This window comes from Lonchura striata, chromosome 3, assembly GCF_050655825.1.
Source record: "Lonchura striata isolate lonStrDom1 chromosome 3, ASM5065582v1, whole genome shotgun sequence".
Classification (NCBI taxonomy): Eukaryota; Metazoa; Chordata; class Aves; order Passeriformes; family Estrildidae; genus Lonchura; species Lonchura striata.
Window position 1 is genome coordinate 34,842,908 of NC_140705.1, and position 72,089 is coordinate 34,914,996.

Below are 72,089 nucleotides of genomic sequence, written 5' to 3' on the forward strand. Positions count from 1 at the left end.
GAGAAAGAGAGAAAGAGAGAAGATAATGAGAGGGTGAAAGAGCGAGAGATGAAAGAGAGATAAAAAGAAAGAGAGAAGAAAAAATAAGAAAGAGGAAAGAAAGTGTAATCCTTCCCACTTTCTTTTTCTTTTTAAAACAACTCTTCAGTTTGGAGGGATATTAAAAATAGAAGAGTGTTAGATTTGGCAATAAATTAATGTCCAGATGAAGGGAAAACAATTACAAATTGGAAACAGATTTATTCACACTCAGTGTATTAATGAAAACGTAAAAAAAAAAAGCTAAACTGGGTATACTGTGTGGAAAAAAATAATGGCCCAGCAGGTCTACTTTTTATTAACAACTCATCAGTAAGCAGGTTGTAATTCATAACAAAGAATTTACCCCAAGGAACACCACAGGACTGTGAGCTTTTTAGTTTCCTAAGAAAATACATATGTTGTTCCACTTGGTTTCCTTTCAATAAAACCCACCAGTTAGCACTTCATTTTCGAGCTGTTCTGACAAATCAGGTGAGTTAGCTTTGTAGAAAAAACAGAAGCCAACTTTTCAGCTGAGAATTTTAGGGAATTTTTTAATAACTTAAATAAATTTCCCAAACGGCAAGGTAGTATGATAAAAGGCTGTGAAATGAGTTTGTTTGGAACAGCTTGAAAGAATTTTTCTTTTAATTTGCTTCATTAATTTTTCCTGAGGAAATATTTAGGGATACATCCCTTACTGCTAAGGTATGTGTTTGAGACAAAAGGAATTTTTATGATTTTTGTTGTGTTTTTATAGTGTCTTGAAACCTGATTAAAGATACTGATGAAAACCTGCCCACTGGTTTGCAGCTATGTGCAAGGCCTGAAGGAGATTGAGGCGCCAAGAAATCGGTTTTGTGGAGGTCACTCTAATATGATGGGTCTCTTACGACACAAAATCCTGTATTGTTTCCTTCAGCTGCCCCTATCACCTACATACAGAAAAGCCCTCTTGAAGGAAGGAAATAATCAAGAAGGCAAGTAGGAAACCAGAGAGAATTATATCAAATGTAAACAAAGAAAAAGGGACCAAGGTGCAAAATTGGTATGGATTTAAATAAATCACTGCAGTTTAAATTACTACAGTGCAGTGTTGGTCATGACATGCACCATGTCCAGCCTGGGTTAAGTAACAGAGCTGCCACACATGCCAGGGCCTCCCGGTTGCACCAGTGTCTGTTATATCTGAACAGAATTCTTCATTCAGTTCTTTTTCAGAAGGAAAAGAACAGCCTTCCTCATATTTTGTCAGACTTTCTGGATGGTTTGGGAGAGCAGAGTTCTAGTGAAAGGCTTCAAGAGATCACTTAGAGCTTTCCCATCAACTTATCAGTTGATATACACTGCTTATCAAGCACCACTGAAGGAAAAGGAGCTACCTGCTACATGATTCACAAGCATTATACTGAAATATAATTTGAGATGCAGAGGAGACTGTGTTCCTAGTTATTTATCATTCTTGAGTTGATTAGAGAAGCACTGAAGAAACAAAGACTACTAAGGAGCAGAGACCTTACATGCAAAGACTGCCTATAGCCAACAGCATATTTACACTGAGTAAATGCAACTGAAAATTCTAAACCTTCTCCAAAAGGAGAAATAATTGTATTTGAGAGTCAGCTCTTTCTCTTGCATCTGCTGTGCCTCTGATGACCATCATTCCCCTGAGTGCAAAGTTCTCTGTGGAAGAAATTTAAAAGATGTGCAAAATTACCTGCTTCAGAAATAGTGAGACTTCGGAGTGTGCTGGTTCATGTGTCACTACTGTAACTATGTATGTTCCAAAAGCAAGTATATCAAGTGTTAAAAGTCTCTGTGACACACATGTAGATTATAAAGCTCATATGAATAAACCCAGGAAGGTTCTCAGGCCCAACTGTAACCTTTTAGAAGGACTGACTCTCCGTACAGCTGTTTAAAGAAAACGTAAAGTGGTAAAGACTGTGTCTGGAGATAATGCTGGAGCTGTCTAAGGCAGTGTTCCTTAAGTCTTTACCTCCAGACCCACTTTGCAGGATCCAGCTGCAGAGAAGCACCAGCCCATCTTGTCAAAAGCAACCCATTATTGTGACTGTTGGGCTGGAGCAGAACATGGACATTGACATTTCCAAAGCACTTCATCTGAGAAATGCTGGTCAGGCAAGTGGTTAATGCTCAGAGACCTCTGCAGTGACCTACGAATGGAAACAACCTACTCCCTCTTCCATTTCAATAGAAACAGACCAAGGTATCCTCCATAATTAGAGACACCATAAGTGCTTAAAGATGCAGCTCATAGCTTGGAAAGTGTAGGCAGCTGAAGCATTTAGGCACATGAAATCACTGCAAGATTAAAATACTTATTGTATTCATCCACTTTCAGCCAATCTCCAATTTGTAATCTGTCCAGAAAAAAATGAGATCATGTATCTGTTACTCAAATTATTTTGCTATCTGCCAAAGAATGCTTCTGGGAAGGGTTTTTCTTCCCAGCAGAAATGTAGGAAATAAGTTGGAAAACATTAATTCATATTAATAAAAAAGGCCTGTGAAGACAACAGCTGTTTGATCCTTAGATAAACTGTAGACAGTTTTCACTATTTAAGTCATCATGAGTGATGTACTGTAGGCTTAGAGAGAAAAATGGAGCCAAGAAAAAGAGAAGAGAAAAGAAAAAAGTCTGGAGAAAATATTTACTTGCATACTTTTCCTAGGAAAATAGAAATGTAGCTAATGAAACAGACTTGTTTAGATACGCCGTAGCACTCCCCGAGGGATCTGCAGGAGATACTTTCCACCTACTCCTAAACTTGCTTCAGCAGTCATGGCTGGGGTTTTGAGGTGAGACCCTCGTGGGCAGGGGCTTTGCAGGCATTTACAGAAACCTGTATTTGGGGGACTGTCAGTGCCTTTGGGGGCTGGAGGATGGCGACGTGGCAGCCACTGATGTTTGACAGGGCAGCTGCTCAGCCGGGAATCCAGCTCAGGGAGGACTCTGCCTGGGGCAGCCAGGAGCTGCAGGGAGCCGGTAGGGATGGGGTGTCCACATCCAAACAGAGCTACAGCACTGAGGGGGAATCTAAAGCATGAGTTAATTTCAATTGTCCTGCCACCTGAGAAAGTCTGCTGGTGCCTTTCAAGGCGGGCAGTGCTCTGCTGCAGCATCTCTCCCTGTTCCCAGAGGACTGTCCCCAGTAGCTACAATTCAGATATAGGTGACTTTAGATCAGGAAGTATACTGAAAAAGAAAACAGAAACTAGCATGTGGTTTCTGCTCCAGAGGCAAGCTGACACGTGTGTGACATGAGGATAACCATGGTCCCTTGACTGCTCTCCACTGCACTTTGTCCAAGGAAGGGATCTTCTCCCTGATGTGGCATATCCAGAGACAAAAGGGAGGACACTTTCCTCAGGTCTCCTAGGAAAGAAGGTGGTCCAATGCTGTGGTTTTCTCCAGCCTACGCTCCAGAAGGAATACCTGGGCAGCAGGAAATCTTGCTCACTTTCAGTCCTAACCTCTGCTTCTGCTGGTGAAATCAGTCTGGGAAATCTCTTTGTGGTTTTTTTACCTGATTGCTCTGGATACCGCATTGGCTGGATGTCTTGTACATCCTAAGTTTATATCAAATGCAAAAATTCCAGCTTGGGAGGTTGTTTTTTCCGCATAATTAATATTTATTCCCTGAGGCCCCCATGCAACTCCCTTTCCTGAGTGCTTAGCCGATGCTGGGGTTCACTGCAGATGCTCACACAGGGGTGGACCAGGTGACGTGAGGAAGCTTTGGGAGGCCTGTTGATAAGTGTTTGTCAGTAGAACAGACAGCTCACTGTGGCTCCCATTTACAAGCTTCTTAAACTAGCTTCTAAACTAGCTTTTAACAAAGAAAATGTGTCAAAGTACCAATAAAACTGCTCTAATAAGCCCTCCATAGCAAACTCCTAATTGAAGCTCATAAAGAGAGCTCTAAACAGTATTTAAAGTGCAAAGAAAACATATTGGTCCTCAATGCAAACAAGTAGATGTGGAGCTGATGCTTTTTATTTGACCAACATGAAAGCTGCAGAACGCAAAAATGTAGGTGTGGGATGTGTGTGGTTAGAAAACCAATTATTGGACTTAGAGGCAGGTTTAAAATCTCTCCTTCAACAAACAGGCAGTTCAGCTCCAGCGCATTCAACCTGCCCAGAAACTTGAACAAATGCCTATTTCACTTGTACCCTTTCCCACACACATGGATGTACCTGCAAATGCAGGGCAGAGCATGCACGCATTTCATTGACTACTTACTGATTTACTTTTGTATTTCAGCTACTGCAAATTATGCTTCACTTCTCCATGCTCTTGTGCCACAGTTTAGGCTCTCAATATCAGCACAGAAACTGGAATTAATCTGCATCCCACTGAGGTCATGCAGTCACTCTTTGTGGCTCCTGCTGAAAGCATTTGGAGGGCTTCTAAACAGCCCACTTTGAGATTCCCCTATGAGTGACAGTGGTAAGCCTCCTCCAAATCTACAGGTTTTTCTGCAACCTAAGGAAAAGAAGCACACACAAATACTAAAGAGGAAGGAGAGGCAAAGGAAAATATGTCTGAGAATGGTGTAACTTGGGAGAGAACATAGCATTCATGGCAACCCATCTCACCTCACTGCAATTCCTGATGATGAAGAAGTGAAATTAAAATAAATTTCCCTCCTAGTTGTATATCCAGCTATGAGCTCCACAGAATGATTTTCCCAACAAAAAAAGTAATTTCTTTGCTCTTCCAGTTGTTGCAGCGCTTGTTCCTACTGAAGGCAATACAATTATGATGCCAGGGTTATCAAATGTCCTGCTGGACAAGACACACTCCAGGGTGTGCAGGTACCACTAAAGCACATCAGGGAGCTCCAGCCATGCCTACAGCTTGCATGGCCCTTGGCTTCCCTGGCTGGAAGTGAGAGGCAGATGGAGCAGCTGGGCAGCCACATGTGGAGGGGAGTGGGGATAGGAGTCAGTCTGGGGAGGCAGGGAGAGTTAAAAATACCATGGGATGAAATTTTGGGATCAAAGGAGAGGAAATCACAGACTTTGAAGATGAGAAAGGAGAGAAAAGAAAGACTTAGAAGACACAGTTAAAGTCTTTGAAAAAGCACTCAGACCTTGTACAGCATATTTGGGCAGCGGGGCCGATATACCTGGTGGTGGCATCTCCTGATCTCTGCCTTCTCAAGCTTTTTTCAAGGAAGAGCTGCATTAAAATCCATTGTGCTGCTGATGAAACACTTTGTGATTTTGCCTCAAGTAATTCACTAGTTTCCAGAAAAAGTAAAGGCATTTTTTTATAGGCAAAAGCTGTCATTTCACTGTGCTAAGCTGTTTCTGCCATAAAAAAGGTGTGATTTCACTTCCTGCACATGTGTGAAAATTTAGGATGTGTTCCAGTATAAAAGAACATGTTGCCACATGAAAAGCTGTGTTTTTAACAGCATTTGCAAAATCTCACCCTTGACCAAATCTGTCAGTTCTCACAGAATCTTGAAGACCAGACCATAACTTGGTTTTCTGTGAGTGCACAGAAGTGTTAAAATACTGCAGTGATAGGAAAAACAAAGAAGGTGGAAAAAAATAAGAAAAACAAAAATAAAAAGAAAACAAAAAAAGGGAAGGGAAGGGAAGGGAAGGGAAGGGAAGGGAAGGGAAGGGAAGGGAAGGGAAGGGAAGGGAAGGGAAGGGAAGGGAAGGGAAGGGAAGGGAAGGGAAGGGAAGGGAAGGGAAGGGAAGGGAAGGGAAGGGAAGGGAAGGGAAGGGAAGGGAAGGGAAGGGAAGGGAAGGGAAGGGAAGGGAAGGGAAGGGAAGGGAAGGGAAGGGAAGGGAAGGGAAGGGAAGGGAAGGGAAGGGAAGACCTTATATGCAGGGACTTGACACAATTGTAAGTGTGGAATTTACAAAGAATTTCAGTGGTATGAAGAGCATCTACCTCAGACAAGGCAGTTGTCCTGGAAAATTAAGATTCTCTTACCCTTCATTCATCAGGAAATGGGAGCCTTGAGACCTTGTGGGACTGTGGTATACTAGAGAAGGAGGGGAGGACTCCTTCTCTAATGCACACTGCTCACCTAAGAGATGCTGCAGACTTCCTGTTGCACCCAGAACCTGAAGGGTAGAACAGCAGGTTCAAGTGGATGATGGAAGACAAACAAATCAGAATGTTTCCCTAAAATTAGTCACATACTTCTTGTGAGGTTGGACTCAAAAGTCTCTCCATGTACAAGAGAATCCACAGACTGGGATGCATCATGTGGAAAAAGGTTAAGAGAAGAAATGGTCGATGAAAGCTGTCAGACCATCAGTACATCCTATGAAATCATCACGAGACTAAAATAGCTTCTCATTTTCAGCTACAAGTCTAGAAATATTAAAATACAAAAGGTTGATACAATTATTTGGCTACTGAAAACTAAATATTTATGAAAAATAGAATGGAATGCAGCTGTTTCTCCACAGCAAGAAAAAAAATGTAAAATGGGAATTTTAGATATTTATTTACTTCAAAGTAGCCTTGTTCTGTGTGATACCCATGTTCTACATATGGCCTCCAGTATATTCTTCGGTGTCTTGCTAATACTCAGATGCACTCAATAATGCTTTATAATGCTTCGCTGGGAAGTTTAAGAAATTATTTAGAACACTGTCAAATGGCCAAGGCACTGCAATGGAATTCACCAAAATCAGCAAGAAATGCTCCTTTTCACTTGCAATTGTGAGTCCTAATAAAAACTAAAGTCAATAGAGAGCTTTGGATCAAGTTGTGAATCAGCTCTTCAAAACAGGTGCAGAACAGTGAGTTGGTCTAGGGCTGAAGTCAATTAGACCTACTCAGACTTGGTCAATTAGTCATTCTTTTGATCTGTCAATCTATCAGGAAAGAAAAAGAATGCTCATTTTTACTCAATTCTTTTCTACAGGGATGGGGGATCATCTCTTTGTGTTGAAGCAGAAACACTTGTCTGGACTTCTTTATCTTTTCTGTCTCACACATTTTTAGGCTTTCTGCAAGAGGACAGGTTTGCAGATGCTCTGATGGAATACTGAGGAACAGGTTCCTGAAAGACACTGGAGGCAGAACTTCAGGATATTAGAGGAGAGTAATCTGATTTTAAACCAGCATCAGCTGCATGTGGAGTGGCATTGGGCTGGGCTCAGTGATGAGCCACCTAAACTTTCACACACTGCAGCCAGTGAGCTCACATCCTCAACAAATACACTTGGGGAATGAGCTGGGATGGGTCCAATTAAAAGTCCTCATAAAAAATGTTGCATAAACAGGCCGGGCTTTATAACTGGAAATGACACAGGGAAGAGCATGAAGAAGTGAGTCCAAAGAAAAGGTATAGAATTGCCCTAATGAGCTCCTTGGGGTTCATATCTCCAGTTACAGTCAAGAAAATCACCCCAGCTTCCCTCCCCATCACTCCCTTCCTGAAGCTGCCTGGCATGGCACTTTGCAGGTCCTCAGGGAAACTCTCTCTTCCAAAGTAAAAGTAATTAACTCCAACTTTGCATGTTGAATATTCATTAATTTTTAACAAAGTTGTATTTATCTTGCAAGGTAAATAGTTGTGTCCTATAAGTTAGTCTTATCCTATGAGAAAATAAAGGAGTTATCCTGCTATTGTTAAATTAATGGAAGTGCCCAAGCAGAACTGCGATTTTAGACTGGCCAATTCTGCAGGCTTAGACAAAACCTAAGACCTTTAATAGATAAAATCAACAAAAACGTGTTTCCTAAAGTAGAGCTAAAGCAGATTCAAGGATTATTTATAGTAATGAACATAGAATTTTGCGTTTGGACTGCGTCAAATGAAAACAAATCTGGGTCAGTGAAACTGTTGGTAGAACTACAGAATAATTTCCTTCACCCTGGCATAGTAATATGTACTCAAAACCACATGGACCTGTAACTTCAGACCACAGCTATCCCTGTGGAGAACAAAGCACTGGATGTCTTGAGGATGGCATCAATACAATATTGAAGGCTTGAGCTGCTGGAGACAAGCCAAAGAACATAAATTAAGAAACATTTTACTGTCCAAATATGTTGGAACCTGTGTGCAGAGCTGACCCTTTTTAGGGTGATTTGAAAAGCATATGGTTTTAGATTATTTTGGTGGATTAGGTATTCACTGAACTGTCTGTTTTAGCAGATTCTAATTAAATTTAATATAATAAAATTTACCATATTTTAAAATATTTTAAATATTTGTGTATTGTGGGATAAATGGAACAATCCATAGAGTGAAAACTTAGTCCTACTGAAATCAGTAGGAGTTTTCCTTTTGGAAATTCATGTTGACTTCTAGAATGGCAGAATTTCAACCTTGAGAAAATACATTTCATACGGGGTCCTTTAGAACTAAGGAGATGGAAGCCACATTACCACAATAAGGTTTCCGTATTGCTTCCCCATACAGTTTGTTGTAGGAAAGCTGTCACACAGTATCTGTTGAACCTGACAATCACAACATCCAGGTTTTATCTCTGTGTGCACCCAACCCTGACAGACTCAATGTATAACACAGATGACCCTAATAAACTGCAGTTAGTGTGTCAATTTTTGGATAAGCAAGAGCTGGTATAGTTGCAGTGGGCTGGTTGCTAGTGCAAATGTGCATTCTTCAAATATATGTTTGTGTTTCTTCACTGACAATGAGTATCTTGCCAAACAGAAAGAAGGGGAAGGCACAGGCACAGGAAAGTGATGAAACCACTTTGTAACAGCAAACTGGCCATGGTCCTGCTTGGCCCTGCTACCCCTCCAGCTGTGCTCACCTGCCCTGCAGGATGTGATGGGCTGGGTGAAGGGGTGGCTGGCTACCAGCTGAAATGGCCCCCTCCAGCCTGAATGGTCCTTTCCCCCATACCGTGGCACTCACAGGGGCCAGCCTTGCACAAGAAAAAACACACCACTTTCCCTGCTGAGTCAGAAATCACTTCTGCCCTTGTCATCTGCCCTTTGCCACTCCAGAAGGAAATTTTCCCGGTCAGCTGTGATTTACCAGCAGATGAGAGGCCAATGAGATTGTCTAAGGACACTCTGCCCGAATTCATTGGCAGACATATTCCTTTACATTGAAGAAGTCTTGTGTCTTCTGACTTGTGTGCCAAAAATGTGGCTGATCAGTTATCTCTCTGGGATAATTTTGGAATACTATCAGGAAAGTGTTGGGTCTCCTGTGATCTGACCTGATGCCACAGGACTTGACTGCACAATTCCCACTGGCTTTGGTCAAACCCTAATGACTCTGCTGAGGTCAGGGAATCCACAGGCACATCTCTAGTGGTTCTAGGACCAGCTGTGTTGTTGGCTCTGGCATGTTTTTATGTGCAAATGCACAGAAATGCCAGAGAAACACAATAGCTTAAGTACACAACCATCCCACTACTTGACTCTGGAGGTCTGAGCCCAAAATTAATTTCCTGTGAACTGCCCATTCATCCCCTTGGAGATCATGAAGTCTATGTGTCCCAATATTTCCAGCAGTTAAAATCACTGGCATCCAAGAGCCTGCTGGCTAAAGGTAGTGGGAAGTAAGAATGGCCCCTGCTCTGCTACTAGGGACAAATCTGTCCCCATCTGTAAAACATTTCCCACCCATCTGTGTTGGGGGTCACAGATGTACCCCTCAAAACTGTTGTATGACTAGAAGGCAGGAATGTTTCTCACTAATGTGAGATCCTGTCTGGCAGAGTGTGTAGCACCCAGATCAGGAACACACAAAGAGCTGCTAAGTGGACTGAGCAGCTGAACGTGCAGCTCCTGAGTCGTCTCACCATGAGGGACAGAGGTGGTCAAGCTTCTCATCTGAAAATAGAAAGGCTATCCCCAGCACTGCTCCAGGGAAAATGTAGTGTTACATATTTCGATATTCAGCTGGAGCTTTTCAATGCCCCCAGAAAACTGAACAGTGGTGGAAAAAATTAGCTAAAGGCAGCAACAATTACTCAAAACCTGAGAGAAGGCAGATTGCTTTTTTTCTCTCTCTAGTTCTACAACTCAAAATCCTGAATTGCTTATGAGGTTGTAATAGTGTATAAACTGGTTGCAGACACAGCTGTTAGCACTAATAGTGGCAGGGCAGCTGCCACTTTGCAAATGTCCCCGTTTGCAGGAGTTAGTGCAGAAACATCTCCCCATCCCCAGTCTTAAAGTTGTCCTGGAAGGTGGAATTGAAATAAGAAAGCAGTCTACACTATTTGTAAAACAAATGTCTGTATTTGCTGTTGCAAGCTGTAGTTCCACTGAGAGTTTTATCAATATATACTTTTCTTAAAAGCTACCCTACTGCACACTGACATTACAGCATCAGCAGAAGTCTCTGCACAGTCTCAGAAGCAGCAGAAGTGGGAACTTGCTTTTGTCAGCCCCTGGGGAAGGAGTCATTCCATGAATTTTGTACATATAGAAGTTGTTGATAAGCCCTCTTGCAACATCAATGCCTTTCTCATAGGCACTGGAGTAACCACTTCCTTTCTTCTAGTTTGCAGCTGCCTGTTTAACTCAAGACAGACAGCAGAGATTAAGACCAGCTTAATAGGAGAGAACACCTGGAGCAAAGCCTGTTAGCAGCTCCTGCATCCCCAGGAACAGCTCTGTGAAATGAAAAAGCCATGGCAATGTCCATTCCTTTGACAGGGAACAGTGACATGATCCTAATTGCAGTGGGGAATGGAGTGACCTTCCTGGTCTGCTCCACAGAGAGCTTGATCACTATAAATTTTTATTCTTGTGGTATTTTGCTCTCTTGTGCTCACAAAGTTCTGCATTTGTTGACTTTGTGTCAGCTGATTAATTGGGTATTAGCAATGCTTTGGGTGAAATCCTGGTCCTGCCAAGCAGGAGGGGAATTATGCCAATGAATAAACTCAGAGCTTTAAATTGAATTTCCAAACTTTTACTTTATATGTGACAGACAGTGTGACAGGATCTCAGGGTAATTCACAAATAGGAATGTACTTCCTAATTGTTGCACCCACCAATGGATACGCTAGATATATTTCAAATATTAAAAAAAGAGGAATAATTTGAGGAATAATTTTCCTTGGACATGAAGATTATATGACAATATGCAATGCAGTGTGGAAAAGTCCTTGGCTACCTTCTGTAGGAAGTATGTGTTATGTTATTTATTTCTCAGGGATATGAAAATAGAGCCCAGACCAGGGAGAGCCAGCGCTGCTGCCTTTGTTTGTGCTTGAGTCAGACCTGGCGAGCACACTGCGAGGGCTTGCTCTGTCTAATTTCAGTAGCCAAGCTGATGCATGATACACTTCCTTTGGCAGTGAAGTCACATTCATTTTTCCTGCTCCCCTCTACGTGCAAATGTTCATTTCTGCATCCTGTTTGCCAGCCCTTACCTGAGGAAGCAAGTATGCATGTGGGGACTATGCGTGTTTTAGACTGAAAACAAAAATGACCTTCTCCTGGAAAAGATGTGCTGGTATTTTTTTTAACCTGGACTGTTATTGTTATTTTGGTTACAGCATGGCTCCCCAGGCTAGCCCCACTGCCAGGGCAACACGTTGCAAATGGGTAGCAGAAGAGAGCAGCCAGGAACTGCTTTTGTTGCCTCTTCCTGCCAGAGAAAATGTATCCTGAACAGCCTGCAGGTGGGGAAACACCTCATCACTACCTGCTGCAGAGCACGGACTGGGGATGAGAAGTTGTTTATAGCAAAGGCAGAGATGATGTGGGATAAAACATCCCTAGCTTTCCTGAGTACAGAAGATACAGAGTGAGCTTTAACACTTCCTGCCTCACTTAGGTATCCTCTAATTACAGCTTCAGGTAATGAAGTCATATACCTCCAGTTTGCTCCCCCCCACAATTCACTTTTGTTTATACTTTTCAGGGCCTGAGGCTCTAGGGTGCCTTTGAATCTCAGGCCTAGAGGGATTGTTTTTTCTGACCAAAATGTGAAGACAGTTAACTAACATTCTATATGGAGTTTGGAATTATACACTAATGCAACACAGGATTTGAAAAATATAAAGGCTAAAATCCTAAGGCATCAGCAGAGGTGACAGAGAAGCCATTTCAAGGGCTGAGAAGAGCACTGATGTTAGCCTGACAGGTTACAAATGAATAACATCAGTATTCCCAGCAAGGTACTGCCAAGGGAAACACTGGACCACACTTGTTTTGTCAGCTTTCCTGATCAGAGCAATCAACACACCACTTGCTAATAATGTTGGTGGGGCTTTCTGTGAGAGCAGCTGTCCCACCCAGAAAGATGCAGTTGTTCAGGGCAGCATGGAAGGAGTAAAAACAGAATCATCAGGGAGTCCTTCAGTTCTACTCACTAGTTAAATCCCAGTGATGCAACAGTAAGCACATGCCCAAAGGATAACTTAAAGAATAGGTCCCCACAGTATTTGCATTTATTTCTTTAAGCCAGATCTTCTATAAATCTTCATCACTCTAAAAACTACTACTCAGCTAGGCTCCAGAAATGTACACAGTTTCTTCTAATTGCCTTCCTTCATTGCTTATAAGAAGTAATCACATCTACATTTTTAATCAATGACCTGTGATTTTACTTTGACCAGGTTTCTTCTTTCACCCAAGAATTTATTTTTGCTGTTGTGTTCCAAGATAGCATCCCCCTGGAGTTGGAAATTATGGGACTGTTCTTCCAATTACTGTTTGAACTTAGGTTTTTAAAATTCAAAAATATTTGTACTCTACAAGTTTGACAGGCAAGCAAAACCTGGGAAAAAAAAAAAAAAAAGAAGAAGAAAGAAGGGGAAAAAAATGAAACAACAGCAAGACAACAGTTTCATAAATATGGAAAGATGGTTTCTTGCCAGTGTGTTTTTATTAACTGTTATATAGGAAATGAGGCTCAAAGTATTGAAAAGATGGTGGGAGAGAAGGATCAGGTAAACAGATTGCAAAGCCACTCCAGACAAGTTTAAATTGGTCTATTGAAGAATCAGGCTTCACATGCCTGAGAATCAATAACCAAGAATCACCACTGGCTATAAAAGTGCTCACAACTAGCCAGTAATAACCAATAATGACCATTTGACTTTTTTCTTTCTTCACCATAAAACACACTGAAAGAAACAAAGAAAAAAATGCATATGAGTTCATGTTGTCAGAGGTCTGCAAGAGTTTCTGTCTGTCAGACCAGTGCTTTGTTGTCTTTCCCTTGAAATGCCAGATCTGTTGGCATAAGCAGACTTGCAAGTACTCCCAGAGCAACAAGGACAGGAGATATTGAAGGGTACTGCCTCTGACAACTCTATAAACAGCATGCTTGAAAGTAAAAGAGACCTGAGGTGGTTTGGGAGGGAGAAGGCATTGGTGAAATCTTTCTTTCTGTTTGGGTTTTGTTACTATGGTTTTAGGACTAGTTATAGTAGTTGGTCATCTAATATCTTTCACAGAAAGTGCTTATTTTCCAGTTAAATTTTCCCTTTGATTTCCTTGTAAACCATCCTCAGCCCTTCCAATCAAACCCTAATAATTTTGCATCATGTGAACATTAATCCTTTTTTCTGTACTTACTCCACAGATTTTTCATTTGAAATTAGAAGTGATTATTTTGTTGCTCTGTAATTTTTCATCTGAAAAACCCCTATATTAATTTTCTATATGCTATAAATAACAAAACATATTCTCAGATTGAATATCAGAGTTATTATTCAATCTTGGAACTTTTCTGCCATTCATAAAGCCTCAAGTTGTACCCTGGTGGTTCCCCTGTCAGTAGAAGATCGTGATTGAATTCTACACATATAGTTAATTAGGGACCACATATTACTCAGGGTATTTCCATAAACAACAGGTTTTGAATGCTGTGAAATATAAAGCAGTGATAGAGAAATAGGATGTTAGTCATAATTAAGATGTTTAAATTTTTATGTGTTAATGAGTCTGTTACATGGCTTGTGGTTTTTCCTTTTTCCTTTTCTCCTTGGGGAAATAAATCATGACCTGCACATACAGAAATCATATTGTGTAGATAAGCAAATGCTTTTCAGTTCACTATCAAGGAAGGAATTAGTAGAGAAAGGAAGAAAAGAATGAAGAAAGAAAATGGAGGGAGGTAGGGGAGAAAAATTAGCAATTGAGATGTGAATTAAGATCTATTTTTCAGTCACAAAAAAATCTCAGTAGAATTACAAACAGGAGGGCCCTGAGTTGCCTTTTTATTGTTCAAGGTGACAAACATTTTTCCTTATCTTTCAAGTTTTCACTGGCTGCTCTGTGCCACATCAGCAGGCAGATTTCAGGGGGACAATATATGTAATGGGCTATCATAGAGGGAAGTGGTCAAGTGCTGTCAGATATTTCACAGAATCACAGGAAATTCTGAGTTGGAAGGGATCCACAAGGATCATCGAATGCAGCTCCTGGCCCTGCGCAGCACCATCCCCAAGAGTCACACCAGGTGCCTGAGAGCATTGTCCAAGTTCTTCTTGAACTCTGTCATGGTTGGTGCTGTGACCCCTTCCCTGGGGAACCTGTTCAGTCCCCAGGCACCCTCTGGGAGAAGCAACTTTTGCTAAAATCTAAACTAAGCCTCCCTGACACAAGTTCAGGCCATTCCCTTGGGTCCTGTCACTGGTTACCAAGGACAAGAGACCAGTGCCTGCCCCTCCTCTCCTCCTCAGGAGGAAGTTGTAACTGCAGTGAGGTCTCCTCTCAGTCTCTTGAAAGCATGAACATGTGCTGTGATGCACAGGTGGGTCCATCAGTGAAATTTCAAATGTCAGGGTCTTTATGGAAGCACCTCAATGATTCACAGGCCACATGAGCTTTCGTTTGAAAGCTCCTTATTTTTATAGTGACAAAGAAGATTCACAGTTGTGTTGGGGTAGGGCTGTTTTTAAGAGATTCACTGGAAGATTGTCAGATGATTCTTTGAAATATAATCTGAGACATGTTTCTGAGAGCAGAACTATTACACTTTTGGTACGTAGCAACCTAACATCAATTTGGTATTGTGATATAAAGACGCTTTCCTTTGGTTTCTGTTAGTTTGCCCAGGCAAAAAAAAAAAAAAATAATAAAAAAAAAAAAATAAAATTGTACTCTTTCTGTGGCCTTCAGAAGTGACCTAGTCCTTTTTCAGGATATAATAAAGGAAATAATTAAAGTCCTGGGAAAGGTTTGTTATAGAATCACTGTTTCTCTAGAGCCAGATCAAGTAATAACGTATTTTACTAGGATACAAAAGGCCTTGGTAATTTAAGAGAGGAGCAAACTTTTTTCCAATATAGTTTCAGATTATATCATCTCTCAGGAATCCTTTGTGACTGGTCTTCTATTTAAAGAGAAATAGCCCCAAACTAATAGGATACTTGACCCCCAATTATAAATTGTTCTACTGTCATAGTCAGTACTATTTTTTATTACTGGTCATGTTTTTTTAATTTCTTTTTCAAATAAATCTAGTCTTTCCACTGTTTTCACCAAACATGGGCCAAAAGAATCATTTTTTTATTCCAAATTCCGAAAACCTGATGTCTCAGTTGCTGGTTCCACAAACTCTTCCTCTATGTTATTTTTAATCTTGGGAAAAAGGATCTGTGGCAACAGCCAAATCTTCTGTTTCCTGCAGTAAGTATCCGCCCTCAGTAGATCCCTACCCCTGCAGAGAACTTTCAGTTACTTTCGTGTGTTTATAAAAAGGATTGTGGCGGATTTTTTTGTTTATTTCTGAGTGCTCTGTCAAACCTGTAAGATATGTCCTGAGGCATAGCTCTACTATTGCATGGATACATGTATTTATTTGTCTGACATTGCTGACCATATTTGTGGCAGCAAGAATAATGTCACAAGAAGTTTGTGAGTGGTCTTTGACTGAGACCACTCATCCCCTGTAGCTCCCTCCCAGTCTCCCAGAAAGTTACACACACTTTCCATACAGCAACACAGATGCAGGTCTCAAAATAGTATTTTGGGGAGGGGCTTGCCTTAAATGTAGTGATTTTTCCTAGCTCTTTGGCTTCTTTCTTGCAGCAATAACAATTCAAACCATCTGTTTGTTAGATTTCTGATCTGATTATGATATTAAAGTTGTAATCATGATGTGCACCTAAACCTGACACAGCAGCACAGTCTAAATACCAGCTAGACCAGCTTCAGCTGCTAATAGGATTAGTTCAGTGCAGCACAATATTAATATCACCATTATTGCTTGTGGTTCAGGTATTATTCTATGTAATTCCCTTATTCAACAGCATAATTATGTGTCCTGCATCATGGACCAGCTGCTTCTGTTTCTGCAATACCCAGAAAATGTCAAGGAATTTCTAAATGTAGAAGATAGGCACAGACTTTTTCTCCAAATATTTTATGTTGTGAAATAATAATATGTGCTTAATTTTACCTATGGTTGCCCTCTTCACCACCAAAATAAGAGATGTATGTTTCTGTCCTCAGGTCTAAACAGAGGGCTGAACCAAGTCCTGTCCCCAGGCAGCTGGGGAAATGCTCATTTTGAGAAAAACACATATTGGGCCTCCTCAGGAAATGTCAGAGAGTATATCCCGTGTCCTGTAAACCAATTCTGAACCTGCACATCACCAAGTAAAGCAGCTCAGAGCATGCTGCCTTTCAAGGGCAAAAATCATAGATTCTTATATTTAATTGCCTTTCTATGTATACTCAAATTTGACTATTTTAACCCCATCTTCCCACTTCAACCCATTTAAGCTACTTTGGAGATTGATTTTTAGGGATTAATTTACTAGAGCCTCTGCCGTATTACCAAAATACAAGGTGGCATTTCACACTCCCTACAAAGGGAATTGGCAGGCCTGTCAAGGATTTTTTTCTGGTGGGCTAAAAATATTGTGATCTGAGAATTAGTCAGCAGAGGCTATTATATACCAATAGTTTGATTTTTTATTTTTAATTGTATTGGTTTAAGTGGTAGCAAAGGAGACTCACAGCTATGCAAGAATAGGTGCTAAATCTACTTTGCCTACAGAGAATTTATTTTGATTTGGAAAGACCCAGTTGAATTTTGAAATTACTTTACAAGTTCACAGGCTGCATTTGTTAGTCTAATGTCTGCAGTGCTTTGCAGAGAAGTCTGCTTTTTGTGTCATTTTCCTGCAATTGCAATCTCATCTCCTGTGGCACCACTAATGCACTTATTAGCTATAACAAGTAAAGTAGTAGCTGCAGCTGCACCTCATCCCCATTGTACTTCATAATGGCTCACTTTACCTAGAGGAACCCTCCAAAGGTTTCACATGAAAATATTTGGGTAAAATGTTTCAAAAAAAAAAAAAAAAAAAAAAAAAAGAAGCCTGTTTAAATCAGCCTTTTATTGTTGTACCATGTCCAAAACTGAGAATAGCCATTAGCTGGCCTGTCAGTCTTTGTTTTGTTTGGCCTGGGTTGTTCTGGACAGTCTGTAGTGCTCCTCTGATATTTTTGCATGTTGGGATCTTTGATTATACCTTTGTCTTGTCCACAGAAATTATCTGAGGTGAGGTATTCTAAACTGCTGTTAAGACTGCATATTCACATTCACATTCATATTCATATTCATATTCATATTCATATTCATATTCATAGAGCTGTGCAGATTTAAATTAACTTATCAACACCTATATCAGCTGGGAAAAGATCCTTTTATTACCATCAACATCTCAGTGGTGGCAGAAGTGAAGTCAGAGATGCTAAGACCTGTATTTCTAACACATCTGTCTGAAGTTGCAGAACAAGACACGCCACCAGAATTGTTAACAACCTTATATGTAAATGGCAAAATAGTCAGTGTTGCCATTATGTATCTCCCCTAATTTCAACAAGCATTTGGATAGTGTGTGTGAGACAAAGGACTCTCTCTGCATCTGGCATTTGTTATATGTAATAAAAATATTTTTTGCAAGGGTCTATTAGAAATGATCAAGAAATGTCCCAAATCTCTTTCTAAATAAAAAAAATAAAATCATAGTATTCAAACTTTTTAAAGAAACAAAAATGTTTCCAAAAAGTGTTTTCAAGAAAATTTTTATTCTCTGGGATAGAATTACTCTGTGAGAAAACCACCTTTATAAAGCCAAGATCCCCCATCTCACCTTGGATGGGGAAATGTCAGGTCAAGTTCCTCATCTGAACCATTGCCCTATCCTACTAGACTACTAAGCTTCTTTTTAATATGCATATTGTTTTATTTTCTCCTCTCTCCCTTGAAAAATAAAAAAAAAAAAAGAAGGAAGAAATATCTCATATTCTTTCTACACTGAAATGAAAACAAATTTTGAAACCGCAACATTTTTCACAAAACAGAATTCTTGTTTTCTGGCCAGCCCTATTACTTATTATTATTGACCTTTCAGAGACTCCAGTTTGAAATGTTCAGCTAAGTTTCAGAGGGAATCAGTGCCAGAGCTGCAGTCAGCTCTTCAAAATCCCCAACTGCCCATTCTGCTAGCTCTCTCACACCAAAGATGCCTCCGCTCCCCAGAAACAGCCCAGGAAGAAAAACCACTAATGATCTTCACTCTTGCAAAGAAAACCATCTGAGTTTTGCATTTGGGCAGCAAGAACGTCTTCTGTCCTTTCCCATAATAACCTGTTCAGATATTTTTTAAACAGCTGTAGCCGATGCCGTCCTCAATAAAGCAAATGAAAGAGAGGAAAAACGTGCCACGGCACATTTTACAGTCAGACACCTAGAAGAGAAGCTGGTTCAGGCCTCAGGGGACACAGCATCAGTGCTTTGCTGCCTGAAACTCCCACTCTGACTAGAGTTGGAAAGTGTCATGTTTTTTACACCTTTCTCTCAGAAGTGCTCCCCTGAGGCAGATGCTGCTGTGTTTAACATTAGGGGAACTCAGGATGAGCATGACATCTTTGTGATGTCATTTCTCCTGTCCCTGGGGCACCTGGAAGCAAAATTTCCACACGCACTGCAGTGCCCACGAGCACCTTCCTGGGCACATTCTAAGGCAGTGACGCTTTTAAAGCCGGTCTCTCATCCTCTCACATCCGCAAGGTTCCATGAACAACTGAGCCAGATTTACACTTCCCATTTTATTAGCACATCAGGTTGGGACATCCCCTCTAGCAGAGATGTATGGAATGTGACTGTGTTACTTGGCAAAAGAAAATTTCTCTGAGAAGCTAAAGATCTGAGGGTTTTTACAGAAAGCACTTTTTCCCCCCTGAAGAAAGGTCAGAATTGAAGTTTTTGGAACAGTTTAACATGTTTCCCAGATCTGTCTGACATACAGTCCTGTTCCCGTCTTGCTAACCACTAGTCCTCCTCCACCTCATCCTTTGTTGGAAGCTTAAGAACATCTTGTGCATGGACACATAGCTAGAAAGATGCTGAAGCCTTCAAAATAGTCTGTTGACTTGGAAAGGAATAGGGCAGGCAGCACTTTTTTCCTTGGATCCTCTCCATAACGAGCATTTGATTAAAATGTTCTTGGCACCTCCCTTTTATTCCATCCAGCAAATAAAGTCTCTTTGAAAAAGCGTCATTTTCCTGTATCAAAACTCAGCATCTTTTAGAGAAAACTTTATTTGTTCCAGCAAAATGGGTCAGAATAATGAAGCACACTAAGGATTGAGTGAACAGTGAAACTAGGGGTCATGCCCATTCCTGATGCAATGCAATTACCTGTGCCAATGGTCAGGGGCTGAATTCAACCTCTTAAAACATATATGACTAGATCACTCTTGGGCAAGAGCCCAGGAAATTTCTGCCCTGCCAACTGAAAGCAAAATCGGAGCATGATTCTTACTGCATATACTAAGCATCCAGAGAAAAATACTTGGGGCACAGAAAGATAGACCTGGTGGGTTTTTTAAAACTTTTAAGGGAAGTATTTTGTGAACAACAACAACAACCAACCTGCCTGCAGACAGTCAAGGAAACTGAATCCTGGACATTCAGAACCAAATACAGATCTCATGTACATGGCCAGAACTCCACTGGTGTCCATCTTTTACCTTGAGTCTGACTGTGTCTCTGTAGCATCCTTGTCTGTAAATGTGGGGCTCAAGACCTGGATGGTTTTAAGTCATCTGCCACTTCTGCAAATTATATAGTTTCATAGGAGAAAGCCACTTTCTAATAGAGTGGCTTTCATATCAAAGGATTACTTCTGCTGTGTCATGCTTTTTAGTCAACTCAGAGAAGACATTACATGTCTGGCTTACATTTGGCATGTCCTCCTTGCAAAAGAAAGGTAATTCCCTGTGACTCACCATAGCTGTTTAGAAAAGACAAAACATTTCAGTGAGCAATAGTCTGTTAAAAAGACCAATCCTCTGGAGAATAGCTTTTCCATAAAGAGAAGGTGGCCACTGGAGAGGAAAAGTAGGAGAAGAGGTGCAGAGCGCTGTCAAATGTTGAAACCACATTCTGGTTATAAATCACAGAGATATCCTTGGCTGTGATGAGGCTTGGACTCAGAACAATTCCCAACAAGGGGTTCTTGATGCATGTTATTTCAGGATCTTATCTTGATGAATGGATGATGGCACTTCAGTGGATATTGCATTAGCCATTCTGCACTTTTACTGCTAATTGGCTGTAGGGTGAAGACAAATTGTCTCCTTTCCCCTCTGAACAGTGTCAAGATTAAACAGTGAAAGGACATGGAAAGAATAATTGCTTAAGGCTCTGGCGTGATGTTTTCTCCTGTACAAACATACAATTAGGCTGTCTTAACCTCCCAATGTAGCAATAAACACCACTTCACAAACTAATTTACAGGCAAAAGTCAGAGACAGGGCTGGAGCTGTGCTCTGCAAAGCAAGAGCCCTGTCATTCAGCCAAAGGGGCAGTTCCACTAATTTAAGCCAGCAAAAATCTTCGTATGCTTTCCTCCAACTCAAATGAGACTGAAATAAAGTCTATACATTTGAATAATTGAGCAAACTAGCTAATAAAATCTGCTTTTCTGACTGGTCATAAAAAAAGAATGTTATTGCTCATACTCAAGAAACTACTCAGAACAGGGAAGCAAGGGGAGCAAGGTCTTAATAATATTGACTTTTCTAACACTGGCATTTTTCTGCCTCTATCACTACCTGTCAGTAGTCACACATATGGACAGGAACTGCCAGCACACATTTCTTCAGCTAGGCTGATGGCAGACCTAGGCTTGCATGAGAGACACAGCACTTTTCATGCACCCCACACTGTTCTACTCTCACTGAGGGGTCACTCAAACCACATTCAGTGCTCTGTTTGCAAAGACAGGACCAGCTTTTATTTCCTAAGTGCAAAGAGCAGTACAAACTGTGAAATAGGAATGGACAAACCGTGGCATGGGTTCAGAAGGAAAGCTACCCCAGGTATTCTCTGGACTGGATGGGGTCCCACATCCATCCCTGTGTCACACTGGGCACCTCTTGCAGCCACAGGCACTGCCTTGACTGTATGGCCACTGAGCCACATACAACTGGACAAAATTCTAAAGAGTTCTTACAAGGCTCCTGGACCCTAAAACTTTCTGCTCCATTTTTCCTGACTTAGGTGAAAAGAGCCCCAAAGCCACCACAGCCTGAGGGAGCTGCTCCAGTCTCTTGTATAAACCTGGTGTTAAGACACAGGCATTGCCTAAAACCCAAATCATGTTGTTTTCCCAGTGAAATCAGATTGAAAGAGCAAAGTTAGATTATCTAGCCAGTGTTAGGAATGTACTTTATTTGGCAATGCTAGATCAAACCTGTTCTAGACCAAGAAATCCACCATGTAAACTTTGAAAATGTAAATAATCCCAGTTGTTACCTGTGGGCCCTGTGGCAGAGATTCTCTGTGAACCTGACTGGAATCACAGAGTCACTGGTTACTCTGGAAGGAATCCAGTGCATCCAGTCCTTTGGATTGTGTGTCCTAGTTTCAGGTTTCAGTTCCTGTCTCAGGTATCAGATGGAGCTCCCCTCGTCTCCACTGCATCTCTGTGCTTGGACTCCACCAAGACCCCAGGTGGAGCTGAGGCTCTTCTCCAATCACTTCTGGATCACAACAGGCTTCTGGGATAGTCTGTATGGGGAGATGAGCATTCCATTGCCAGAACTAGTATTTCTGGCCACTAACATTCATTTCTCTGGGAGCCTTCAGCCTAAGGGGGGAAGAACTTAAGGAATTTAGTTTCCTGGGAAGCTGGAAAAGTGGATGGAATAAACTCTTCAGGTCTTAGGTTCTCTACTTAGAAGAAACAATTCATTCACTGTATAAAGAAGCAACACAAAAATACTCCCTTCCTCAAGGGGATCCGCTCACTGGCTTAGCAATGTGAATCACGTGTTATTCACCACATTCATCACTGACTATTCACTGCAGTATCATCTCTTTTTTCATATACTCAGCCTGCACCATAGGTGTTTTCACTTTCCATGACAAGTCAGGACAATTGATAGTTTTGCCACTTGCAAAGCCATGAAGTACTGACCTTTGTCAGCTCTCTTCATGTCAGCTTCACAAAAGCTTTATTTCTTTCATTTATTTCCTCCCATAAGCTGTCAGTGTGGCTCACTGTCCATTGTCTTTTCTAATGAGTCCCCTAAGGGTAAATATGACTCCAGATGAAAATAACATTTTGCTGAGGCTCCTAAACAACCCCTTCTGTAAGGCTTTTTTCCCCCTGATTTTGTCAAAAACAGTATCACTTTCTTCAGTAAAGTATCTTGGAAAAGGAACAGCACCTCTGTATTTTCAAAGGTGAGCCAGCTCTAGCTGTGCTACTGAGAGACTACAGTCTTTCCATTATTTTGCAGCCTCCAACAGTATAAGAAAAAATAAGGTTACCAGAGGGTATGCAGCTTAATGTGTAAAAAAAACCTCTAATCAGATATCTTTATTTCCCATAAACACAGCTGCAGCTTCTCTGCCAAAAATAAAGGGTGGTTTTTCCAATAGGATTGCTAAATTCAGCATCTCACAGGGAAATTTCAATTGAAAGGAGGGTAAAAGAGCACATGATAAATGAAGGCAGATCCCAGGAGGAGTGAGGACCTATCTCTAGGTAAAGCTACCTGTGCTGCTCTGAATTGGGGTTTTACCATTGGGTAAAACAATTGGGTGAGCAGCAAAGACATAACCTAAGAACAAATTTCTTTCTAAGAATTTCTAAGAATTATAAAATTGATGCAGAGGTCTTTTTCTCTGAAATGAGTAATGGTCATAGGTGATGTTGCATCATCAAGGTGGGACAGAGCAACTTACTGGTTTTCCCTTTGAAAGACAGCTCCCATCTTCTGGAATTACTGTTTGTCATCAGCTTCCCGGGACTGCAGAGGTTCACCCATATCACACTTGTGAGGGGTTTCAAGTTTTCATCTCTACTTGTGATAATCAGATGTATATTTTCTATCTGTTCTCATAGCAAAAGCCTCCTGGTGGAGTCCATATAAAGGAGCATTTCAGCTCTGCAGGTAAGCGATGCGAGGACACAGGCAGCCAGAGAGAGCTGAGAGCTGCAAGACCTCTGGGAGGACAACCCAGTCAATCTTTTATTCCTGGTGCAGGTACTGGACATATGGTCTTTCTGAAGAATAGAACAATTTCCAAAAGGAAACCACAAAGAGACTCAGCTCCCTTGTCTGCCTCCTGCACCCATCCCACCCCACCCAAACATCAGCCATCTGAATGAAGCCATAATGCAGTTGCCTATATAAAATCATTGACTCAGAGGGTCTGCAGATTCTTGGAGGTCCTATGCTGAGCTGCTGTGGGAGATCCAGTCACTCAGCTTCCACTGTCTTCCCAAGCTTTGAATTAGGAGGAATGGCATCTTATTCTGGGAATCTGCTTTGCCTGGAAGCACGTGCCCTCAGTCCCAGCCAGGCTAGCAAGCTGTTCACAGCACACAGTTTCAAAAGCATATGGGCCAACAGGCAATGAGGCTTCTTTCCTGAGTAATAAGACTGGGTTCTCCAATATCAACATGAAGCTATTTCTGCAAATGTGTGACAACACGCCACAAACCTACAGAGAAGTCTTCCCAAGAAATGCCACCAATGCATTAGGCTGTCTGCCATGATATTCTGGGTTTATGAACAGCAGCAAGGCAGCCTGGGATCAGCTCAAGGGCTGAAGCAAGAGCTGGGGTTTTCCTGTGAGAGACATTCTTCTCCAAATTAAAACTCTGATATTTTATACTGTGGAAGTCAGTCTTGGAAAATTGAGGATTCATCAAGGTAAGGAACATTTTAATAGTTTAATTATGAGCCCTTTAATGTCTTTTCATAATCAGTTAATAAATACCTTAACAATAAAATTGAATTTAAGCTTTTAATAGGCTGTGTTGGATTGAACCTAAACAAAAGAATTAGCAGCTCCAGGCATTGTGCAATAACTTCTCACTGCTTGGTGCCAGGAGAAACAAAGCATTTCAAGTACATTTTTTTGTACCTCACTATAATAAACGCTTGTAATATTCCCCAATTTCTGGAGTGCAAGATGCAGATCTTATTTATCACAGTATGTGACACATCTGGCACATGGATCAGGAAACAACTGTTTTACTTCATTTCTGTCATCACCTTCCAACAGATTTCTTTCACATTCCAATTTGGACGAGAGAACTTGGACTTTCTCTCCATAAGTTCTCCATTAACAGTTTCACAGCAACGAGCACTATTGGTTCATTCTCCTTCCACAGCAATTAGTTACACCAAGCTGCATATTTTGACTTTTGCTACAAGCGAACATGTAAAATCGCTGCTATTTACTCCTATCTGCTCCCAGCGCCTCCGAGGCAGGCAGAGCAGAGATGTTTGCTGACTGTCAGTGCCTCTCTTCAGTGCCTCTTTCAAGTGGCATCGCAGCCTTGCCGCTTTCTGCCGCCGCCCGTCGCTGTCGGGAGCGTGTTTTATTTGCAGCAGGGCTTTGGCTGCGTCCCGGAGCGCATTTCCCGGCCGAAGGGAGCGCTCCGCGCCCCGCTCCAGCAGGGGCGGCCGTATCGAACCCGCCGAGATGGGAGCTTTGCAAGCTGCACAAACGACCGTGCACTAATAAAGCTTGAAAAGCTTGAATTACACTGAAACCCACAAAAATTTTCAAATTAAAATTCCATATTTAGAGCCCCCCTGTGGGCCGTGATTTTATTTAGTTTAATCCCCTCTTGAGGCCAATTAGGTAGACACTCTTCTGCACATGCACACTCTAGCACAAAAAAAATAAATATATAAGACTAGTTAAAAAGGAGAGGGTAGTATATCACTCATCCATTCAAAGACTGAAATTCTTTTCCCTTCTGTTGTCCCTGAAAATAGCATGGCTGTCAGAAATCAATAAAAGTACATGCAAACAGTACTCATTTTTTATTTCTAGGCTGTGCTTTAACTTTCCCTTGCTTCTTTCTGCAACATCTAGTAAATTTTCACTGTCGCATACTGTTTCACCAAATGTATAATAAATGCAAAACCTCCAGTGTTACTGGCAGAGAAGGGCTGGATTCCTTGTTTCTTAGCCTGGGAAGTAAAGAGGTGCTGTGAAAATAAATTCCTCAGGCAACTGATTGAAATTTATCATCGCTGCATAAAGTGCATGCAGAGGGTGGGATGAAGATGCACTCCGCTCTCCCTGGCTGAATCCCATTAAGTCCAATAGGTTTCTTCCAGTAGGAAGCCCAAAGAAAATCTGACTGCATATGCACAGATTGAATTCACCCATCCCCACAAATTTTTAGGGCTTTTTGTATAAACAGTTGGGAAGGATCCAGATTTCTCACTGTTACTCTTCACATCTGAAGTGCAAACTTTGTCTTCTTTGTACCAAGTGGCAGACACCACATGTCCCACGTGAGAAAGGAGTTAATAAAACGCATGCAAAAAGTATAAAAGAAGGTCAGAGGTGATGTTTAGGTAATGAGGATTTCTCCAAGTGGGGAAAACAAAAGAACGAAGTTGTTGTAACTGTTACAGCTGTCTACTGCAAGGGAAGATAACAACTTGTGCTTTCACTAACAAATTAGGTTCAGAGTCCAAAATTATAAGTTTTTTGATCTTTGTCAGATATTTAGCAACAAAAGCACCTTTCCTGGAGGTAACACTTTTGTTGAAGTGCTTACAGGAGAAGGTCTGTCCTGGCTGGATTCAACAGCCACTACAGTGTGCTCTGGATTGAGCAGCCTCATGGCATGGGTGGAGGGCTCAGGGCAGAAGCAGCATGGGGGTCTGCAGAGCATCTCCTGGCATATTTTGGGAACAAACATGAGCTATGGCAGGAGCTGCTGGTTTCCACCATTCTTCAGGGAAAGCAACCCCTGGCATGGAAAAGGAAAAGCCAGTTTGTGAAATTCAGCAGCTCAACTGAATTTTCAGGATAAGCATATTTTTGATTATCCAAGACACTGTATGGAGTCTGTGCTCAGATACAGTGGCTTAAATCTTTGAGAACAACATAATGAAAGCAAGAGTTAAGGGAATGTGCCTGAAATAAATGTGATTTTATGGCACTTGGAAAGAGATCAGGGCAAAAAGTCTATTTCGTTTTACAGGGGCTCTCAGCCTGTGCTCATTGCTACAGCGTTGGAGCAGCATTTTGCTGCTCCCACATGTTGATTATTCTCTCATCTGCCACACAGGGGCAATGCATCTGCAACAGCAGTCATGTCTGGGGAGGCTCCCACCTTGCCTTTTTAAAAAGGTTGCATAGAGCCATGGAGGGAAGCACTTCTGCCTTCACAATTGGTTTGGGATTTATGTTTTGAGAAAGTCAGGTGCAAAAAAGAAAGTTAATTAAACAACAACAACAAAACCCAACAAAATAAAAAAACCCCAAATACTAAATCAAATTCAACCTTTTCCTCTAGACCAAGGCTAAAGCTGCATGGGAGAAGCCTTATTCAATATATGCAATGGGTTAAAAAACCTCATCTCATAAAGGGAATAATCTAAAAAGAGTAAAGTTGCCATAACTTTGCAGATACTTTAAAGCATTCAACAGACATACACAGAAAATGTATATACCCATCTCTGTATCTGATCCAAAGTTTGGACAAACATGACCCTTAAACTAAGATATGGGCCAACTGAAGGAAGAAATTTTGCTGCAAAAAATGGCATTTGGGAACTCAGTCAGGAATCCATCTTTGCAGAGTGCAAGAGGGAGGAGGAGAGGGTAGAAAACATGCCCCCCACATACCTACACCTCAAATCAGAGAGAAAATAATGGACTGATCTGTCAGTCTTCTCCTTTTTCCCCACAGAGCCAGTATCTGCCTCCCATCAGACACCTCATGTTCACAGGGTTGTGTCTGGGGCAGTCCCCAAGCTCAGTTTGAGGGCTGAAAGAGGCAGATGCTGCCGTAGTGATATGAATCGACAAATGCCACTATACCTGCACCAGATTAACAGGTAGATTAGATACTTGAGAGAAATTACACATCTCCTGTCTTTGTGTATTTTCTCTATATAGGCATAAAGCACACATAATATTAGGAGCATTAAACCCATCTGGCATAACTTTATGGCAACAATGCAATTTTATTTTATTCAAAAACACAGCAGACCTCACACTGCCTGTTAGGACTGCAAGAACTCAAAGGTTGCAATTTACAGCCAAACACTGTGCTGGTGTGAAGGTCTGCCAGATGCCTGGAGTGCCTCATGGACACAGAGCTGCTGTCCCTCTTGTGCTAATGGCAAAACTGGAACATTCAACTTATTTGCCTGATGTTTTCTGAGGGGCACCTAATGTTGACTGCAAAAGCAGTCTGTAGGACAACTAACTAGAAAAGATGTTCCATCTGTAAGTTAGGGAGGTAGATATCTCATTTGTTCCACGGAGAATGCTTGCACTAAGTCTTTACCCATCCCCCTCCCGTGGAGAAATGAGCAGGAAGCTGCATGCTGAAATTCATTGAGTTTCCTCTACCCTGCATGTGTTATTCCCCTGGAGGGGAGAATGGGGCCCTTTATACCTCCATAGCTCTGGGCTCTTTGAGTAATGAAGGGAACACATTTATTGGTACAAGGTTTGGTGTTTATTGATGCTACCCATTTTTCACCAGATTTAGCACTCTGTGGGGAAGGCACATGGACTTTCCAAAACACATTTTATAATCAAGCCATTTCAAGGTTTATGTGGTATAATACATTTAACTGTTAAATTGTAAATAAAAGTCACTAGTCAATACTAAGCTTCCTTCAAGACATTATAGTCAGCTACATCTTTAATTATCTGATTTATAAGCAAGCCTGTCGCATGTGTTACGTGCACGTGTTACTTGTCTGACAGAGGCAGCATGCAAGATTATCCTTCTAGAAGAGGCTGTGGGCTTAACACGCCTCTGCTTCACTGTCCTGAAAGAGAGATGCCCTTGGCTGCAGGGTGTACTGTGTCCCCATGCCCTCCCCAGCCACTGCCCTTCTTCTTGTGACAGCACAGGCCCCGAGGAAGCCCCACAGCACAGGGGATTGACTCCAGAGAGCGGCCGGGAATACAACACAGCTCCGGATACACGGAGGAAGGGTGTTCCAGGAGGCAAAACTACATTGTGCGTGCACGAAAGCACCCCCACCCCACCCCAGACATTTCCCAGACTGGATTCCTGATATAAATCAGTGGGGAATTACCTTGCTGTGTGCAAAAACCTTGTGCTGTAGTGTAATGGAGGAGAGCCTGCTGCCCATGGCCCGGCAGGGAGCCTCCCGCACACCCAGCAGAGCTCCCGGGCTCTCCTTGAGGCCGTGCACAGGGGTCCATGAGGAGCATTAACCAGGTCCATGAGGAGTATTAAGAAGGTCCATGAGGAACATAAAGCAAGTCCATGAGGAGTATTAACCATTTCCCAAGTCCTGCATCCAGTGTTGCCAGGCAAACACTGCTAGCACAAGGAAGGCTTACAGGAGTTATTGCTCTGCCCTCAGCTGCCTCTTCCTGCCTGCTCAAAGACAGTCAAGTACTCCAGCTATTTACTTAGTGCATTATTAATTATCCAATAAAAACCAAACCCTCTAATGAAGGAATAAATTAATTAAAACATACCATCTCAGATTAAGGCTGAGAAATAGATATCCCATCAGTTTTAGCTAGTAAATCAAAAATCCCCAAAGATGATGAAATAAATCTTTTATTCCTGGCAGCACACCCAGATCAAGCACTTCTCATGGCAAGACAGAAACCCGCAGGGGAAAGCTGTCCTTTGAAGAGATTCGTTTGCTATCTGGTATTGATGTGCTACTTAATTTATTGATCCACAGAGGAATGAGTACCTGAAGGCAGTACAAACTTCATTCTGCACAGGTTCTTTTGAATAAAAGGGTTTTAGCTCCTCTTCTTTCTTGGAACTATTTTTGAAAATGGGCATCCCTGTCATGTTCTCACTGTACTGTCATGGTATAAAAAATTCCAGGTCAGTTTAAACCTGACAGCTTGTTAATAGGTTTGCACAATAGACCTTACTCTGCAGCCTATTCCTGTTGTTCACTTGGTAAGTACAAAATCTGCAGATGTTCATTTAAAGAAATAAATTAAATAACTTGCTTGTAAACATGGTCTGTAGTCCTTATTATTACTTTAAAAATCCAAAACCCAATCAATTTAATGGAAAGGTGTTAAGGGGACAACCCTTAAAAAACATAGAGAATAGGTTAATATTGTCCCTTTTTTTTTTACCACTTTAGTGTTTTAGTGTTGTTCAGAGATTACAAATCCATGCCTGTGAAGAAGCTTAGACCACAGTACAAAGGATCCTGCAAAATGAGGAAAAGCATCCTGTAAAACAGTCGAAGTGTGAGGATAGATATTTCCACTAAGGTTGTACCCTCTACAACATTGATAGAAAGTTTAGTCTCATGCTGTTACTTGGGGTATTATGTTTTCTCCAAACCACACAAACAATATTGACATCTCTCCTTTTCTCATCTGTGAGCAAGGGCAACAATTAGAGTTGTCTCCCTCAGGACAGATTAACCCCTCAGTAAGAAGAAAACATGAAAGATGCTCATTCTTTTCCCATTGCAGGAACCAGATGTAGGTAAGATTGAGGGATACATCCTTTATCATATCTTCTTACCCTTCAGCCAGGTAAAAGGGACTAGACTCCAGCTTGGTTTGAAAATCATACCACAGCAGAAGTCTGGCTATCACCTGAGCAGGATCTCTTAATTTGCAAGATCACAGCAGGGAACTCACCCTCGCAGAAGTTGTGGAGCTTGCAAAGGCAAAGATCACTGCAGTTTTCATTTTTCCACGTGCTCAGTGACCATGGAAGTGTCATTGAGGCCATCTACCCTCAAAACAATGCTGCTGTAGAAAAGCAACCTGTAAACAGTATATTGCATTTCTTGCAAACTACAATTCAACAAACAGAGGATGCAATTCAATACTGAACTCAGCAGCAGATGGACAGCCAAAAACATAGATACTGTAATATAACTCTTTGTATTGTTGACATCACAAAAACATGCATTGATCTTGTACAATTTGGTACCCTTAAATATTCAGGATGTCAGTAAACTTGGGTACTGGGTAGAGGGCATCATTCCTATTCCTGCATGCCTGAAATTTTTGGATGGTGAGGACTCAGAGAGCAGGAAACCAAGGAGAAATCTCACAAACATATGAATTAATGGCTCCCATTTGCCTCTTTTCTGCCAGCAGGATATTAAACCTCTGAACATAAACAAAATATCTAAGATTTTTTATAATTGTCCACCCTCCTCTTGGTCTCCAACAATCACTATTAATTGAAAGTACGACATGTGTTTGCATTAAAGTCTATCAGGAAATAGTATGATCTCCGCCCATCTTCACTGGGATTTCATGACTATTTATCGCCATGATTCTGCTCCCATTTCAGTGAGAAGTAGTTTTTCATTTGCTTGAGCAAGGACAATGTTAGGTCTATACTGAGAGTTTTAAGGGAGAAAAAAATAGCTGATTACAACAGGATCCAGAAAATAATAGTATCACTTTCTTATATCCAGAGAAGTAAAGCAAATATAAAGCAAGCAACAAAAAACTAACAAAAAAAGGGGAGTTCATTCTGAGTTCAGTTCATTAAGAGTTGCAGTTTGATACTGTTTTCCCCTGAGTTCAATAAAGGCAAACTCACAGAAAAAAAGAACATAGCTGTCTTTTTCCAAAAGACATTAATGGAGAGAGGTAATAATGAAATCTGACTTTATCTAATCAGTGAATAAATAGCCCAGCAATACAACTTCATCTCCCTAAGTTGTCAAGCTGCTGACAATCATAATGTTACATGTAAAACTTCACGATGCTGCAGTGATAAAAGCCACCTTTAAATTAGCAGGTTATCAAGGGCAAGGGATTATTTTCACACACACACTTAGTACACCAAAGAGCGGTTGCTGTCTGAGATCAAATTTCCTACATGGAAATTCCTACATGGAAGAAGAGGCTCAGAGTTCCTGCTGTACTCCATGGAGATCCCAGTGCAGCTGGAGAAACCCCAGCAGTGATTAATCTCATCCTTATCTTGGCACTGAAAGATGAGTCCCATTGTCTAACATAGCTGTCTAGTGTCACTTGAGACACTGCATGGTATCCAAGACACCCCCCGGGGCTGGCAGATGTGACATGGGACCCTGGGAATAACCATGTCTGTCTTAAGCAGAATCTGAAAGCTGACAGGATATCTGTGGGCATTTCAAACACCACTAAGTGCCTCAACTTCACCAACATACCCCTTTACTGGCCCCCATAAGAACACCTAACTGCAAATGAACAAGTTAAGCTGCCTTATTCTTGAACTTTTTTTCCACCAAAATTAGATGGAATTACTACAGGTCAAAAAGTAAATAACCCTAGCAAATAACTAGAATTATTAGGGTTATTAATAACTAAGCAACCCTGTTTTTGAATGTATAATAATTGGTCCTTCCCTTCATTAGGCTACAGGTAAACAAGTAAAACAACCCAGCTGCTATAGTATTTGCAGACACCTTGGTGAGTATCTTGTCCCAGTCACAAAAAAGCCTCAACCTAGCTCTTCACAATCTGTACTAAATGCTTATTATTTAGGCAGTAAAAATAAATTGATACAACAGGAAAAAAGAATTATATAGCTGAAAAAAACCCTTCCAATTTCAGCAAAATCTTTGATGCTCTCTACTTCTATCAGCAATCTGACTCCACCTTATGCCTCTGACCACACATTCTTGACCTCAGTGAAAAGAGCAGGATGTCTCAGTTCAGTTTCCAAAAGATTAATTTAAACATAATCTACAGGCACTTCTAGTGGCAGATGCCAAATACAATTTGAGTTTATTTGGGAATTTGGGAAATTTACTCTTGCCTCTACCACCACTGTTCCCTTCAAACCAAATTGGAAGTAGATTGCAGAGATACTTCTGCCATTTCTGGTCCACGCACAAATGAAGGACTAGCACTTCTCATCATAGCGTAACACTGAAGAATATGTTGAATTTAAGGATAAAAGCTGTTTGGGTTTGAAAGGCTTTGAAAGATAACATTGTAAATAGTGCTGCAAATAGTCAACAGAACCCACCTTTGGCACACTAAGCCCTTGAGTGGGCAAGTGGTTGGAGGATGGAATGTGTTTCTGAGAGGTGCCACACAGGCTTCATCTGACATGCTCAATTCCAAGCTGAGCCTTGCTCAAGGTTTTGGCCTTGCTCAAAGACTTAGGGATCCTTTTTGTATTTCATATTCATGTACATATGCAAGAGCCTGACACAATACTGAAACATGAGGTTTTATTTCAGTTGCAAGGCTATCTCAAGGAATAAAATGAGGATTACTAGACCAAAGTTGTCAATATGTTTGAAAAACAGACACCCACACTTTGAGAAAATACATGTCTGACATAAAGAGTTCATCTAAAATATGCCATGAGCCAGTACTCAAGGACAATTAACAAAAGATGCATGATTTCTTTCCTAGAAATGGAAAGTTACCTTAACAGAAATCTCAACATGCATGAAAAAATTTTGTCAATATGGTAGGCATATATTGCATTGCAGAAGACAAAGACTATCTGCAAAGTAAACCTTTTCACCTTTAAATTTAACCACTAGCCTAAGGAATCCATGCAGAATCAGATGTAAATTTTGTGGTGGTATTGATGGTATGAATGAAATATGTTCACAAGTGATATCTTGGAAATACATGAACTAAAATGTAATATATTATGGAGAATAAAGTCTTTTGCACTTTAACAGCCTGACTCAAGCCCTGAAGACAAAAGAAATAATTTGCTTGTGTGAATGCTGGACCAGATTGATACAGAGAAAATAACAGACCATATGTTTCTGATTCCACTGGTCTTTGGGTGGTGAAGAACAGACACTTCTTTGACTAAGGAAGTACTAGGGCTCTCAAAGACAGCAATTCCTGATTTACTCCATTCTGAGATGTGAGTATTACCTGCTCTTGAGTGCATGCTTTCTTAACTCCTTAACACATGGCAATAAGTAAATCCTGCAGAAAAGCTGCTGAACTTGCACATGCAGTAACTTCTAAAGTAAACTCCATGGCTGCCAAAAAGTGTATAAGAAGTCAGAAATAACTTACAATATGGCAGGTGTTACAGTGGCATATCTTTGGTACATTATAAAACACAGTCTGAAGTGGTTCCAGGATCTAAGAGTTACTATGATAGAGACTGTGTGGTTGCTGTTTAGATTAAATTTCTCCTACCAAGTCTTCAAACCAATTTTTCCCCCTTATTTGCTCCATTCACCACATTTAGGTGCCACCATCTTGGATTTCCTTCTCAGTAAAGGAAATCCCCACTTCTCAGCACGAAATCTGAAAAACTTTCAGTATTAGAAGGAGCTGCTGAGCACAGCCAGGTAACCTAAGCTGCATGGAAATATGAACCATTCACAACCTTCAAGCCCTTCACAGTGGGCCAAGCTCAGGACTTAAGCCAGCACCATTAATACCTTAAGCAGCAGACAGCACCAGTTAGTGGGGAAGTACGAAGTCAAGGAAGTGGGGAGCATTGCCAAAGCACCAAAGAATTTGTGTGCATTAAAATACCACTCTTGGAAAAGTTCTGCACATGCTGATACATTTCCATGACAATGTTGATCCAGAAGATGCTGACTTTATCCTGTGAACAGGATGCTGTCTCCCAGTTAACCAGACCTGTCTTCAGTAGGATGTTGGCCCCTGACTAATGAACCTTGTTTCCCAGCCCACTGCAGCACCACTCCTGCACAGCAGCACAGACTCCACAAGCTGGCATGCCTCGGTACCTGTAGAAAGCACATCTCTAGGTAGGACATATGTTCTGCAATCCCAAAAGTCCAGGTTTTGAGGGAACTCTTGAGTCAATTGAGAAGGACTTCAAAGCTCTAAGAATCTGACTTTTTGGCCCTTTTGAAAAATCTCACACTAGATCTTACAAAACTGGCAGTATTCACGAGAGTATAAATAAGACTTCAAAAATAATTCCTCCAAGAAATAAACCCCAACCTTTCATCAAGCCAAGGCTCCATCCTGCAAAGAAGCCAGGACCACTTTTCCTCATCTCTAATGTAAAATAAGAAGATATTTGGAAAGAGCTGCAGGCAGGATTTCGCTTCACAGGAGGAAATCCAAGATGGTGGCTGCAAACTGACACATTCCTGCTTGTGCTGTATAATTTCTGCTGAACCAAATGAGCCTGTTTAACGAGCCTGGCATCAACATAAAGTGGCCTCTTGCACCTAGATGGCCTCATGTTTTTTGGATCAGTAGCACAAGTATCATGAGAAACACTCTTCAGTTTCCCTAGAAGGTAGTAAAAATATGAACTGATAAAGCAAAAGTTTTCTTCTTAAAAATGGAGCTAGTCTCCAGTTTATAGAAATGGTTTTTTTCCACTTGTTGATAGCAAAACTGTAGCCTTTACTCAGATCTGTAGGTTTGTTGCTTTGGTTTGTTTTATTTCTCAAGGAAGCAGAACTCTTTCCCCTCCCATCACACACCTAAATGAATGCAAAGTGGTTACTCCACAGGGCTTGTTTGGGGAGGAAAGCTGTTTTTTTATTAAAGCCCTGAGGTTGTCATTCCTTCTGTGGTCATTTCTTTAGAAGGTCATTCCTTCCTTTTTCCTTCTCCTTGTTGGAGATAATTCCTTACTGGCACGTTTCTTCTGTCAGAGATCTGGTCTGTTTGGTCTCTTCTCACACTTTTTTCACATTGCATTGCAGCACATCACATAACAGCTGAACCACAGAGCAGAGACACAACTAGCACTGGAGCGTGTCTCCCTTCTCATCCAGCATTTCAGCTTCATTTGGCTTGTGATCAATATCCATTGACTCCCTAACAGAGAGATGGACTCTTGTATACTCCTTCTGCCCTACCCCCCATTTTTAAATCCTCCACTCTGCCAAAAAAAACCCCAAACTTTGAAAGGTATTTGGAAGCTTTTTGATTTCAACATTTTTAAAGGTGTTGGGCTGGGACTTTCCCCAAAAACAGCAATAGTTAGGTTAGCTAGCTATCATGTTTTAAATGTTTGTTATATTTTTAAGAGGTTTTTTCCTTTCTTCTGAAATGTGCCAGAAATATGGAGTTTCTGTTCTAATCAGTGGTTCCCCTCACCATTATTGTCCTTTTTTCAGTAGGAATAGCGATTTAGGAAGACAGGAAAGAGTAGTAAGCACAAATCAGGGAAATTTCCTTGTTCTTCCCTTAAAAAAAATAGTCTCATTTGTTTCAGGCTTTCTGTAATGAATAGCTGAGCTAAGTCCCATTCCAGGAGGGCAACAGATATATCTCAAAGTGTGACGATCTGTTCAACCTAGTGGGACTTTTTCTTTTAGTTAGACACTAAAAGGCAAGTGTATGCTCTGCTCCTGCAAGCAGCTGTGTGCAAGTGGCAATGCACTGAACTCACTCAGGACAGCTTGAACTGCAAAGCATACCGTAAATCAAGTTGGGAGTATAAACACTTTTTTTTAAAAAAATCCTTTTAATTGTCACTCATCCTGGGAAATTTTTAACCTTAGTGAGCTTCACAAATCAAATCAGGCAAGTAGGATGCTGTTTATTTTTCAGCTCAAGTGATGAAGGGTGGAGAAAGGATTTGTCATCACACTAGGTTCAGGAAGGGCTTTGGGTCCCAAACACTGTAGTCAGTGGAGAGAGATGGCAACTCCCATCTCAAATTGCTGGTATGTGAAAGCACCCTTTGGAAAAGCTCTTTTCTCTCTCCATGACTTTGGAAAGAACCTGGGTGATGAAGATGGATATAGATAGACAACAGCTGTAGGAAAGAAAAAGCCTCTCTCTTTTTTTTTTTTTTTAAATCCATCATTGTTGTACAGAGGAAAAAGTTCACACACACATATACCCACTGTGCAGATATGCACAGTCTTCACTGAACAGAGAACAATAATTATATCCCATGAAACACAAAAGACCTCTGTGAGACCTAGACCAGTACTTAAATGTGCTACAAGTGCATAAATAGTTATATATTTTATACAGGAAATATATAAATGCTTGCACAGCATCAGGTACATAACTCAGCTTTGCATTCATGCTACCACAGTGTTTTTAGAGTAAACCTGTGTCCTTGCACACCAGCCACATGCGTGTCAGGAAAATTGTGACTGGGTTTAGTTTGGTGCAACTTGCAACTTGCAACTTGCACTGTTTAGGGAACTATTTTAGGAGGAAGAGAGCCTTATATTCCAGGCTAAGGCTGGGATAATGTGTCATCTGACTTGGCAGCTCTGGGGTATTAACTGGCATCGTATATCAGGTTAAGTTAATAATCCACCACTTGGTTCTGCTTGAGCAGATCTGTGTGCACAAACTAGGGATCAGTTGACAAACCTGGAGTCTCAGAGGAAAAGGATTAGCTGCTCTGTGATCAGCAGGATGGCACTTGCACCACAAGATGTTCAGACCTAATGCCCGGATCTGCTGTGAATCAGAAGCTACATCTGGAAAACAGCAGTGTAAGTCCAACTCTCCAGGGATGCTCATGGCAACAAAAGCAGTCTTGGATGACAAAATGACAGATACTGGCAACTTGGATGAGATATTACCAGAATGGGAGAAAAACTTAAACGATATAAAAATACCTGCTTTTTTTACCAAGATGCTCCAAGAGACTGGGAAGACTTTCCCTCACTCCAAACAAGTTGGGAATTACCTAGTAGGCAAAATGATCAACAAGGGCTCCTTTGCCAAGGTGATGGAGGGACTGCACATCCCCACAGGGGAGAAGGTAAGCTTGTAAGAAGAGGGTGGCATGCACTAGGAATTGCAAGTAACCTCACACTAACTTACGGCAGAAAAATTCAGACTGTTTAATCTGAAAACCACAATCTACTCAGTGAATTATCCTCTGAACCTTATCCTCATAAATTAAACTCATAAATTCAGTTTATTGTGTATAATCAATCACATGTGTGAATATGTACTGAGTGCAACTATTTTCACAATTTATAAAATATAGACAACAAAGATATCCTCCTGCTGAAAGAGAAAAGGATGCTGGCATAAAGGCAATTTCAGATCTGCTTTGCCTAATACTCATTGAGCAATTAGTGCCATGAGTCTGATCTTTAAAGTTATGGACAACACTGCCAACCCTTCCAACAGCAAATATTTATATGGCAGGACATGGATGGCATCAGTTATCTCCAGATATCTTAGTTGGGCTAAAATAACACACCACTAGACACAAGTGTGGAAAGGTGGTTTACTCGCAAGTGACTTCATGACTTTAACTTTTCTTTTGGCTTCAGTAGCTATACTGTCTGACTAACTCCCTAAACTGCAAAGAGACCAAGCCTAGCCCATAATAGCCAGTATCTGGAATGGCTTTTAGACTAAGTCAGAAGGAAGCATGTTAGGAAAAAAATGTGGTATGTTTCAGATGCAGTTACAAATCAAACATGAAGGGATTTTTGCATTTCAGAATATTTCATATATGCATCTTTATGAAAGCAATTATAGCGGCAGAGATGACAGACTTCAGTCTTCTTGTTTTGGCTTTCAAGAGAAATAAAAAGCACATTCTTCCATCAGGAACATCTCCCTCTGTGATTCTGATTATCAACACCATGTCCAAAAAAGCCTCTCCCCCATATCATCTTATTCCATATCCTCCTGAAAACTAATCCTTGTTGCAAAGATTGTTGCTAATTTGCAAATATCCTGCCATTTAGGTAGCTATAAAAGTCATTGACAAAAGGAAAGCCAAGCAAGATTATTATGTTTTAAAAAACATGAAGCGTGAGCCACGGATACACCAGATGATTAAGCACCCCAACATTGTTCAGCTATATGAGACCTTGGAGACTGACAACTCCTATTACATGGTGATGGAGCTGTGCCTTGGTGGGGACCTCCTGGACAGAATTTGTGACAAAAAGAGGCTGGTGGAACAAGAAGTAAGGAGATACACCAGGCAAATTCTGTCTGCAGTAGAGTACCTGCATTGCCAGGGTATTGTTCACAGGTAAGATGTTTCTCCTCTTTCAAACAGTATAAAAAGGAAGTGTGCAAGAACATGGAGTACTTTTCTTCACCAAGAGCATTTATTTATTTTTCCATCATAAAAACAGGGATTACAAAGAATATTATGTTTTCTCAGCTCATATTAACAAAGCATTTTATTCTCAGTAGTGGTTAGTACTGTTATGAGTTGCTATGAACTCCTTGGGCAGTAAAGTAGAAATGATACTTATTCCAGGGACAAGAACTGATGAGCACAACAAACCAGTACTTTGCCACAATTATCTCAGAATTAGTTCATGACAAATGTGTATCTAATTCAAATATTTCAGTGTGGCTATGCATATAAATATTGTTGTGCTTTGGTTAGCCACAACATATTAAAATAACCATATGTCACTCAGAACAGAAATCCAAGCCCACTGCTTGTCAGGAGGACATGTCCTGCAGATATGAGTCTGTGACAAGTTGATGATTCTCCATGTTGGCTTCTGCATTACGAGGACTGGTCATGACTTCAGTCACTGCTAGAGGAACCTGAGCAGTCCACTCAAGGAGAGCTGATCTTCCCCTCTATCAGGGATCTTGGCACATATGCCAAGAGCAGCAGAAAAATACTTCCATTTTAGCTGGAAGAATAGACAAGACACAGTTTTTTCCCACCATTTTTCTGTTTTACTTAACGATTCACAGTCAATCAGATTCTTAATTTTAAATGGTAAATAGACTCGCCAAGAAAGCCCAGAGGACCTAAGAAGTAATCCAGTTGACTCCATCGTTACAGCAACTATGAAACAAATACGCTGTAAATGTGATGTCTCAGCATTTACAAGTGCTTTGTGACTCAAAATGCTTGCAATCCAGCACTTCATTACACTGGATTTGTCAATTAACAAGGAATGGTCAAGAAAGAAATAGTCAGTGTCTGACCTAGAGTATTTAAATGGAAAACAACAAAAAAACCCAGAAAACAAACCCAAGGGGCTTCACCCATTTAGTCCAGGCTGACATCCCTCACATGCTGGTTCCCCAGCTAATCTATTTTACAGCATTTCTTCACTACTCACGATCATAACATTCATGTTCTTCCCATGGTGACATTCACCATTAATTTCTCAAGTCCTGTTCCCATCTTTTTGTTTGGAATTATTCTTCACAGTGAGCTGGAGACTAGCCTGACTTTTTTCCCTACTTCTTTCTTTTTCTGTTGTTCAAGCTTTGCTGGAAAAGCATTGTGAGAGAGAATTTTGCTGCATATCCTGAGAGTAGACAGGTACAAAGTAGTGTGAGTTCCTCTAGTGACTTGATTTACTATCAAACTGCCCTTACTAAAGGAAAATTAATTCCTGGCTCTCCAGCACTTTGTCATAGGTTTTATGAAGTTCCATGGTCTGGCAGGGGCCCAGTCACAGGTGTAGGTTCAGTCAGCAGTACTACAACTCGTGACTTGCTGCTAGCTTTGAGATTCAGAGCTATGGCCTTGACCTCTTACCATGAGCAGATTGGGAAGGACCTGGAAGGGCTTCCCTACCCAGCTCCAGCTGCAGTGATTTATTGCAACTCGCTGCAGAGGTTAAACCAACAAGGATCATTTTGGGTGTATCCTCTTCTGAAAAGAAGGCATCAATGTTTCCAGAAAGATGAGTGAAGAAGTAGGAAAGTTACCTTACAAACCCTGTCTGGTTTTCCCATCTAAGCACTAAGAAAAGCTCAACTCCTTGCACTGGTTTAACACAAGGAAAGGAGGGTTCCCAAGCTGTCTGTTGGGAACAGCTGCTGATCCATGGGGAGGATCCTGGTAGAATGACACCAGTTATGAGTTCATGGGATGGATAATTGTGGGCCAGTGCTTGGGTCTATGCCAATAATTGAGGTGTCTGCTGATTGTAGGGTCTCATCTCATAGCTCATCACTTAGGAATGTACTAATTTAATTCAATTTTCTCAAAAGTGTCTTATGGGCATTCCTGATTTTTAACCCAACATGTATCTCAGAAAAAAAAATGTTTTCTACTGTCTTAACAATATATTTGATAAAAATGTGTAGCTGTTTTCAGTTGGTTTATCTCAACAGAAGTTCGACAGTGTTCAGATAGCTATTTGGTTTCTTAACCTTTGCTTCTCCAATTCATCACTTAAATCAGCACTGATGCAACAAATCCTTACAGGTTAAACTGAGTTCACATTTCAGAGTAAAGGTAGTAACCTTTCTTGTCCATGCAAGAGCATGGCTGATCTTTTCTCACAGTCGCCAAATGGCCCAGAAGACAGAGCATGGATTCCCAGCATTTTTCTGTGCCAGATATAAGAAGATTCAGGCACAAGATCTGGCTCAACAGCTCCACAAACGAACACTCATCAGCTAAGTTCTGCTTACTATCCTTATGCCTGCCCTGGACATGGCCAAGTGGTGAGGTAATGCATCTGAGCTTACAAACCTCAAATAAAGTTGTGTAAGCTAAATACCACTGCCTTGCAACTGGATTGAGGTAGTGCATGTGCAGTCACCTACCAACCCCTAGAGCTGGCACTTGTGAGGTGACAGTAACTTATTTGTTTGTACAGTTCCTAATTTTTCCTGGCTGTTTGCCCTGGATATTTTCCCTTCCTTCTTATAAAAATGTCACATATCCCTTTGAATCCCTACTGAACCAAAGTCCTGGAGAAACATCACAAGCTGCCCTCTAGGCTCTCTCTCTCAGAAGTCCCCAGGGGAATGAGGAGGAAAGAAATCATGGTGTTGCTAAAATTTACAACATTCCTTGGAAAGTTTCCTTTGGGGGAAAAAAAGAACATGATGTATCTTTAATGTAAGATAACTTCTGACATTATGTAAACTTTCATAGTGACCATTATCAGGCAAGAAAATCTGCATTTTTTTAACTCTCTGAGCAGTCAGCTCAGCCTATAGAACAGCAGTTGTAGCAATCCAACATAACATTATTTAATGGCAGTGAGTAAAAGTCATCAGAGTGCACTGTGAGGTGCTAAATCTGATAGAAAGGTCAGATTTGCAGTAGCCTGAAACACAAATAGTTTTAAACCACAGCATTTCAGTGCATAGGGTTATGACATGGGCAGGCTATGAACAAACTTGCTTTAAATCTACCTCCCAGCTTTTGGGCACTGGCTAATTTGCCACTCCAGAGAATATGCCGTTCAAATTAAAACTTATTAAAGAGATATCATTAGAACTATCCCCACTCCCATTCTCAGCCTGGGGCAGCACAGGGCTTTGAATGCAATGTTGTCCCATCCAGAGCCACAGAGTTAAAAGGATGCTCCCCTAAACCACCCATCCTGACCACCTCCAGGCTTGATCCCCTGCAGGAATGCAGTGCTGTTTATATAGCACCAGTCCATCCAGCCTTTGTTCCTTGTTCCCATCACTTCTTTTGATGTATCCTCCAAGAGCTCAAAAAAGCACTTCACAGCTTCAGAGCAGACGGGAGGGAAATCCAGGATTTAGCAAAGCATCGCAGGCTCTTCAACTGGCTCCCAACTCTGAAACTACACTGGCTGAGGTCTCCTCCATGATAACAAATATTTCAGTTGCCACTTCAGGCACTCCCCACAGTGAGGCATTATTCTGGCTTTCACTTTTAGTTTGGAAATATGTAAATGTTCACACAAGTACCTGAGCCAGCATTTTTCTTGCAGCTTGAATTACATCCTCCTGGCAGGGGGGTGGCTGATACTGGTTGATCCTGTTTACACAAACATCACTGAAGATGTCTTCACTTTCAGGGTAGCTATCTCCAACACAGCTCTGGTACATCTCCCCTCTTCTACAAGCAAGGCAAATCTCACTTTCCAGTTCCTCTCTCATCCTTCTCATTTCCCAGGCACAATTTACTTGCAAAGAAATCAGAAATATTTAGCAGTGCTTGGTACTTCAAAAAGGCAAAATAACTGTGGTCCAATATGTGCAACTTTTTACTCAAAAGAAATAAATGCAATTCATTTTAAAAAAAGTCTAAATCATTAGAACATATTTCCTAAATCCAATACTTTATTTTAAATATATATTAATAAAATATTCCCTGAAATACAGATAGTTTTCATTTTCCTGACTGAAAACTTCAGGAAAGAATAAGGATCTTGTTACAATTGCAGGCAGAGTTTTGCAGAACTATTGTTATAATTTTAATTACAGTTTTTTTTACAGTTTTTTTTTTTTTTGCCAAAAACTATCTGCAAATATTTAGCTGGGAAATCAGGCATTGTTTTTTGTCTTAATTTCAGGGACCTAAAAATTGAAAATTTTCTTCTTGATGAGAACAACAACATCAAAATCATTGGTAGGTACACTACTATCTGTGAAGCTTGTTTTCTGCTTTTTTTGTGTGTGTGTGCAGCTTCAGCTCACTTGATGAGTGAGCTTGTGATTATTCAATAAATATATTTGAGCTTTTAGAGTGAATTCAAGTTATGAAGTATAACTAAGCAGCTTGTTTATTTGCTGTTTGGCTGAAACATATTTTTAAAAGAACAAGGAAAACAATTTTGCCTGTTGTTTTTCTTGTGTGCTGATAGTGAACCAAGAAACAATTACAGCTTTTATGTGTAGAAAACTGTTCCTAACAGAAGTGATTTGTAGACAAAGAAATAAATCTTCTGGGGTGAAACACAGGTATGGACACTTTAGTTTCTGGTAAGTCATTACTTCAGCTAGAGACCTCATCATTTGGTATGTGTTAAAAAAAAAAGTTTTGGTCACTAACAGAAATCTTGCTAGGCCTGTGAAGCAAACATTTATAAAAATGAGAGAATTTGCACCAAGCAGTTAACACAGCTCAGAGAAACATTAATTTTATTCTATAGAAACTTCACAGAAAAATCCCCACAAGGGATACTAAATCTTAAAGAAGCCACATGTTTAACCCAGTGTTTCCCAAACTTTTAAAAGCTTAACACCTCTGAGAAAAAAAGGCACCAACTCTTCACCCCTGTTTTATAGCCAGCCGGTCCTTTACAATCACACCTTTCTCTTTCCTCCCCATCACACAAATGCATATACACAGAGAAAAAGGCTTAAATTAGCACTTTTCCCCCACATTTACCATGGGCTAAAGCACAAAGAGCTGAGCCCAATGCCATAGCTCATTAAGCCATGCTAATGTGGCTCTGTTGTTAAGCTCATGCACTCAACAGAGACAAACCAAAATAATTAAACCAAAATCAACCAAACCAAGTCCATGGCTTCACTGTAAGGCCCCTGCTAATTCATGGCATGTTTATTCAAACCATAATTGGCATCTACAGCTGAGATATCATTAGATGCTACAACTAGCTGCTGGTTTTGTCTTTCTCCTATTTTCGGATAATTGGTAAAGTCAAAGTAATTTCAAAAGAGACAAAAACTTATTTGCCTTTGGCTTTGTTACTATCAGATTTTGGACTGAGCAATACTGCAAGGTTTGAGGGTCTCTCCCAGGAGCTGTTACATACCCAGTGTGGAAGTCCAGCTTATGCTGCCCCAGAACTCCTTGCTCATAAGGAATATGGTCCAAAGGTAGATGTCTGGTCCATGTAAGTAGATCTAAAAATGTACTTATTGAAACACTCTCAGCATTAATTGGTTTAGATAAGACTGATATAAATGGGTTGGTGGCATTTAATTTTGGGGCATTAAAGGCAGAAGAAGAGAAGGGTTGCCAGAAAAAAAATATCAGGGAATATATATCAGAAAATAATATCAGGGAAGGGTCGCCAGAAAAAAAACAAACTGAGTATCTTGAAATGTGCCCCCATTGCAAAACACTGGAGGGAAAAAAATGAATGATCAATACACATGCTATTCTGGAGAGACCCTGTGCTATGAGAAACCAGCAGAAGGTAGGGTATCTGCATGTAGGAACCTGTTCTTAAAAGTCAGAGAAAGAATTGTACATAACAACTCTCTCTAATGACACCCCTGCCCTCCTGTCCTGGCAGGCAGTTTCAGCTGATAGTTGAGTAACTTCTGTCAAAATCAGACTCCTTGAAAGCCTGGACTGACAAATGGGTATTTTCTGTCTAAGGTGTATCTTGCCTAAAAAAAAGAAATCTGTACAGAAAAATTGAGTCTCAGGGAACAGGCCAAAGATATGGTTATAAGAGAGCAACAGAGCTATGAGACTTTCACCCATACCTTAGTGAGGCGCTTTATAGTTCTTTAAATTATTATCTCTGCTGAGCTCAGTAGAAAAATACAGGACAGTTGGAGGGAGGTCTGAGCAACCTGGTCTGGAGAAAGGTATCACTCAATATCACTCAGCAGAGGTATTGGAGCTGCATGATCTTTAAGATTCCTCTGACCCAGGCCATTCTATGGTTCGATGATTCACTCCATGGTGAAGAACAGTTCTGTTGTGGTGGTGCAGTTCAGCTGGAGCAAGGAAGTACCATGGAGAGGGTTCAAGGAAGCCTCCCTGTTCACAAACTCAGTACAGCTAAGCAAGTTTTCCAAATGTTGGTACTTTTCCAGACTGAATGGCAAACCTTCACAAAGCTTGCTGATTGCTGCTAGCACACTGTTAGTCTTTTGCAAGAGATAAAGATTTAAGTCTTTAGCCAACAGCAAGCTGTTACCAAATGAAAGCCTTCTAGGCATAAGTCACACCTAATTTAGCAATCTGAGCAAAGCAAGAGAACTGAATTACTATTTGGAACAAGATCTATTGCATCAGTCCCAGTTCCATGTTGTCACTCAGCCTCCAAACCAAAATGCTTTATTCTGATGGGCTGGGTACATTACACTGTCACTCCAATTAGCTTATTTTTAAAATAAACAGCAGGTCTCCACTTTCAACACTGCAGGCTTTCCCATTACTCACTGTACACTCTATTTTATGCACACTTCCCACAACATTCTTTTTGAGATAAAATGGCATTTACACAAAATAAAAAAGGCATAAGATGTGTAGTCAGTACAAATTTCTGTTTAGAGGTAATTTGTAGCCTCATTTGTGATGCTGAAGGCAACTCTGAAAACTGACTCATAGCTTTGTGAGATTTTTAAATAACTGTTTACTAGCATTATATGGAGCTCTGATGTTTGTCTTGTCTTTTGACAGAGGTGTGAGCATTTTTGCTATGCTAACTGGCACATTACCCTTCACGGTGGAACCTTTTAATATCAAGCAACTACATCAAAAGATGTTAATTGGAGAAATCAGCCCTATTCCATCAGATATATCCCCTGGTAAAGCACTTCAGTTTTTATAAAAAAATACAGATGCAGAAAAGTTTTAACCCATGTAATTATGTGAATTTAGCCATAACACAGCCTTTTGGAAATTAAGATGTACCTTTCACAGTTGTTTGTTTGCATTTAGAAATAACTTTTTTGAGGCTGTGGCAATATCACTTTATCTCAGGCAACAAGAAAAATAACGTTGTTTTCTTTTGAAAAGACCTTTATTCTTGGTTCTTATTTACAGGGGGAATAAATTCTACATTGCTTTTATATAAGTGGAGCAGCTCTGTAATAAATGAGAACAAATGAGAACACTGCCATGTTTAGTATGTCCCATGCTGTGTGTCACAGCCAGGCATTCTTTCCTGGTTTTTCCCACAAATAAGTTACCTAAACTTTAGATATTTTTTCCTGGAGACCTTATCTTTTGGCTACTGACAGACCCTACAACACTGAGATTATTAAAGTCATGGGAGGGCTATTTTTGTGAAGTCTGTTCATATTTTTCATGAGAAAGAACCAAAATTTAGCATTTTTCACTTAATTTTACTGACAATCTTTAATGAGGTACACTCCATGAAGTATTTTTAGGACGACTGCAAAAGATCTCAAAAATTCTAGCCTGAATTACAATCCATGGCTCTAAACCCCAGAATTCACATTGGTGTGCATTCACTCTCAGTCAGCAGTACAAGGTTTACTCCCTCAAAGTTCAAACTTCTGCTGCTTTACAGTGATTCTTATATACCTCTGGCTTTAATCTTTATTTTCTCTCCACCTGGAGTAGCATCCTCTCTGCTGACCATCACAGGCCTAGGCCCCTTCTCACAGCTGTTATCTTCACTGACCAAGTGGGAAGGCAGAGCAGAATGAAACATGTTTTGCCCAGCTGCCTACCAGCAAGAGTTCAGATCTCCCCATGGTTTTGAGCACCATGGCTGTGATGTTGGGCAAGAATGATCCTAGGAACCAGGATTAGCTTCAGTGGCTGCCTGCAGCCAAGCACTGGGAAGCAGCAGACAGTTCCAGACCAAGCTAGCTGGATCTAGTCTGGAAAATTAAGATAATGTGGTGATTCAATTTCTTTCTCTCCTCTAGTAAATGGAATAAGGATATCTACCATCACTGTCAAGAATGTCTGTGCATTAGTCTTTCATTTCTCTTTCTTTGGAGATAGTTGCCAGATAGCAGCTTCATTTCTGTAGAATGTCTCCATAGCTACAGTTATTTTATTTCTTATATTTCTTATTTATGTTATTGTTATAACTTCTACTAATAAATGCATTATCTCTGCTTTTCTACAAAACCCACACAGTCAGTGGAAGATTGTGGGTAACTCCATTGTTCTCTTGCCCACTGGGAATTCAGTGAGAGAGCGGGGAGAGCGGTAATAAACTGGCTTTGCATACTTTAGATCAAAATTCTTCTGAAGGAGATTACAAGTGAAAGGAGCAGTATGTTTCCCAGTTTAATGCTCACTTGCCATTTGTTCATTTCAAAACTTTTCCCCAAGGAATATGGAAGAATTCAGTAGTTTTCCCAAGAAGAAAAAAAAAAACTAAAAAAAAAAAAAAAATCTAAAAAAAAAAATAGGTACTTTATGCAATGTTGGAGCTGAGTGATTGACAAAACATCATGTGAGCACAGGAGTCCATCTCCATCCCTCATTACAGAGAGTTTTATCCAGGCAATTGGCTCCTTTGGGTGAGGAACATAACTTCTGTGCAGTCAGCTGGCACAGAAGTGCCCCTTCTCAGAGGCCTGATCAAATGTTGAGTGAGCAAAATGCTGAGTTTACTGCTGATGTCATTGGCTGCACTCACTGGGGTAAATCAAGAAAATTAGGAACAGAAATCCAGTACTGTATCTCCAGCAGCATCCAAAGGTCCCTCACAGGCATCCCAGTATAATTTGGCCACTGCTGCCCACCCTGTTCTTGGAAGAAAAGTGTCACCCTACAGGACCACAGCAGACTCAAAGAAAAGCTCTAGAGTCTGAATTCTGCCTGAAGCTCTTACAATGTGCAGAAGCAGGGCAAGTGCCCCATTTCTGAAACAGAAAAAATATGCAGTGGTCATATATTGAAATATTACTGGCAAACAAGTAATTTTCTTGGAACACTGCACAGGAGCTGTACACTTCATGCAGTCTCTACTTGAGCCCGACCCTGCTAAGAGGCCTGGAGTCAAAGAAGCAATAAAAGACAAATGGTTGAATGAGGGTTTCACCAGGAAAATACTGAACACTGCTGCCTACGAGAACAGGTAACAGTTGTCACATCTATCTTCTGCCTTGGGATTTCAGGATTAGAGATTTGTGAGGGAAGTGTTTTTAGGATTCTTTTGTTTGTTTGTTTTAGAAGATTTTTGTTATCTACTATGTGTTGCTCCAAAATGACAGTTTTACTTCAGAAAACGCCACATCAACACTTCTAATTATGGGGAAACATCCTTATAGAAATGTTTATATCCATTGTATTAATGATTTTGTTCTTAACATGCTTCACAGCTGTTACTAATTTCAGTGTGCTTCTATCCTTTTCTACAAAACTAGGTCTCACATGCCCACCTGAGGAAATATTTTTATATTACACCAAAGTTCTTGTTATTCCAGTAATTTATATTCTCATCCATCTTTGTAACTGGTTTTAACTAGTCTCCATTTTTTCTTAAAGCAAAACTTTATGGTTTAAGATTATTATAAAAGTTTGAAGATATGTACAATATAACACTTCACACAAATGTTGCCAACTTTCAAGATGTTATTCATCTTTCATATTGGGAAGCAGCAAAACATACTTTTTGTGTCTTTAAATGCCTTAATTTGGTGATGGGCCTTTTACATCATACTCACTGCTGAAAGTAGCTAGTAATGGGTCACATCTTTTATTCCCAAACTGTTCTGAAAAGGTCAGTATTTCATACTAATTGAAAAAGAGAATAATTTGGCCTGTGTAATCTGCACCATCTGCATTGGTGTCTAGAGGACACTTAGCAGGTTTTCCTACCATGGTGATCCACTGCCAGTCACAGCCAGAACTGTTAGAAATCTATGTGCAGCTTCTGTGAGAATTGCCCATTGCTCCTGCCTTTGCCCTCTTTCCTTCCCTCACCTGTCTGTTCTCATTCATTCTGAAGTTTGAAAAACATTTCAGGAGTCATAATCTAAGGATGATTTCTATAATGCCTTTGCTAGACTTTACTGCTCACAGAAGCACATGAGTAAAACAATTATCCTTATAACAAAACATGTTTTATTGTATATAAAAATTAGAATCCTACTGTACTTTCTTTCATTCTCTTTTGTCCTCCCAAGTTTTCCTGCCTTTCCTACTTTTCTGTCTTCTTACATACATGCACACACACTATCTCCCTTTTAATCCATTTGAGACAATGGTACTGAGAATTGAAATACACACACTTGATTAAAATGAGAAAATGCTGTTTTCCATATTTTGATTTTCAGGCTTAATCCTGGTGGGTGTCCTTTCAGAGTAATCAATTATATCAACAATAGGATGTTTAATGATGCAGTAACAGTGCCTCAGCCCAGCAGTGAAGTTAACATAGCCAGACAAGAAGATTATTGCACAACTGTGCATCATAATTTGCCTATAAAAGCAATTTAGCCAACTCCAGCTGCACCACAAGAAGTGTATTGTCTGCTTACTGTAAATTCTGATATTGTACCTGGTCGCATCATTTGTATTAAAACACTTTTTCCTAATATTTTAGATTTTGCCCCAGTGGATTGAATCCTGTAGTTTTAAACTACATGACAGACGTTATGGAGTTCAGTCTTTCAGAAGTTGTCAACAGTTTAATAAATAACAGACCCTCTCCTGCCATGTCTTCTTATTGCTTATTGCTGAAGAAACTGCTCAGGTACCAGAAAGACTGCAAAAGAGCTCAGGTAAGATATTACTGTTATAGGAGGCATAAAGTGCTCCCTGGATTTTTATAAGGAACAATGCAGCAGTTATGTAGCACACTTGAAAAAGGTGTGCATCCAAGGAATGGGAATAATGCATAAAAAATAGCTATGAAATTGAAGAACCTTGTGCAGTTTCAAGAAATCTACATTCTGGCATTCTCAGAGGTGATTAATTTATGAGATTTTTTTTATTCCCAGAGATAAATGTATCTTTTTTATGACTAATTAATTTTTTTAATGAGCTGCTGGTTGTAATGGGATTGAGACTTATTTTGTTTTACATATAAGATTACTTTTCCACTGGGAAAAAGAGCATTAGCATCTCAGTGACCTCTCCATCCCTTTCCTTTCTGACTGGTCTGTGAGGGTTTAATCCAAAGTCTGGGGAGGTGAGTGGGAAGCTGTGAAAGTTGTAAAATCTTTCCCCAGCATTTTTTTTTTCATATTTTTTACCCCTGTACCTTATTCTCACACTTCAGCTCCAGCTCACTCAGGAACATGGAGTGAGATCAGAGAGGATAAACATTTTAAAAATAAATTCAAAAAAATTATGGTAATCATTGGTAAGGCCACAATTAGTCAAAAAGGCTGTAAGCTTTTCTTTTACAACCGTCTCCACTAAGGGGTTCACAGCTCAGCCATAAAAATTTTGCTTCAGGCAGAAACTAGGCAGACAGGAAGCCAAATTCCAGCTTCTAACACACAAGTGCAATGGGAAAAGTTTCAGCTACAAAAACACACACATTAGCGATTAGCCTCCCATTCAAAGCCTTCACCCTGGAGAAGCTGTATTTTGAGAAGGTCCAGTTGACTCCTCTAGAAATTATTCAGATGAGCTTGAGCAGATCCAGATCTCCATGCCAGCACACAGCCCCAAGGTCACAACAGTCTGTGCAGTGTCTGCAGACAGAGCCATAACTCAAAAATATGAGTTGGAGAGTGTGTGTGTGCATGCTTAGGGAGAGGAGGCTTTTCTTCACATATGCGAATTTTTTCATATTACAATTTTAAGTAGGATCTGCTAACTCATAAGTCACTCAAAAAGACCCATATTGTGAAGGCTATTGACCAGATTTCTAATACCTCTGGATATCAAGCTGATTTACAGGCAGCAGAGATCTAGCCTTCCAGGCAAGTGGCAGTGTTTCATGTCATGCATGACCTCTTTCAGCATCTTACCCAGGTGGAAGAGGGAAGTGATCAGGTACATAAAGTTCCAAGCTGATTAAGGGTCTGTGATACTTCCTGCCACTCCTGACATTCAAAATGCCCTCTTAAGGCAGAGACTCAAACTGGATTCAAGCATAGACCCTTAAATTAGCTCTGATTGTAAGTTAATAACACTAAAAAATATTGTTTTGAAGTCCTAGTAAATACATCTACACCCAGGCAGAATGAAACTGTTGGTAGAGCAAGGAGGAAAAGAGGGGAAATTTAATGAGGAAATGAGGGACATCTTCTCTTCTCTTCTCTTCTCTTCTCTTCTCTTCTCTTCTCTTCTCTTCTCTTCTCTTCTCTTCTCTTCTCTTCTCTTCTCTTCTCTTCCCTTCCCTTCCCTTCCCTTCCCATCTCTCCTCTCCTCTCCTCTCCTCTCCTCTCCTCTCCTCTCCTCTCCTCTCCTCTCCTCTCCTCTCCTCTCCTCTCCTCTCCTCTCCTCTCCTCTCCTCTCCTCTCCTCTCCTCTCCTCTCCTCTCCTCTCCTCTCCTCTCCTCTCCTCTCCTCTCCTCTCCTCTCCTCTCCTCTCCTCTCCTCTCCTCTCCTCTCCTCTCCTCTCCTCTCCTCTCCTCTCCTCTCCTCTCCTCTCCTCTCCTCTCCTCTCCTCTCCTCTCCTCTCCTCTCCTCTCCTCTCCTCTCCTCTCCTCTCCTCTCCTCTTGACATTTTTCCAGTTTGAAACCAAACCAGTACTGATGCAAAATAATCTGACCAGCTTCCAGCTCAAAACAATAATGACTTCTACAAAATCACAGCATCACAGGCAGGCTGAGGTTGGGTGGGATCTCTGGGAGTCATCTGATCTAATCCCACTGCTCAAGCAGAGCCACCTACAGATGGTTGCCCAGAACCATATCTGGACAGCTTTTTATTGTCTACAAGGATGAACACCAGCATCCCTGGGCAACTTGTGGCAGTGCTCGGTCACCCTCACAGTGAGAAACTGTTTCTTGATGTTCAGAGGGAAACTCTTGTGTGTGCTTCAGTCAGTGTCTCAATCATCTCTGTGGCCCAGAACTCTCTACAGTATGTCCATGTCTCTTCTACTGAGGAGCACAGAACCAGATGTAGTGCTTCAGATGTGGCCTCATCACTGCTGAGCAGAGGGGCAGCATCACCTCCCTCGACCTGCTGGCAACACTGGCAACTCCTCTGGCAGCCAAGAATACCATCAGCCTTCTCTGCAGCAGGGCCACATTGCTAACTCATGGCCAACTTGGTGTTGACCAGGACCTCCAGCTGCTTTCCAGCCTGGTGGCCCAGCGTGTGCTGGTGCCTGGGGTTGCTCTTCCCCAAGAGCAGGACTTTGCACTTCCCTTGCTGGACTAAACTCAGCAGGGGCACATCTGAGCTTGTAAACTGGATATGTACCCTGGGGTCTATTAAACTGTGTCATAACACAACTCCCCATTTCTACCCCTTCCCCACAACTCCCAGGTGTGTAGAGCTTTCTTCTGCACCACAAAACCACGCCGGTCTGCAAATTTTCACATGATCAGTGTGCAGAGTTCTTAAATTTGCAGACAGAATCTCCCTTTGATGGTTGCACAGGGAAATGGCTCACTTTTAGTAGGACATCTTTGCTGAGAACTTGAAATACAGTCACAAGATAAATGTCTAAATTTGGCAGAGTGGATTCTGCCACAAATAACACCTTCCAATATCTGTTACTAATACATACAAATTAGGAAATTAGAACAGACCAATTTATACCATCTTTTCATGTTGTTGAAAATTTGTTTCCCTTTTTCCATCAGCACAAAGTTTGTAAATGCTACCTTTAAAGTCATGAACAAAAAGCCTGCTACTAGCACAGTTTAGAGATCATTCTGTTATCTAAGACTTTGGTAAACTCACTGCTTTTTCCATAGATAATCACTATACATAACCTTTTTTCTTATTTTTGTCCCTCTGTTCCCTCTTACCTTCTTCTTTATTATGAAAACTAATACTTCTCCCTTTCTAGTTTTAGGCTTTGCAACTTTTTGCAGATAATAATGATCTCTTGATTGTTTCTTATTCAAGCTTTTTGGATAATTAACCTGTGCAACAAGGCCTCCCCAGGAGCTCTTTTAAATCATGGCTGTCAGTGCTACCACTTTATACCAGTTTCTCCAACATTTAATAATATTCGTATTTCCCAGCAAGACTGGAATTTGTGCAAAAACAGGGAAGAAAGAGAGGAAGGCTGGCTAAGAAATCAAGCTGGGCATTCTTACTCAATCAATGCTCATATTTTTCCAGTATCCTCTGGCCTGTTCTTCAGCTAAAGCTACTTTATGCACATACTTGCACAATGGCAAAACTTAGCCCTAAGCATACACGAAGTATATAGGGAAAAGAAAGAATGCATCTCTTGGATCCCAAGGCGGAGCCCTACACGGGTGGCATGACGTTTTTGGGCAGAGGCAGAGCCAAGAGCAGCCCCCAGCTTCCCTGGAGACTGGCCCATGCTGCACTGGCACAGCTCTCGAAAGAGGCAGCTGGCAGGGGATTATCTTGTGGGGAGGATTCTCTGCTTTGATCTAAAAGAGACCAAATACAACCACCTCTTTGGCAGGCTGCAATGCACTTCTTTGACCACCCAGCCACAGAGAGCTGAAACTGGGGAAGAGTAAAGATTGTCAACTGAATGCAAGAGGGAAATTTCCCACTTTTTATTCATCTTCTTTTTGAGATCTTGATGTTACTAGAGCTTAATTACAACAGCATGAGTACTTGATATTTATGTTATAAATTATGCCAAGGATATTTCTAAATGCATAGATAGATGTTCTCTATATTCTGTATAAAGCCAGCTATTTGCTATTTATTACTAGCAGTGTGTGATCCATCTTTAAATCACATTATTTTCTTTCAGCTGTCCAGATCTTGCAAATGTATGCATCTGCTTTAACTTTAAGGATATGGATAGATTCACTTAGCTCAACAAGACAGCTTGTGTGTATAAAATTAAAACAAAAAATTAGAATCTGCATATAAATAAAATCTAAATTATGGAAACAGACAAGTTGTTACCTGTAACAAGTAACAGGTAAAATGAAGCAACCTGAAAACTAGTTGCCATTTATTTACACTATTTCTTTCTAGGACCATAAAGATTATTGCATATTTCTGTCTGCCTATGAAAGGGGATATTTACAGGAAGAAAATTTTATAGTAAAAAAAATACTCCGGTATTTTTGAGCACATTAGAAACCTCTTTTCCTCCAAGTGACTAGTAGAAAAAGTTGGTTCCTGGCTCTTCTGAATATTCTGTCAAAAAAGAACAAAACATATCAAATATCAACACAAACAGAAAAGTAATTGCATTTATGATAATGCCTATGAATAAAAAGCAATAAAATATTCTACCAACACAATCAGCCTAGACATTGTTTGGAATTCAAATGCATAGTCACAAAACAGTACATTCAACCCATTCCAGGCAGCAGAATATGCCATGCTTTTTTACACAATACCAAGAAACATACAATTTCCTGGGAAAAAAATTTCAGAAGAAATTCTAATCTAAAACTGAAAAAAGTTTGTGGAAATTACTTTTCATGTGCAAACCCCCTGCATTTGAAAAACCAGTATGAGTCATTGTATTTGCACCATTTCCTTGTATACAGAAGTTAGCAGCTGAACATGCAAATAATAGTTTTGTTGGATGCAAACAGATGTGATTCTCATTTTTCTGGCTGCAATTAGAAAAGTCTGTTGAAAGCTTTACCCTTAAAAAAGCATGAGATCCTTTCCATGTTCAAATTTGAGCCATAAGTCATTGGATAAACTTAAAACACAGCCTGTCCTTTTATGCATCGTAGTTTCTCCAAGCAATGTATTTACATTTTATGTGTTCTGCTGTGGAAGAGGGAGCTTTAATGATTACAATTTGCCATCCAGAACTTTATAGCTAGTTCTTGCAGAAAATAGCATTTCTGCCAAAAAGCTTCCTGCCCAGGTGCTTAACCAATTAGCTCTTAAGAGGTCTGGCAGTAAAACCAGTCATGGCAAGTTTTCCGATATACTGTATATAAGGTGACAGCTTGCAAAATGTAAGATGAAAATTTGTTTTCTTAACTAGCAGTGTGTAAAATCCTGGGAGACTATTTGCTTGCATAGCCTAAAATACTTATGACATCTCAAATTCCCAATTGATCTAGTGTGGTTTTAGCAATATGTTATCAACTTAAACATATTTTATTTATTTTTATAAATACTCTTAAAATAATTTCCCTAATTTTGATCAGGTAATACAAGTACATAGGAAGGATGGGGTGTTCCCACAAATTTGAGGTTTGGGGCCCTTCAAATTTTTCTAAACATTTTTGCTAACTTACAAAATACATTCAACCTATAAAAAGTGCCTTTTTTCCACAAATTACACCCACTTTTTAAAATTACATGTTTGATTAAAAACATGTTTTTCATAAGGGGAGCACTTTTCAACACAAAGATTAGAAGAAAACACTTAAAAAGACAAGCGCACAATAGTAAACTTAATTACCTCTCCGATTCTGGAAGCAAGAAGTTTGTATTATTTGGGGGTGGCTGTAAAAAATTCAAAAATTCAAAATTTCACTAGAGATAATCCTTGAAGTAGTAGTCATGTAAAGATGATATGGAGAGCAGCAAAAAAAGCTTGGTATTGGACTGGAATATCCATGTGGGTAGTTGTTTTGGTTTCAGAAATTACATTTCAGAAATTTCTTTTTCAGGGGTGCCAGACCTGAAAGGAGGTGTTCCATGAAAAAAGCAGCACACAAAGCAGTCAGCTCACCACAGGACTTGGTTCTGTAGGAAGGGATCTCTTTATTCTTTGCTTTGCAAAGTGCTCCCCTTGTGAAAAAAACATTATATAAATTTTAAATCTAACATTATATTTAATAGCCCTTCCATTTCACAAGGTTTTGATAACTGAAACTCAGTATGCATGAGGACTCTGAAAATTTGGATCATAAGATAAGCAAGGGACCTCCAAATGAGAACTTATCCCTCATGCATGAAAGACGCTTGTAGGAGTGAGGGAAGTGGCACTGCAGCAAGGAGTGAGTCCTGAAGCTCATGTTCTTGTTGGGATGAATGGTCCTGTTACCACAGCTCCATGGAGGTCTTCCTGCTGCAATTCCACTGCAAAATCTCCCCAGATCTGTTCTAGTCTTGTGCTGACTATTTGCCCTCACAGCAAATGGCAACTTGCCCATGACAATCTTCCTGCAGGATCAGGGAGTGGCTCACAGCATTCTGTTATGTTTCTGCTCTGGAGCATGAGCTCTGTGGTACCTTGACCTTCCTTACACATCTGGGGAGACTCATAAGCCTCAAAGGAAGTGTCGTGGTCTTTCCAAAGATGGCATTCTAGTATCCAATGGATTTTCATTAAAACTTTCTCCCTACAGCCTGCATGATAAAGAGAAGGGTCTGCTAGCCCAGCTGGGTTTCAGGAAGAACCTCTGGCATAGGGTCTGTTCAGATGAAATACTGATGTGTGTAACTAAGGCTTGTATGAAGACAAGGTTTCCTATTACACCTCATAGTGTGATTTCTTTTAAAGTTTTTTGTTCCCTTCAAATCAAATGGTGTCTGATCATTTTACAGAGGGAACATGAAGCAGAAAAACACAGTATTAATCCTGATAAACAGCTGAATAAGGAGTCAGAAACTAAGATTTCCCAGAAGGCTGAAATGGACACTCTGGAAAACCTCAGAAATTATGGCAATAGGGCATTTCCTACTGTACTTACCCTGGCAGTGCCAAATGCTGTTCAAGAAGATGAGATCACAATTGCATTGGAAAACCAAGAAAACTTGTCAAAAGGTACTGTTCTGAAATAAGTCTCAGCATGTTAGTTAAAAAGGCTAAAAGCGTATCTGTCTGAGGAGAAAAGGGAACACAATTCCTGAAAATGCTATAGAAATATCTTCGCATTTTGCTCTGAAATTGCAAGTATTTTGATCAATTGTTTCTCAGGCTCAAATCTGGTGATAGATTTAATTTTGATCAGGTGAAGTAATTAGCAGATGAACACCTGATCCGGTGCATACTCTGCAGATACAAACCACAAATAACTGTTCCATGTCCACATGTAGGTTATTTCCTCTATTGAGTAACCCTGAGACAGTACTAGTGACTCTAAGCCACTGCCAAGAACAGACATTTATAAGTTAAAAAGAGCATTTATTTACATTTCCAGGATGAACATGAGCATGGTGCAAGTGCCACAACTTCACTGTGCTCAATGAGGGGTTGTACTAGTATTCATGAGATAATTTTCCACAGTCTCAAAAATCTAGAAGATGCCTAGTACTGGATAATCAAACTCCATATCTGAATTTATTTCTGCTCCAGTTATTGCACCCTCATGACTATTCACACACACATGTACTATGTTTCAAATGATGTGATAAATATCCCCAGAAGCATATATGCATTTGTTGCCCAGAGAAGCTGTGGATGTTCCAATCCTAGAAGTATTCAAGGCTACATAGGATGGAGCTCTGAGAAACCTGATCTATGCAATGGTGAATGGGGATTGGAATAAGATCATTAAGGTTCCTTCCAACCCCGAGTATTCTATGATTATTTGATTTTTTTGTTCTCAATAAAATTAAGCCAGACAACTTTATGCAGAGAAGCTCATTTCAGGCTGTTCACCCAACCAAAAAACTGACAATTGCCTAATGCAGATCACCATCTGCCTGATATCATCACTGCACTATTGGATTCTGTGTTAAGATTTACTTTTATATATGCCTTTGCAAATACTGATTCTATTGTGGGATGAAGCTGATTTGATAATACTATGTTGTTTTCTTGCAAATACCATTCCAGCAGAAGCTGATCTGATTTGTTCTATATTCTATTTAGTTTCCAAATTTGCAGGCAGAGAATTGGTCTGCTGTGGGCCTCCTAAGTCACCAAGAAAAAGTATGCCATGTGAGCCCATTTTTCAGCCACTTTTGGACTCTCAGAACCATCAGAATGGTTTTGAAGACTTGACAGAGACCAGAAAATCATGTCTTCATGAGAAATTCCCATCCACAACAGCAAATAAGCAATCTCCCTTTTCAAAAGTTCAAGCAATGCCAAGTACAAGCAAAGTACCTCCACGGTCTCTGGTGGGAAACAGAATTATCACCAGAAGTCCTTTGCCTCATCAGGACGTGAAGTTTAAAGACCTCCTAAAGGTGGCGTATGACAATATTCACATCCCAACACAGAGGCAACTTGATAAAGATGGTGCTGATCTCCTCATGATTGACTCTCCCCCATTGTCACCTTTCCCCAGGCTGCAACAAGCTACCCCAAAAGAAACCCTTCCTAGAAAGATTTCCTTGCTGGGGGCAACACAGGAACATACAGATATCTGCCCTCTTGTTGTAGTGAATGGTTCGAAAACACCAGCTTTCCCCATGGCCCAACAGCAAAAGTTTACCATAGGAAGTATGAGGCAGTTCAAAGAAAACCCAACTCATTTTTTTAATAAGAAAACTAAGAAAAACTTTATTCAGCTCAGACACATATCTACAACTACAGATATAAATCTTCCAGTTTTATGCCCACCATACCAAACCAGGTCAGGTAAAAACCAGAGACTCTAAGATTAAATTTTATATAAATAAAACACCCACAAAGCATCAGAAGAAAAAAAATGGTGAGGGAGCAGGTAAGAAACAAAGGTGGGGAGAATGGGAGAGCAAGAAAAGGAAGGTGCGAGAGATTAATTCAATATTAAAATGAGAATCCTCCAAACACAGAAGAATTATATTATTTAAGCTGTGTATCTTCTGATACTGAGCAAACAATATGCTACGAATTTTGTGAACCACACCAAAGAATCAGAAAAACAGATGCCACTGTAACAGAATAATATCATGTATATTTAGGCACAAAAGAGGGCATTGAGGGCAGAAGATGGGATTTTAAATATTTTGTACCAATATCGGCCTAAACTTGTGTTACTTGTACTTATGCATTTCATCAAGGAAATAAACCTAGGCAGGGAATTTTTATTAAGCTGTGAACATCATGCAGAAAGTAAAAAGCCAGCAACAATTAGGGAATAAACAACTGGGGGGGAGGGAAGATTGCCATGACACAAATAATAGTCATGGCAATGATAAATTATTTGTTTGTTTCTTTGCTTGTTTATTAGTTCTGACTGTGTGTATTACAACTAATGAAGACCATACAACCTAACCCCCTTGAAAGAGAGTTAGTTGCATTTTCTCTGTAAATTTAACAACTTAATTAGTGTTGCCTATTTGTAACTGTTTGCCTTGCAATGTTTGTGCCTTACTATTGAAAACATGGATTTGCTTTTAGTTTCAATGTAGTGTGGATCACTTAGATTGTCATAGTACTAAGCTTTAAGGCTGTTTCTGTACTCAAACAAGTTCTACATCAGTTTAAATCCCTTAAGCTCAACAGATTTGAACTTGACTGACACCAACAGAGGTGAGAATACAATGGGAATCTTCATGTTTGCTGCTCTGTAAGCTCCCACATAAAATATGTGCAAAGGTTTTTTTCTCAGAAAATCCAATTTCCCAATAATTTAGGAAATGTTTATGCCTTGAATATGTTTTAAGTTTTGAATTGCCCTTAAAAAACATTTTTTTCTTTGGTCATACATTTTGAAACAAACTGATTTAACTAAAAGTTTACATTTCAATTCATTGTTTCCTTTCACAATGCTGAAATGCTTCATTCTGGACATAAATAATAGAATCATAAAATCATAGAATTGTTTATCTTGGAAAATGACCCTTAAGATTATCAAGCCCGCCACTAAACCATGTCCCAAAGATTCACACCTACACATCTTTTAAATCTTTTACATCTTTTAAATACCTCCAGAGATGGTGATTCAGCTACTTCCCTGAGCGGTCTGTTCCACTATTTGACAACCCTTTCAGCAAAGACATTTTTCCTAATATCTAGCCTAAACCTACCCTGGTGCAGCTTGAAGACATTTCCTCTTGCACTGTCATTTGTTATCTGGAAGAAGAGACTGACATCCACATGGTTACAGCCTCCTTTCAGGTAGGTGTAGTGAGCCATGTGGAATCTCCTTTCCTCCAGTCCAAGGAACCCCAGCTCCCTCAGCCACTTCTCACAAGACTTGTGCTCCAGACCCTTTCCCAGCTTTGTTGCTGTTCTCTGGACACACTCCAGCACCTCAGTGTGTTGTAGTGATGGGGCCCAGAACTGGACACAGCACTCGAGGTGTGGCCTCACCAGTGCCAAGCAGAAAGGGACAATCACTGCCCTGGTCCTGTTGGCCACACTAGTGCTGATCCAAGCCAGGATGCCACTGGCCTTCTTGGCCACCCAGACACTCTGCTGGGTCATGTTCAGCTGGCTGCCAACCACTACCCCCTCATCTTTTTCTGACATGAACTTTTCTCCAAGCCAGTAGCACTGCATAGGATTGCTGTGCTGTGACCCAAGCACAGCACCCAGCACTTTGCCTTGTGCATGTCAAGCCTTATAAAATTGGCTTAGGCCTCTCTCCAGCCTGTCCAGATCTCTGCAGCTTCACATAGATTTGCTGCTGGGATGACACTGGATCTGTCTTCAGGTTCTTCAAGTCAGTCTCTATAAGTGGATCCTGCTATTTTCACAGTCTGTCAATGTAATCACAAGAGATTCCCAGACCTCAGTTTCATAGGTTTTCCATTTACACATAGGAAATGACACCTTTTACTTCTATCCTGTTTCTGAGTCATATTAATAAGTTCAATTGCTTTATGTATTGCCAGTTTTAACGCTGATCTGTTTTTCAAATCACAACTGTTTTCATGTCAGCAAAAGAATTTCAGACCACAGGAAATTCTGAGGATGAGGTACAAATATACACTTGGAGCTATCAGAAATCAGAATCAAACCTGCAGTTGGAAAAAATATTAAAATAAGGTTACTGCTTTCATACTCAACTTTTAATTTCATCATTCTTTAAATACATAAATGAACAAGATTAATAATTCAGGCAGTAAAGGAAAGCCTTTGAAAATTCCTGAATAATTCAGAAGTTCTGACATGATATAGCCTTTGTCATACTGATCCATCCAACGTGGGTAAGACTCTGAAGAGAGAATGAAGCTATCTAATTCCCTTACAACCCTCTCATATTATGGTTTAGGAACAACAAAACTCTGCAAACCAGGTTACAAAAAGAGAAAAAGCAGCTTATGTTCACCAGTGGTCTATACCAGCAAGATGATGAGAAAGGGCAAACAGAAGCATTATAAACACAGTGTTAAAACTACAACATCTGTCCCGCAGACCAAGAAAACTCACTCCTTTTACTTACCCGGGCTGTAATCATAAGGTATGTGAAAAGTTTAAGAAATTCAGAAAATATTCATCATACAAAAAACATTTAAAAACAAATCAAGGTTTGCCAAACTGAGAGTGAGCCTGAGAAAAATATAAACACCTATTTCTTTCTATAAAGTGGCACTTAGAATTTTTATGTCCTTTTATGTTTTAATGTGTCTTTATATTTTTAAGTAATATGCATTTGCTTCATCCATTTAACTAAAATTAAAATATTTCTGTATTATAATGTTAATGATCTATATATACCTTCCTCTCTTTCACCTCTTTTCTGTTCTGGTCAATATTTTGGGTCATAGCTCATACAGATGGATACCACAGGAAAATGCAAGTTTGAACTTAAGAAACCTTGTCATCTTTAGAATAAATATTTGAGATTTCTTCTAGGATTTCTGGCATAAAATATTCCAGAATGAGTGTCATCCACCATTTGCCTGGCTGTAGTATTTGGGCACCAGTTGCTTATAAGAACTAAACACCGCAAGCATACTCAGGTTGAGATTTTGAGGAGCAAGGAGGTTTTGCAGCAGGACTTTGCTTATCCAGCATTGAACAGAGATATCTCTGACTAAGGTGGTAGTTCAGACTCTTTTGTAATCACTTGAGATTATGAACATCTGGAAAAGAGGGAAAGTAAACTTGATTTGGAGGTCCTTAGGCAGACTCTTCAAAGGTTTCCTGACAGTACTGCCATAAGGATTACTTGATCCAATATTTGGGGCTTTGAGTTTCCACAGACTGAGGAATAGGAACTGAACATTCATGTCATCTCATGAAAACTTTAGATGGCAGGACTCTTTCCTGACCTCTGCAGGAGCTCAGCAGTAGGGTTGTAAGTCTTTATCTGGAGCATATAGAAAAGGAACAGAAGGGTAGAAAGGAGGATCAAATAGGTCCTTGAACCTAATCAGCTGCTGCTAGGCAAGCAGATATTTCACCTGGGATATGTATCTTAGTAATGGTGACAGCTTTCTGAAACCATAAAGAAGACCAAAAACCACTTTTTACAAATCCTTTCTTAGAAAGCAAGTCTCTGTAATGCAGAATGAAAGTATTCCTTTAGACAAAAGAAGGATTTGAGTATCAAGCCCATCCACTGTAACAGCTCAAAAAGGCAATGAAAGCATGAGGAACTATGTTACACAATTCTTTTCTAAGCTAATAAATACTTAACTCACATCAGCAGCTTCTACAGAACACTTCAATGGGACCAGAATGGAAAACAAGTGTTCCCCCAGCAAAGGAGGAGCTCTTTGGTTCAGAGCTTCAGAGCGTCTTTCCAGTGCAGTTCTGCATAGAAGCTCATGTGGGTATGGCAATATTTCAAAGTACTGAGAGGTCTCTTTCACAGAGCACAGTCTATACATCTGCCAGACATCCACTCTTGGCCAGCCTATACCCTTTCCTAGCAGGACTATGGATTCCCACATCATGGAGACCCCAATCTTCCTAGGCATTTCTACTTGCTGTGTCCCATATGCTTTGGTAAATCAGCATTTCTTCTGCCACAAAACTGAAAAACAACTCCCCAATATGATTGACATCTAATTATTTACATAAATTTACAGGCCTTTACACATGGGATAACATAGAGAAGTGCAGAGGATATGCTCTTACATGATGGATGTGAAAGATTCAAACAACACACACTGCATTTTTCATAATGCCTCCCTTTTATTGCCCCAAGACCATCCCTTTCCTCAGACATCAAGTGAGCCAGACAAGCCATAGAGATGATGATGATACTGTCTTGTTATTACAACCTTCTAGAGAAAGAAAACCATGTTCTAGTCATTGCACTCTTTTCATCAGGAGTCACTGACCCTATCCTGCAGCTGACAAGAAAATTTTTGTTTCAGAAAACCCATCACAAACTATTGGAAACACTGTAAGTATACCCAACTCCAATGTGCCTGATTTTCTTCCAATAAGTTAATTATCTTCCTTCCACAAGAAAAAAGCAAGTAAGCATCTCTTGAGCTCCCAAAGGCAATCCTTTGAGAACAATGGACATTTGATAGACTTCTGTGCTCATTAACTATATAGTAAAGATGGAAAAAAATCCCATAAGGCCTGAAAGATATTTAGCAGTGACTGAAAGTCAGTAAAACCATGACTGTCATATAGCTATTATGCTATCCTGATAGCTCTCAGCATGTGAAGCTATCAGCTATTGAACATCTGAGCTCAAAAATACAGCCTCCAACTACAGATTATATATTACATATCTCTATGTAATACCAGAAAGAATTCACACTCTGCCATTGCTGTCTCTGCAGGGATCCCTCTGCTTCTATGTCTAATTCTGCTTTTGCCCTGTGGATACGACACAAGAAATGCCAAGCACAGATTTCAATGCATAAATACATTATGTGGCATGGTAAGAGAAGTACCTCATAATAGCCCAGTTTGGAAGCATTTACCAAAAATTTGCTTCCTAATAATAAAGAGCTGGGACTTTGATCCTTGTACTGAAGCAAGGAGAGCAAACCATGGCTTTAGACTTAACTTACTTGTATTGAGATTAGCACCACTCCAAAGACTGAGCTCATTTGTTATGCTTTATGCCCTCGTAGCCTGTGTTCTCTGCAGATTTTTTAACTTTGATTCACCTTGTGAAAAGGAACGCCAGCCTACTGCATCCTCTCTTTTGCTTCATCATGTCTATCCTTGACTCAGAATTCACGTTGGAAAAACCAAGCTCAGTGCCTGAAATAAAAATAAAAATAAAACCTCCCTTCAAATGGCACAAAGCTGCTTAAAAATGTTAATCTCCCTTATTTTTATGATGTGTTTAATATTAAATGTTCCCATATGGGTACAACACGGCAAACCATGTCCTTCCATTTAAATAGCCTGTTTACTTTAAAATCTGAAACTTGCTACAAATTGAAACCCTTTTTGTTTTTGTCCACCTGGAAAAAATTATTAAATTCTTACGTCTGCATTGTAATAGGAGCAAACACTAAAGACTGTGAATTCTTAAGTTTCAATATCTATTTTTAAATTGTTTTGCATGTAAGCTTTTAATTTAGATTTAATAAGATTCTAATTGCATTTTTTCAAAAACACCAGTTGATTATTGAAGACATATTTCTGTAGGATTAACTTACACAGTTTAGACTTTTAAAATATTGTTTCAAATAATAATTTAGTATTTTGTGATTTATGCTACTAAATTTAAATATAGTTAATGAAAAAATTATTATAGAATGATTGCAAGAAATCAACTTATTAAAGATTAACTGTTTTATGAGAGATGTACATCTCCTATGTCATTATTCCATGTCATTAAGTGCCTTCAGAAAGCTGTGGGCAATTAATGTAAGAAGAGTGCTTAGTTATATTTTCACATATTGTGCAATTAAAGCAAATCAAAAGTTTTGCAATTTTTCCATACAGCTCAGAAACAGGAAGAAAATGTATTAGTGTGCTAAACGAAATAAGCTGTGTAGTTTCAGTTCTCAGGTCTCAGCTGCTTTTTGCCACTTCAGCAGTGAAAAAGAGCCAGAGACACAGCAGTCTTGCTCTCCTGATAGTCTTTCCTCAGGGGAAATACTGGGTAATTCAAAGCAGGAATAGTGGCTGCATGCCACCTTCTCTTCTTCAGCTGGAGGGTGCAGTATCAATACCACATTCCTCTCTTGCTGCCAGATGTACTCTTCTGGGTCACAAGTAGCCAAGATTCATTTATAATAGCTTTACAGCAGCCTAAAGATCTATAAAGTAATTTTTGCCTCACTAATCTGGCACTGACTACTATGGAGGATCTGGGCCTTTACGCACAGTAAGGTCTCAATTAACTGTTGTCTTGGGCTAACAGTGGGCTTTAGACCTGGATTGAAAAGGCATTACAGTCACCTGGAATCTGTTCCTCACCCTCACTGGGAGCAGCGCAGACCCTCACTGTGTTGCATGCTCCATGGAAACACCGCACTTTTGGCAGTCAAGGGTCTCCTGGAGCAGTTATTATAACAGATATTATGGAAGGACTGCACTAGCAGAGAGGTTAATGAGATAACCTCTTTCTTATTTTTCAACAATTTATTTTTATGTTCTCAGAAATAATACTTTTCCCACTCACTATTGTTATGACATCCTTCACTGTGCCCCCTCAAATATTATTTAGAACATTCTCTTCAGGAGTTTGAAGGTAGAAACTGTCTTTTTCTCCATTCAGATTAAGTCAAATGTTTTGATTTTTACTATTAAATTTGTGTCTAAGACATGATTGAAATCAGGCATCCAAAAGAACATCCAGCATTTAAGAGGCACTGGGCATTGGAAGAACCAATAAAGATAGCATCTACCTTTACTCCTATAGGTAAAACTGCCCCAAAAAGAGCACCATTGCAGAACAGCAGCAGAAGAATTACTTCCCTTAAGTGTTTCTAAATATGTTAGAGGCACCTTCTATACCACCTTTCTTAAGTGCTAGTTCATAAGAGAAATTAAATGTTTGACATCTTTATTTGACTTAATACCACTTCATGCCAAAGTTAAACTTACAAAACTCCTGTATGTGACAAGTAAGTCAAGCACATGGACCTCTGCACACCATCAGGAACCTCCAAAGAGCTAAAGACTTCTGGTGATCCACATCATCACAGGCTCAATAACTGCTTGAGACTGTACTGATGAGGGAGCTGTGTTCCCCTGCCATGAATCACTCTTCAAATAATTAAAACCATTACTCAAGTCAGTACACAACAAAGAATAAAAGCCTGGAACCCCTGGTTTTGATACTTGATCAAAGCCCTTGCTTCTTGTGCAATGTGGTGGCACTAGCCTGCCGGGCTGCTGAAGGCAGCTATCAACCACTGCAAATACTCAATAGCCCAGTGCAGGTTGGTAATGGTAACAATCATTCACAAAACAAAGGGTTATTTAGAGCTGAAATATGATTTATATCATTGTTTTCTAGGCTTTTCAAAATTAATGAAGACTAAACTAATCAGCCTGCTCTGTCTTTATATTTATTGAAGAGAAATACGTCCAGTTGGGAAAAGATTCATGTGAATGTGGGCATGTTGCTCAATGGAATAAGAGATTGAGTGACAACAGGCATGAAAAAGGCAGAGGTTCTCCATCTCTTTTTTTCTCCTCATTTTCCACTGGGCAGATATGTCAGGCATTGCAGCCCCTGAAGGCTACCAGCAGAGTCTATTGGAATGACCTGGAATCTGCAGTAGAGGAAGGCAGGGTCAGGGACAACTGCAAACTGAGCACATGCAGCCCATGGGAGCAGATCAGCTGCATGGAAGGGTGCTGAGGGAGCTGTCTGACATCATTCTAGAAAGAGATCTCATCTTTGAAAGGTCACTGCACTCAGGGGAAGTTCCTGATGACAGAAGAAAAGGTCAACATCACACCCATCTTCAGAAGGAGAAAGCAGGGTGATTCAAGGCAAATAGCCTCACCTCAGTTCCTGGGCACATGATGGAGCAAATCCTCTGGGAAGTCATTGCTGATCACACAAAAAACAAGAAGGCAAAGGGCATCTAGGAAAATGGCAAATCATGCCCAACCAATCCCAATTTCTTTGATGGACTTATGAGCTCCATGGACAACGGAAGAACAAAAGATGTTGTACATCTTAACTTCAGCAAGGCTGATACTGTTCAGTCTTTACCAAGAACTGAAGACACTCAGCCTCTTTGCAGGTAATACCAGAAAATAGGCAGGAGCATAGGCTGCAGTTCAGAGGGACCTGGACAAGCTGAAGGAATTTTGCTGATAGGAGCCTTGTGAGGACTAAGGCAAAGTCCTGCATCTCTGAGAGAATAGCTCCAGGCAGCAATAAGGGCTTGGGCTCAAGCATGTGGAAAAGCATGGCAGAAAAGGACTGGGGCACCCTGATGGACAATATGCTGAAGGCAAATTGGCAGTGTCCCTTTGCAGCAAAGAAGGCCAGCTGAATTCTGTTGGCAAGAATTAATACTGTTTCTGCAAGTCAAAACATTTGCTTCTATTTGTCCTTGTGAGACTGCACCTGGAGTCGGGACCTAGTTTTAGGTTGCTCAGTACCACAAAGACATGAACATGCTGGGGTGAGCCCAGTGGAGGGCCAGAAAGATAAGCAGGACACGAATGCCCAGGATGCACAAGAAGAGGCTGCCTGAACTTGGTTTGTTCAGTTTCCAGAACAAAATACTTGGGTGGACCTTACTGTTGCCTGTAACCAGCTCAGGAAAGAGAACAAGAAAGACAGAGGGAGCCTCACCTCAGAGGTGCACAGACACAAAATAAGATGTAAGAGAAGCCACTTGGAGCTCAGTTGAATCAGAAATTCTGATCACATAAAAGGAGAAAACTTTTTACCACAAACATTGCTTTTCCAGGAGATTTACAAAAATCAGGCTGGATGAGCAACCATCCCTGAGCAACTGGCCTGGTTTTGAGCCAGTTGGATTAGATGAACTCTAGAGTTTGCTTCTAACCTGCACCACTCTGTGGTTCTATTTTAGGAAAAGACAGGCACAGATGCATTTGCTCCCTGGGGATGTCCATTTTTTTTTCATTGAATATAAATGGAGATGAAGCTGATGAGGTTGGTTGTACACTACCCACATTTGGATAGGGTCAGTTACAAGAGAGAAATACCACTTTTAGAATAGGAAACTTCAGTAAAATAGAGACACTGTAGAGTGTTATTGTTTAGTAAAGTACATACTGCTAGGTACATTTATCCTTGAAAAAGTTCCTAGTTGAAGGTTTCCAGGCTTTAAGTCTTACACTCAAGGTAGGAGAATTCAATGGTAGCATGGGCTTAAGAAAACAGAAATGTATTTGAAAAATATAATAGATACACTTTTCTCTGAAGCATGAAACATTTCTTGTATGTTTTCTGGGAACGAAATCTGAAAAAAAATCCCAGGCTTGTCCACAGAGAGGATATTAATTCTAGTTCATTTATGAGCAGCAAAAGGCAACAGGGATTCAGCATGTGATTATCTGAACATCTGATTTCTACAATAACCACACCTCAAAACTGAAAAATTGAGCACCTACTTTAAAACTGGGTTTACTTTTTCATCCAATGAGTCTGGTTTTGGATAAGAATGACCCATGTGTATGTCTGTACTACATTTCCTGTAAATGGTAGTACTTATGTGAAAACTGGAATACTTCTGAGACTTTCAAAAGATGTGCTATATTTTGCTTTTACTATCTAATTTGGCCCATTTCCCAGACCACTAAACACTTTTTAGACTTGGGTACCGTTTTCTCCATGATGTCTCCCTGCATTTCCTGACACTAGCTAGAATGTGAAATTGAATTATTGATAAAGCTACAAATCACTTGCAATGTACTTACCCCTCATCCCCCCCAAATAATTTAGTATTCTAAATATAACTCAATAGAAAGAGCTTCTTTACAGTACTTCCAGGGTAGTTTTGCAGGCTTTGCATCTTGCCCTGCTGGTTTTATCCGTTAGAACAGTTTTTAACTGATAGTATTTTGCTAGTGAAATTCAGTTAGTTCAGAGGAAACTTGGGGTGCACATGTAAGGAAGTGGTGCAAAAATTATATCACAGTTTTGTATTTTTCAAACAAACTTGGTCTACATAAATCAGCAGATCTTTGGAAGCAGCAAATCAGCACAGCACTACTGGAATCAGCTTTATCAGCAGCTGGGTCTCTGGCATGGGTAAAGCCTTTCTTGTTGAATTAATAGCACTTCTCCTTGTCAGCATCTCCCTTCCATACAGTCAAGAGCACTGTTATGGCTGCTCAAATATTTTATGACTAGAGAAGTAGATTAATAGTGATAGGCCACACAGTAGTGATATATCTTTAATGTCTTTCTTTTTTTTGGTTTTTTTTTTTTTGTTTATTTGTTTGTTTGTTTTAGTTTTGTTTTAGTTTTGTTTTGTTTTAGTTTTGGTTTTGGTTTTGGTTTTGGTTTTGGTTTTGGTTTTGGTTTTGGTCCAAGGAACAGGTGAACCCAGATCTCAGCCTCATATTTCATCAACTATCATTTCAAGTAGAAAAAAGACAACTTTTAATCAAACATCAGGATTATGCAGGTTGGGAAATAGAAAAAGCCTTCTAGCGGGATTACCTTGTAAATACTGGAGTAGATTTCCTGTAAGAATTACAGCCTCTTTAGTAGACACACATAATAAAAGGAAAGATAAACTCCTCAGGAGCAACAGAGCTATACAGCATAATAGATGAGGTGAGGTCTTAGATCCTTCCAGACTTATTTTCCTGATTCATTAATACTACCAATTATTCTTCAGTGTATGTTAACATACACTGAACAGGGTACAACTCTTTCCTACATGCTATGCCAAAACATTTGTTCCATTTAGATCTCCTCTGACACTGCAGATCACATTTAGTCCTTATTTGTAGCTGGTTATTATGCAAATCTGTGATCATTAGTTTACAGAGTCTCTTCTAAAATTTCTAAATATCATACATTTATTAATTCAGGCTTTCAAACTGGCCAAAATGTTGTTCTCATTTAACCAGAATTAAAAACATGTTACAAAGCACCAAATTATCAGATGTCAGAGGGCAACCCAAATTGAAGTTCATAGCTAACTGTATATGTGGTCACAAATACTGTACCAGTGAATTCTAGTTCACGGAATGATTCAGCCTCCATCTGGGGGCATTATATGCAGGAATCACTGCACAGTTCTGGATATTTTAATACCAGGAAAAGGCAGTGGAAAGATGGACATGTAGAAAAAAACCCAAAAAACATAAAAATAATTGAACAGCTTGGGGGTTTGATTTATGAAGAGACGTTAAAGGAATGATGTTTGATTATCTGCACAATGTCCAAAAGCCGTATGTTAAACACTTCAAGTATCTAAAGAGTGTAAACAGCAAGCAAGGGAATAATTAACTAGGCTAGGACAAGAAGGTGTAACTAAAAATACAGAAAATAAATATACTAGAGGAAATTCTTAACAATGAAATTTGTTAATTACAGATAAGTATCTGAAGAAAAACACCAGGAGTCTCATTTTTCCTTGTAACTTAGAGAGTAAAGTGGTCACTGGAAAAAAAATTAGATATCTATCTGGGGCTGGCTGGAAAGAGAGCTTGACAGCTATTATTGTTTGATAGTATCTTCCTTTGTGGTATTTATAAATCAAAATGCAAAACAAAAGTGGTCACTCAATGAATTGAATTAACCCTACTTTTCTAAAATGTTAGAGCAAACAAAATAATACCCCTATGTAAACTATACTCATGAACACTTCCTGAAGGTATTTTCTGTCAGATATTTTTCAAAATAATAAAACAAATAACACTGCACATTTAAAATAAACCAACAAACAATTTTTTTTCCTAAACAATTGTTTAGGACACAAAGTTGGAACCACTAAAAGAAAACCAGATCTTCTGCATTTGTAATCCAGAATTCATGGAGTCTTCTTTTCCTCTGTAGCTTCAGAAATGTTCTTTTGTACTTCTCCTTTCCTACTCAGCACTGCTGTTGTAAGAAGAAAAGTTTGTTCCTTGTCAAAAGGCTGGAATTCTCATTTATTTGCAAATGAGGAACTTGATATTCCCACTCCCCTTACACAAAGCCATATTGTTATTTACTAATTCCATCTTAGTCCTGCTTCAGTGTTTTAAAGATGGATTAGAAGGTGCAAAAGATTAAAATGTACTCTAGGAGAGCTCCAGGGAAAATTTGCCTCAAAAAAAAAAATCTGCTTTGGAAATAATTAGACTCAAGCTCAGCCAAATAAAAGACATCAGAAACAGAACGGGTTGGAAGAAACAGTTTGGGTTGGAAATTTGGGTTGGACATTTGAAAGTCTACTAGCTCCAACTCCCCTGCAATAAGCCGGGACATCTTTTACTAGAATAAGGGTGCTCAGAGCCCCATTCAGCCTGGCCTTGAATATATTCAGGGTTAGGGCAAGCACCACTTCTCTGGACAACCTGTTTCACTGCATCACTACTCTCACTGTAAAAAATATCTTCCGTATATCTAGTCTAAATTGACCCTTGTTTGATTTAGAGCAATTGCCCCTTGTGATATTACCACAGGGCCTCGTAAAATGTCCCTCTCCAGCTCTCTTGTAAGCCCCCTTTAGGTACTGGAAGGGGCTATAAGGTCTCCCCAGAGAGAGGGAAGATCAAAGGTCTTACAGAAGTCCTTAGAGGGATTGACTTCCATGCTAGTCAATCCACTACTCAACAGTGCAGGAAAAGAGATTATATCAAGAGCTATCTCATTTGAGAAAATTAAATTCCCGTAGTAAACAAGTGTCTCTACAGCTAGGAACCAGGGTCCACAGCCAAAAGAGAGAACAAGACAAAGGAACTTTGCTGACATGCTGGTACAGCCTAGAGTACACGCTCACAGCTTCAGCTAAGGGGTACAGACACCAAAATGCAAAATGCTTGTAAGAGTCTCTAATATAGAAAGGGAAACTCCTTTTTCCAAAAAAACAATTTGAACATAGGTGGAGAATTGTTGCCTCAGTCCGCTTACTGAGATTACAGCTACCAACATTCTCCATTCAAAACATTTCTAAAGAGCAGAGACTGCTTTTTCAAATTGAATTATTTTGTGTGATTCACAGTGCTCTTATATTTTATCTTTTTTTTTTTCCTTACTTTCCAGGCCATCCTAGAAGGAATGAATCTAGAAAGTAATAGCAGAAAAAGTGAGAAGAAAAGGGGGAAGAAAGATGTGAGAGAGAAAATGAAAATTGACCACGGAAAATATATTTCAAAATAGCAGAAAAAGCTAAAAAATAATATGTGGAGAAGTCTCATCAGGATCCAATAAGGGGCTTTCAGTTTACTATCTCATCTCCTGGTGAAAATACTCACAGAAATCTACCAAAACTTTGGCAGAGCAATTAGTCAACAAAGGAGGAAACAGGTGGAAATCCATGACCAAGAAAGAGAATCCATCCTGCCAAGCTGGCATCACAGCCATGACCTGCTGGCTCCAGCTCTCTGCAAGGTTTAATGCACACATCCTTAAAAGCATTTAGTGCACTTAATAGGGGTCAGTGGAAATGAAGAACCTACATAATGGTTAGTCACCTAAATACCTTTGCAGATCCAGGTC

At 40.1% G+C, this 72,089-nt stretch overlaps 1 protein-coding gene across 1 annotated transcript; it reads left to right on the plus strand.

Annotated features, from left to right (window-relative positions):
• Positions 1–15,854: 15,854 nt before the first annotated feature.
• On the plus strand, positions 15,855–51,087 carry LOC110479199 (hormonally up-regulated neu tumor-associated kinase homolog A-like). The gene is made up of 5 exons (XM_085574797.1): positions 15,855–37,143; positions 38,090–38,382; positions 42,623–42,678; positions 43,771–43,909; positions 45,436–51,087. The coding sequence occupies exons 1-5, from the start codon at positions 36,811–36,813 to the stop codon at positions 45,584–45,586; spliced, it is 972 nt and encodes a 323-aa protein (XP_085430923.1). The 5' UTR covers positions 15,855–36,810; the 3' UTR covers positions 45,587–51,087.
• Positions 51,088–72,089: the final 21,002 nt, after the last annotated feature.

Excerpts from the sequence above, each read along its gene's own strand:
- LOC110479199 (XM_085574797.1), top strand. The coding sequence starts at position 36,811 with ATGTTCAGACCTAATGCCCGGATCTGCTGTGAATCAGAAGCTACATCT. Across the intron at positions 37,144-38,089 it reads ACATCCCCACAGGGGAGAAG|GTAGCTATAAAAGTCATTGA; the intron begins GTAAGCTTGTAA and ends CCTGCCATTTAG. Across the intron at positions 38,383-42,622 it reads TGCCAGGGTATTGTTCACAG|GGACCTAAAAATTGAAAATT; the intron begins GTAAGATGTTTC and ends TCTTAATTTCAG.